At 46.4% G+C, this 71,875-nt stretch overlaps 1 protein-coding gene across 1 annotated transcript; it reads right to left on the bottom strand.

Moving 5' to 3' along the window:
- Nucleotides 1–14,755: 14,755 nt before the first annotated feature.
- SCARA3 (scavenger receptor class A member 3) lies at nt 14,756–68,295 on the bottom strand. Its single transcript, XM_004775112.3, has 6 exons — nt 68,036–68,295; nt 49,081–49,179; nt 47,751–47,870; nt 44,124–44,222; nt 41,941–42,984; nt 14,756–17,886 (listed from the first exon to the last, which is right to left on the bottom strand). The coding sequence occupies exons 1-6, from the start codon at nt 68,040–68,042 to the stop codon at nt 17,435–17,437; spliced, it is 1,821 nt and encodes a 606-aa protein (XP_004775169.1). The 5' UTR covers nt 68,043–68,295; the 3' UTR covers nt 14,756–17,434.
- Between the last annotated feature and the right edge of the window lie 3,580 nt (nt 68,296–71,875).

Genomic DNA, 71,875 nt, shown 5'->3' with positions numbered 1-71,875 from the left:
TGCCACAGGGTAGTCACACTTGGACCAGCAGCTCCTGTTTCACTTCCTCATTCCTCAGGAGCTTCCACCCTGGGCTTGGCTCAAAGCCCTTTCTCTCTCAGCTTTCTAGAATCTGAGAAAACAAAAGCTCCAACTGTTCCCCAAGTCTACCCCTTGGATAGAACTGTGGGGCCTATAGACCCCACATTGAGACTGTGGCTCCCCTGGATGCTTCCAGAACTGGCTTATCAAACTTCTTTCCCAGGATCCTTTCAGGCTGCCAAGACATACTCCTTTCTGGCACTGCCTCTGATTTTCAGATCTTTCCTGACTGACTGGTTTGGTCACTGGCCAGCAGACGGGTGGGTATAGAATCAGGTGGCAGGCAGGCCATGAAATTCATGGTAAGGGGCCGATGGCAAAATGAAGGATATTGACTCAGTTAGCGTATCAGTAGACAGTAAAAGGCAAAAAATACTTCAGACACCATACGCTTTGTTTCTTTTTCTTAATTTAATGAAATTTATAGGACCTGCTGCTCAATGTTGAGTACAAGTGGTGATAGCAGACACTCTTGTTCTCCATCCTAAAGAGAATGCATTTTCTCTCTTTCTCATATGTAAATGCATGTGCATGTACATGCGGGCACGCGCGCACGCACACACACATACACACACACACACGCAAGGGCATTTTATTTTATTTATTTATTTTTTTAAAGATTATTTATTTATTCATTTGACAGAGATCACAAGTAGGCAGAGAGGCAGGCAGAGAGAGAGAGGAGGAAGCAGGCTCCCTGCTGAGCAGAGAGCCTGATGCAGGACCCAATCCCAGGACCCTGAGATCATGACCTGAGCCGAAGGCAGCGGCTTAACCCACTGAGGCACCCAGGCGCCCGCAAGGGCATTTTATTAATGATTATACTGAAAGATCGAGGGAAGGAGGTGTGGCTATGTTCAGGGATTATAATTGTCATCAGGTCCTAGTCTCTGCTTTCTTAGAGTGGCTTCTTTCTTGGGCAGGATCTCCTCTCATTTTTAGGAAAATGGCCACAACCACTCCAAGCTTTCAGTCTTCTGACCTGTCTACCTTGCAAAGAGAAAGCACCTCTTTTCTAATATTTCCAGTGAAAATGTGGAGACTGACTCTTCTGCCTGGGTAACATGTCCATTCCTGCAAGGAGTGCGAACAGAACTGTGGTAGTCCCGCTGGTCAGACCTGAGTCACTGGTCTGCCTCTGAGGGAATGTGGGCACTGGGGTCAACCCTACTTGGACCACATGAAGTGATTAAAGGTGTTTATCCAAAGGAAAAGGCAGACGGGCGTTGTTAATTGAAGAAGGAGTGGGGGTTCGGTCACTCCGACAGCTATCTGCCATAGTGGCGTGTGAGCTGGGTGTGCAAGTTAGGCAGGACTTAGATCTGGAAAGACAAGCAAAAAGGGAATTCTAGGAGGAAGAAATGGTATAAGCAAAAGCCAGGAGGTGTTCTGGAGACAGTTTAACCAGCAGCCTGGTCTCCCTGGGAGGCCCCAGCGTGGCAAATGAGGAGGATCGCCTCTTGCCTTCTTTGTTTTCTTTTTCAAAATAACATTTATTGTTGTTACCATCATCATCATTATTGTCTTTTAAGTTGTTATTACAGGGGGTTTCCAACAAAGACAAAGAGAGTAGATAATGTACCCACCATGTACCCATGTAACACCCATTACCCAATTTTACAATTATCAATGTTTGACCACTTGTTTTATTTGTCTTATCTCACAGCATATTTTAAAGCAAATCCCAGACATCAAATCAGTTCAGCTCTAAATATTTCAAGGTAGGTATCTTGAACATATAGAATTTTTTTTGTTTTTGTGTTTTAAAAGATCTTGTGTATTTATTTGACACAGAGAGAGCGCACAAGCAGGGGAAGCAGGAAACAGAGGGAGAGGGAGGCTCCCCGCTGAGCAGGGAGACCAGTGTTGGGCTCCATCGCAGGGACCCTGGATCCTGCCCTGAGCCGAAAGCAGATGCTTAATAACCAACTGAGCCACCCAGGCAACCCCATATGGAGGTGTGTGTGGTTTTTTTTTTTTAAGTAATCACAGTACATTATGACACTTAATAATTTCTGAATATGGTCTAATAACAAATCTGTGTTCAAATTTCCATAATTTTCTCAAAATATATCTTTATAAAGCGATTTGTTTGAATTGTTTGAATTAAAATCCAAATTAAAAGCCCAAACATTGCACTTTGTTGATATATTTAAGTCTCTTTCTTTAATAAACTTTCCCTTGAATATTAAGTTTAAGTTTTTTTTAATCTCAGCATCTCCTCTATTCTACTTTTCCCATGCCATTTATTTGTTGAAAAAGGAATCATTCTGGGTTGACAACCCATGATCATGAAGATGGCATTAAGGTCTTTCTTTGGAGCTGCTGTGAACTGGAAGATAGATCTAGAGGCTTGATTACAATTAGGGGCAAATTTCTTTTCTTTTCTTTCTTTGTTTTGGCAAGTCAACTTAATAGGTGGTTCTGTGTACTGTCTATTACATCATATCAGGAGGCATGTGATGTCTGGTTCTCTTAAAGGGAACAGCTTCCATTTTTCAACTTTATAAAAGGTTTTTGCTGTGAACTTTTTAAATTGATTCTACATTTTCGGTTTAAAAGTTCCCAGTCTGGGGAGCCTGGGTGGCTCAGTCAGTTAAGCATCTCGGCCTCATGATCTCAGGGTCCAGCAATTGAGCTCTGCATCAGGCTCCCTGCTCAGCAGAGAGCGTGCTTCTCCCATCCCTCTGCCCCTCCCCCTGCTTGTGCTCTCTCTTTCTCAAGTGAATAAATAAAAAAATCTTTAAAAAAAAAGTTCCATACTTTGATAAGATTTCTTAAAAACCATGAGCAGATGCCTTGTTTATGAAATATTTTTTTCTGCTTCTATTGATCTATTTCCTTTTCTGATTCTGGTAACGAGCTTTTCTATCCTCATGGAATAGGATGAAATAACCCTATTTTATCTGTTCTCTGGAAGAGTTTGTGTTGGATTAGAATCGTCTTTGAATGTTTTGGTAGTAGTTGCCTGTAAATCTTTCCCCATGGACCTGGTGTTTTCTTTGTGGGTTTTTCTTTCTCACAGATTCAATGTCTCTAATGGCTTCAGAATATTCAGGTTTTCTATTTCCTGAGTCAGTTTTGATGAGTTACATTTTCCTGTGAATTTGTTTGGTCCATTTAAGTTTTCAAAGGGACTGGCACTAAATGTTCATAACATTTCCTTTTAATGTCATCTTTTTTATTCTTAATCTTTTATTGATGCTTTCTCTCATGTGTCTTGATCAGCATTGCCTACAGTTTATCATTTGTGTTAGTATTTTAAAAGAATCAACTTTTGGGGCCCCTGGGTGTCTCAATTGGTTGAATGTTCGACTCTTATACTTGGCTCAGGTCATGATCTCAGGGTGGCAAGATCGAGTCTTGCGTGGGGCTCGCACTGAGCCCAGAGCCCGCTGTTCTTTCTCCCACCTCTTCTGCTCCACTGTGTTCTCTCTCTTTATCTAAAATAAAAAAATAAAATCTTTAAGAAAAAAAAAAAAAAAGAACCAACTTTGGCTTCGTCAGTCCTCTCCATTCAAAACTTCTTTTTCCCATTTCATTAATTTCAGAACTTTATTATTTTCTTTTTTCCTTTTGATATGTGTTCTGGTGTACCTCAGACTTTTCAGGTGGAACATGTAGCTCATTTCTTTTAGCCTTTCCTCTTTTTCTAATGTAAGTATTTAAGACCACCAATTTTCTCTTCAAACACTGCCTCGGCTCTACACCTCAACTCCTGAGATTTAAACATTTCATTATAAAATAGCTTTAAAATATTTTCTATGTCTATTTCAACCTAATTTTTATTATAATTTTTTTTTTTTTGTAAGTAGCCTCAACACCCAACATGAAGCTTGAATTCATGACCTCAAGATCAAGAGCTGTGAACTCTACAGACTGAGCCAACCAGACATCCCTATAATTGACTCATGAGCTCTTGGAAGTGAATTTCTATTTTTTTTCCCAATAATTTTTAAAAACTCAGTGTTACTTTACATTCCTTCAGTGAAATGCACACCTCATGTGTATAGTTTGATGAGTGTCCCCAAATGTGTACTTCTCTGTACAAGTCCGCAGCTCTCACCATACAGACCGTTTCCGTGACAGCAGGAACTTGTCTTACAGCCTCTCCATCAAACCCTGTGCTTCCCCTGCACACCTTGAGGCTGCAGCTGTTCTGATCTCTGGTATCATAAAGTAGCTTTTCCTCTCCTGAAATGTAATAGAAATGGAACCATACCATATGTGCTCTTTGTGTGTAGCTTTTCTTCAGTATAGTGTTTTTGAGTATTTTTTTTATGTTGTTGCTTGTATTTCTTTTCTTTTTTTTTGGTTGTTGATTTCTTTCTTCTTCTTCAACCTCATCCTCCTCCCCTTCTTCTCTTTCTTCTTTTGAATAGTTCATCGTCCATTGCATGAACATACACAACAATTTACCCATTCCTCTGTTGATGGATATTTGGGCTAGTTCCAGTTTGGGGCAATTATGATGAAAGCTGCTATGAATGTTTTTGTACCAGTCTTTTTGTGGAATATGTTTTTATCTCACTTGGGTAAATACCTAGGGGTGGAAGTGTTGAGTCATAGGGTAAGTACATGTTTACCTTTACAAGAAACTGCCAAACTGGTTGTCCAAAGAAGTTCTACCACTCACACTCCACTATTGCTGGATATTTCAGTCTCTTCAACTTTAATGATTCTAGTGAGTAAAATATGGTATCCTAGTTGTTTTTTATAATCAGTTTTACTGATGTATAATTTATATGCAATAAAATAACATTTTAAGTGTATGATTTCTCAAGTTTTGACAGATGTACACACCTGTGTAATCACAACCCCTAATCAAGACATAGAACAATTCCCTGGCCCTTTCTAGTCCCCCCACTTCTGTCCCAGTAACCACTAATCTTATTTCTATCATTTTTCATTTGTTTTGCCTGTTCTGAAATTTCATATAAATGGAATCATACAATATGTACTCTTTTTTTGCATGGCTTCTTTCATTTAGCATAATTATTTTAAGATTCACTCATTTTTTGTGTGTCCAACATTAACATTTGCCTTTTCATTGCTGAGTGACATTCTATTGTATGGATGTACCAAACTTATTTATCCATTGTCCTGATGATGGACATTTGGATTTCCTTTACTTTTTGCCTATCGTGAATAAATGTATTTTCTTATATGTTTTATTTCTTTTTTTTTTTTTTAAGATTTTTTAAAAAATTTATTTGACAGAGAGAGAGAGACCACAAGTAGGCAGAGAGGCAGGCAGAGAGAGAGAGGGGTAGAAGCAGGCTCCCTGTGGAGCAGAGAGCTCGATCCCAGGACCCTGGGATCATGACCTGAGCCGAAGACAGAGGCTTTAACTCACTGAGCCACCCAGGCGCCCCTATGTTTTATTTCTTTTGGATAAATTCCTAGTAGTGGAATGTCTGAACCATATGAAAAGTGTATGTCTAACTTTTTAGGAAACTACTAAACTATCTTCCAAAGTGGTTGTATTATTTTGTATTCCTTCCAGCAGTGTATGAAAGTCTCATCCTCACCACATCCTCACCAAGAGTTGGCCTGGTCAGTCTTTTTAGTGTTAGCTATTCTTATAGGTTTATGGTGGTATCTCATTGTGGTTTTAATTTCCATTTCCCTGATCACTAATGATGTTGACCATTTTTTATGCACAAATGTCTTTTGTGATGTTCGCTAAAACACCACCCATTTTTCTGGGTTATTTATCTACTTATTACTGAATTGCAAGAGATATTTATATATTTTATTTGTCAATTATTTGTCAATTATTTTCTCCCAATGTGTAACATACTTGATCGTTTACTTAACTGGATCTCTTAATGTGCAGATTTTAATTTTATGAAATTTAATTTATCAATGTTTTCTTTGATGGTTAATGCTTTTCTTGTTCTAGCTGAGAAATTTTTGTTACCCAGATATGATGAAGGTGTTTTTCTGTATTTTATTCTAGAAATGCTATAATTTTAACATTTATATTTAGGTCTTCATCTTATCTTGAATTAATTTTTATGTGTAGTGTGAGTTAAGGGTCAAGATATATTTTCTCCCTATGAATATCCAATTATACCAGCATCATTTTTGAAGAATATTTCTTTTTTTCATTGATTTCTTTGGCTCCTTTGTAAAAAAAAAAAATCAATTGACTAATATTGAGCTAATTTCTCATTTTGTTCTGTTCCATTTGTTTGTTCATCTTTGTGCCAATACCATACTTTCTTGAATACCAAATCTTCAAGTAATCACTGAAATCAGACTATGTAAGTCCTTCAAATTGATTCTTTTCTCAAGAATTTTTTTTTTTTTGCTATTCTATGTCATTTATATTCCTATATACATTTTATTTTATTAAGGTTTTATTTATTTATTTATTTGAGGTTGGGGGTAGAGTGTATGCAAGTAAGGGAAGGGGCAGAGGGGAAGGGAGAGAGTCCCATGGATCACCAATACATGGTTAACTCCAAGTAAGAAAAGCATATATCCTTGACTCTTTTCGGCTCTTAAGGAAAAGTATTAAATCTTTTATCATTAAGTATGATGTTAACTGCAGGTTGTTTGTTTGTTTCTTTGTCTTAGGATATTTTTTTATCAGATTGAGGAAGGGCCATTCGATTCATACTATGGTGTGAGGTTTGTTTGTTTGTTTTAAATAAATGAATTTTGGATTTTTTCAAATGCTTTTCCTGCATCTATAGAGATAAAGATATTGGCTTATTTTCCATTAACATGGTGAATTATCTTAATTTTGAGAGTCAAAACAACTTTGTCTTCTTGAGATAAAACATTCATGATATATTACCCTTTTTATATATTGTTGGATTCAATTTGGTAAAATTTAAGAAATTTTCCTTCTATATTCTAAAGATATTGATCTGCAGTTTTCTTTTCTTAAAATGTTTTCTTTTCCTGTAATATGCGCTAGGTTTTGTTATTAAGGTGTTGCTGGATACATAGAAAGAGTTAGCAAATGTTTCCTCCTCTTCTATTTTCCAGAAGAGTTTGTGCAGAATTTGTATTATTGTTTTCTTTAAATGTTTGGCAGAATTCATCATTTGGCCCGGCTGAGTTAGTGTTTTCTTTGTGGGAATTTTTTTTTTAACTAAAATTATGTTTATTTAATAAAGTTGTTCACATTTATTATTATCAATTTCTCCTTGAGTGAGCTGTAGTAGTTTAGGTGTTTCAAGAGATTTGTTTATTTCATCTAAGATATCATTGGCTTAAGTTAGTTTAAAATTGTTCACAATATGTCATTATTATTGTAATGTCTTTAGGATCTGTAGTGATGGCCCCACTGTTGTTGCTGATATTAGTAACTTGTGTCTTCTCTTAGTTCTGATCCATATGACTAGAGGCTTATCCATTTCTTGATCTTCTCAAAGAACCAGTTTTTTTGTTTGTTTGTTTTATAAACTTTTCTTTGTGTTTTTTCTTTTATTTTTTATCTTTATTATCTCTTTTCTTCTGTTTACTTAATTTTCTTTTCTTTTTCTAATTTCTTAAGGTCAAAGTTTAGGTCCCTGAATTGGGAGCTTTCTTCTTTTCTTTTCCTTTTTTAAGTAGGCTCCATGCCCAGTGTGGAGCCCAACACAGGGCCTGACATGATGACTCTGAGATCAAGACCTGAGCTGATATCAAGAGTTGAACATTTAAGGGATTGAGTCACCTAGGCACCCAGAGAGCGTTATTCTTTTCTAATATAAGTATTTAATGATACAGATTTCCCTAAAACACTGCTTTAATTATGTCCCACAAATTCTGTTATATTATGTTTTCATTTTCATGGAAGTTCAAAATATTTTCTAATTTCTCTTGTGATATTTTTCTTTGACTCCTGGGCAATTAAAAGTGTATTGTTTAGTTTCCATTTATTTGGAGACTTAGATACCCTTCTGTGTTCATTTCTATTTTAATCCCATGTGGTCAGAAAATATACTCTGAGTGGTTTCAATTATTTTGACTTTGTTGATACTTGTTTTATGGGCTACAGTATGCTCTGTCTTGGTACATCTTTTATCTGCCTTTGAAAAGAATGGATTTTCACCTGTTGCTGGGTGCAATGGTCTCTTATTATTAGGTCAAATTAGTTGATAGTATTGTTCAAATTTTCTATATCCTTACTGCTTTTCCGTTTATTTTCCTATCACTTATTGAGAAAGGCTTTGTCGCTGTGTGTCTAAAATCAGTTCATAGTTGGCTCATAAACCCTGTGATTTTTGCCTTACACATTCAAGTCACCATTCAAGGAAACTCTGTGCACAACTTCCACCTGCCCAGTGCCCTATTTCATACCCAATTCCAGCTGTCTGACTTCTACTACTTCCAGCCAGTGAGACCACTACTCTCTGTTTGGGCCACACTTCTCTGTAAGGTGCCTTGGAAAGTGTTCTTGGGCAGGAAGCTAAAATGAATCTGGAGCTCACCTCTTTTTTTTTTTCTTTTCTTTCTTTCTCTCTCTCTCTCTCTTTTTTTTTTTTTTTTTTTACAAAGTACAATATGTGGCAGTTACTTACAGCTCAGGAACTATTCACTGAATGAGTGAACAACTTCAGTGGGATCTCCACACTACCTGTTACATTTTTAAAAATGTTTCCATGTCTGGTAGAAGGAGCTCTAGGAAGCTGAAATAAGGACAATGATGGATGATGGGGACAAAGCAAATTTCAGGTTGTAAACTTAGGAATCAGCCTTGTTTAGGGCATTTAGAAGTTCTTGAAGTTCAGAAGAAGGAACCGTCGGACTACAGATCCAAAATCATCACGTGGAGATTCTCTCTTTCTAAGTCAAGAGCTCAGCTTTATCACAAGGGAGAATGTCAGAAGCAACAGAGCTGACTTAGGGCAGTTGGGCTCAAATATTTTTATCACATCCCCTTTAGTGAAAAATTTTTTTGAATTTTTGAAAATGTCCCAATATATGTAAATATATTTATTTGTAAATTCTTTTTTATGTTTTATTCTTGGCTAATGTCTCAAGGCATAATTGCACTGAGAGCACTGTTTATTATTAAAGATAGTGAATATAATAAATTCATTTTCAGATTATATTCTTGGTCATTCCAAACTTCCTGGCTGACTTCATGTCAGATCGGATTACATGGAAACACAGTGTGACTTAGAATAGATGAAACACAAATAGTAGACATTTTAATATTTAATAGTTTTTTCCTCACCCCAGAAGATTTAGTTGGGTGCCCATTTTGGACAACTTAGGCTTAGGGAAAAGGCCATAGGGAGGCTGGTGGCCTGGCTGAGGATGGGCACCTGGCCTCCTTAGCAAGCCTCCCCCTTTCTCAGCAGAAAGCATGCACCCATCTCTAATTCCTGCACTGCTCTTCCTAATCCCTAGATGTGTTTAGTGACAAGGCAGCCGGTCCAGAGAGGCCTGGCAGCCCTGAGTTCTGGGGCCTTGTTACAGCTTCGTCAATAGCTAGCTGGGTCCTTGAACAACTGTTTCTGCGGATCTCAGCTTTCTCAACTGCAAAGCACAGGCCCAGCTAAATTTCTAATCCTACCATTCTGTAAGCAGTAGCTCCCTTTAGCTGGCTTCTGTAAATTCTGTGTTCAAATCCACATAACGTCTGCATGGCCTTGAGTGAATGATTTGACTTTTCTGAGCCTTGTTTTCTGATGTATAAAATGAAAAATACTTTTGATTTGTGAGACTTAGATGAGATGTTATACATAAATTAAAAAAAAAAAACCCATAGTTCACTTTCTATATCTCTTACACCTGTGGTTCTCAAATTTTATTTGGGGCATCGGAACTCCCTGGGGATTTCTTCCCATCATCCCTCATATGCCACCCCATCTGCGATTCTGAAGCGGGGGTGGGGGCCAGCAGTCTGCACTTTGGTGGCCTTCTGCGTGATGGCCCTTTCTAAGAGCGCTGCACGAAACTTTGTGCATCTCCTACCACATCAAAACAGAGCCTTGCACTTTGAAGCGTTCAAGAGAAAACAGAGGGACTGCATAGGTGATGGCAAGGGAAACAAACAAACAAACTGTGCTTCTGCAGGTCAAGCCATCCCCTGGGAGGCTGCACACGGAGTGGCCTGCCTGTGTGTCCCACTCGGCCCTCCCCAGCCCAGCCCAGCCCAGCCCAGCCCTGCTGGAAAGCATGGCAGGGTCAGACGGTGTTTGTCAGCTCCCTGCTCACCTCGCCTCGCCTCCGGCTCTGTTTTGACAGGTGTGTGTGAAGCTGGCACAGCACACGTTGCCAGGGGAGAGGAGCCAGAGGAAAGTCTGGAAGCTCGGCTCAGAGCCATGTCCTACCCCAGCTGGAGGGGTAGTGAGGTGACTCTCACTGAGGAACGGTGGGAAGGCCTGGGGGGTTTAGACCTATCCCAGTCCTGTAGCCTCCAGGAAGCCCCTTAGAAGGAAACCCAGGGGCCTTCCAGGCTTTGGAAATCCAGCCGGGATTAAAACAACTGATGGCGAAGGCCAGGTTTCTAACCCGGTGACTGATACCTCGTAGTCTATTACCTCTCAGTCTGGCTTCAGACTTTAACGCCTTAGCCCTGGCGAGTTCTAGGAAAGCAGCCAAGCAGGGCAGGAGGAACAATACTCAGTTAGAATTGCAGGGTAGAGGAATCGGGCACATTCTAGGAGCCTCCCTGATGGAGTCAAGACTGGGCCCCTCTTTGTTTCCTAGCAGAGAACCCAAAAGCCAGAGAGGGCCTCTGTCAGCCTGCGGTCACTCAGGAGGTGCTCAACAGCAAAGGGGCCCAAGAAGTAGAGCTGTAGCCCAACAGGAGAGGTGAGAACTGGGGGGCCAGGACCCAAGAGACCTGAGTTCCGGTCCCAGCTGGTGACAAACTCCTCACCTCTCGCAGCCTTGGCTTTCTGTCCCGGAACGAAGAGAGGCTGGGCTGGATGAGGCACCAGCTCACTCTTAGGTCTAACGATGCAGAGAATGTGAGAGTGGGTTTTGTAGGGGCTGGAGTTCTGGCCCATTGCCTGCAGAGGACAGTGGGGAGTGCCACCGCCATTCGGAGGCTCTGGCTCTGTGTAATGACCCTCATGATAATGGTTGCTAAAAGCATGGTCACCACTGCCACATACTACGGACTGGATTGTGTCTACACAAAATCCATACGCTGAAGCCCTAACCCCCAATGTGACCGTATTTGTAGACAGGCTGCTAGGGGGTAACTGACTTAAATGAGACCGTAAAGGTGGGGCCCTAATCTGTTAGGGCTGTTGCCTTATAAGAGGAAAAGGGGGCTCTCTCTCACTCTCTTTGTCTCCTTCCAGACACCTCTCTCCCCATCCCCGACCCCTAAACTGGGTGAGGACACAGCAAGCCAGGAAGAGCTGGCATCTTGCCCTTGGACTTCCTATCCTCCAGAGCCCTGAGAAAATTAATTTGTATTGGTTAAGCCACCTGGCCTGTGGTACTTTTTTATGGCAGTCTGAGTTGACTAATGTACTAGGCAATTCGCCAAGTGCATTGTTAAAAAGAAAACTATGGATCCCAAATGGTAGTGCTTGGGCCAGGTCAGGTCATGAAACCTGGGCTTAATACCTAACCTCACTGCAGTTTCCTTTCTTTCTTTCTTTCTTTCTTTCTTTCTTTCTTTCTTTCTTTCAGATTTTATGTAATTTTTTATTTGACAGAGACAGATCTCAAGTAGGCAGAGAGGCAGGCAGAGAGAGAGGGGGAAGCAGGCTCCCCCTGAGCAGAGAGCCTGATGCGGGGCTTGATCTGTGGCTCAATCCCAGGACCGTGAGATCATGACCTGAGCTGAAGGCAGAGGCTTAACCCACTAAGCCACTCAGGCGCCCCCCTACTGCAGTTTCAATCTCCCCTAGAAATGTAAGTCTCAACCTGTCAATCGGGAATTTTCTGATAAGCCCCAATGAGGTCATCTGCGGACACGGGCCTTCTCCCTTCCCCCACAGAAGATGAGGTAACCTGCATAGTAAAATCCTTTGGCCTTCCCACCATGGGAAGGTGATTTTGCCGGAAATAATTCTTTCTTTTCTTTTGCTTATAATCTTTTGCCCCACACTCCTTCCTATAAAAACTCCCCATTTGATACAACCCCTCTTGATGCCCCTCTCTTTGCCAGATGGGGTGCTGCCTGATTCTTGAATCATTTAATTAAGCCAATTAGATTTTCAAATTTAGTCAACGGAATTTTGTGTGTGTGTTTGTGTGTTTGTTTTTTTTTTTACAGTATCCTCTTACTTAACCCCCTCACTGACCTCAGGCAGTTGATACAATTATAACCCTCATTTTAGGGGAAGGGAACAGAAGCACAGAGAAACTGTGCTTCTCGCCCAAGGCTGAGTTTCAATAGAGGTACATCTAAAAACTCATTATCTTTGTGACTTCGGGAAGTTAATCTCTCCAGACCTCAGTTTCCCCATCTGTAAAGTGGGAATAATAATGTTCATACAGACATAATAGCTACATTATAAGCTGTGGTGAGGATCAGATGTGTTCTTATATGTAAAGTCCTTAGAATGGTCTTCTGTTGCATAGTAAATCCTCCACAGGTGTCTGCTCTGATTCTTGTCGTTATGAGTCTCTTATTCTGTTATTGCCAACCACAAAGTTCATGGCCAGCTTTGCTCAGAGTCCGTCTGGCTCTTGTGCCTCTAATTTTACCACATGACTCCCTCTCTGTGCAGTCTTAGCCCCTGGATCTGGGTAGAACCTCCCCCATTACTGACCATCCCACCTCCCCCCCACCCCAGCATTAGCAAATCGATTGCTCTCCTAGGGCTGGGAATTAGAATTTGAAGGATAGTCCTTTGGTGGAGAGCAATAGCCCAATTAAACTGTCCGTTATGCAAATGGGAGAGGCTGGCAGAAGAATGGAGACAAAGGGGAGCAGAGGGGAGGGGTCAGTGGCCAGGGAGACAAAGTAAGAGAGACAGGTCACCATCTGCAGTGAAGACGAAACTTGGGATGCTGGCAGCTTCCCATGGGTAGCAAGCCTGAGGCCAGGCTGGTTTTGCCCTAATTAGGCCTGATTCAGCCCCGATTTTGCCTGCTGTGCCCATATCATAAATCCCTTCTCCTTTAGGACCTTGCTAGGGTTGAGAGTACTTCCGTGACCAGGGAAAAGTGCAGGTGTGGACCTGGGGGAGGGGATGCTGGGTGACAGCACAGGTGGGCTCCAGGTGCCTGCCTTGTCCTTGCCTGTAAATCAAACTGACCCCCCTCTGTAAAGTTGCTCCCACCGGTGATGGTAAGAAAAGAAGCTACGAGGCAAATGGATCCGAGAGATTAACTTTATTGCAAGCACCCTCGAGCGAGATTCCGCGACTGACAGAAAGGGCGGGGGGGGGGGGGTGCGGATAGTGAGTCCGGGAAGTCGCACCGGGAGGGAGTTGGCGAGGTCCTTTTATCAGGTTGAGGTAGGGCATAGCCTTGCGCCCACTGGGTATGTGGTGATCGGAGGGTATGGGGCGGAGGTGGTCCGTGATGGCCAGTTTCCAATTTGGAAGCTCCTGGGTGGAGAGTTTCAGTCTCCTGACGGTGACGTGGAGGCCGCAGTGAGGGTGGCGGGATAGTCCGCCGTCTTGGAGAGGGTTGGCGGGAAGATCCGCCATTTTGGAGCCCCGGTTTCCCAGCCGGCCCATCACCCTCCAAACCACATGGCCAAGCATGCTGGTGGCACCTGTTCAGGACGTGTGTTTTTCTTACGTGTTTGCTTCTGTGTTCTCGAATTGCTCGGTTTTTGATCCTTGCAGTGTAGTCTCTCATTCCGGATCCCAATTCATCTCCTGGAATTGATTGCAGATCTAGCTGGGATTTTGATTCCAGAACATTGTCTTGCCCCCAGTCTTGGACTCCTCCAGCTCCCTGGGCCCCTGGCTTATGCTGGGGGGCATGGTCACCGCCAGCCATGCTGTCAACCCCACCCTGGACAGTGATTGGCTGGAATTTCCCGGAGGCATTCTTGGGGACCCAGGCTGTAAAATGATACCACTGGATCATCTCGGCTGTCTCCTTCAAGGCCCACTATCTCTGTGCCATGGTCTGGGTGATGCCTTCCCTGGTCTACTCAGCTTTACCTGTTACACTTGCCCCCAGGGCCCTGTCCTCTCCCACCCTTGGCCTGCCTTACATGCTGCTTGAGGTGGAGAGCTATCTGTTCACTATGAGCCCCCCTCCCCTCCTAGAGGTGAGACCCACAGCACAAGGCCTCGGTGCTAAACATTATTTCTAGGTGTGCTTGTGAGGATGTTTCCAGAGGAGATTTGCATTCAAGTAAGTTGATTGAGTAAAGAGCACTTTCAGTAAAGCTGGTTGGTATCATCCCATCCGTTGAGGGTGAGAGAGTAGAACAAAAAGGTGAAGAAAGGGAGAATTTTATCTCTGCTTGACTGTGTGAGCTGGGACGTGGTTCTTCCCCTGCCTTGAACTGGAATTTACACTACAGACTCTCCTGGTTCCCTGGTCTTTGGACTCAGACTAGAACTACACCACTGATGTTCCTGAGTCTATAGCCTGCAGAAAGAAGATCATGGCACTAGAAGCTCACCATCCTCCTTCCGGCCAATAGTAGCCCAACACTTAGGTCATGACGCCTAGGTCCCTCACCTCACTTCATTCCATCACGTGGGCATTTTACCATCTCGCATCCCTACAAGAAGAAGGGTGAGTACAGTATAATGGGATATTTTGAGAGAGAGAAAAAGAGACCACATAATTCTAGAATTTTATTATAGCAGATTGTTATAATTGTTCTATTTATTATTGTTGTGAACCTCTGAACTGTGCCTAATTTATAAATTAAACTTTATCATAGGTATGTATATTTGGGGAAAAAAAGCAAAATATATATAGGGTCTAGGACTATCTGTGGTTTTAGGCACCCACTGCAGGTCTGGGAACATATCCTTCACAGATAGCAGGGGACTACTGGATAGTCTATTGGTTTTGTTTCTCTGGAGAAAATACAAAAATACAAAAACGCAAAATACAAAAGCAAAACAGGCATAGGACTTACACGAGGCCGTGTTTCACTAGCAAATGAATACCTTGTGTTACTTACCACAGACAATTGTGCCTCCCCAAAATTTATCTATTGAAACCCTAACCTCCAGTGTGGAGGTATTAGGAGATGGAGCTTTTAGAAAGTGTCTGGGTCTTGAGGGTGGAGCCCTTATGAATGGAATTAATGACTCGGGAGAGCTCCCTCCCCCTTCCTTCCCTGTGAGGGCTCAGTGAGCATGTGACCAGCTATGAGCCAGGAAGCAGGGCCTCACCAGACTCTAAGCCTGCCAGTACCTTGATCATGAACTTTTAGCCTCCAGAACTGTGAGAAATAGATGTCTGTTGTTTGTAAGTCAGCAGTCTGTGGGTTTTTTTGGTAGCAGCCTAGATGGACTTAGACTTGTGCTTTCCAAGCCAGCCCCCGAGGGCCGAGCTCCCCTCACACACTCCAGCCTCCTGGGGCAGGCGTGGCTGATTCTCAGGGTACCCCATTGTCTTCTGTTTCCTGGGGTTCCTGGAAAGCCAGGCCTTTGGGGGTCTAGCCTGGTCTCTTTCTCCTTTTCTCTTTTATCTGCCAGTCTTAGAGGCAGGAGAGGGAAGCCTCGGGAAGGTATCCCTTAGATGTCCAGGACCCATTTTGGCCTGGTCCATTTCAGCCCACTGGGCTCCTACTCATTGTGGGTAATTCCCCCATATCCTCTTGGTCCCTGGCCCCAACGGGACAACTGTGAGCTCCTGGTAGAACTCAGTATTTCTAGATGGAGGGGCAGAGGGGGAGACCCAAACTCCACACTGAGTATCTGGGGGACCTCCTCGTCCACTGGTTCTCTTTCCAGGACAGGTGAGGCAGAGCTCCTGAAAGCATTAATGCCCCTTTGGGGGCAGAAAGGACCAGAAGACACCTCCCTTCTGGAAAGAGATCTTTACTGAGTCAGTAATACTATGTCTCATGATATCATAGGTAGACAGGATTACATGGCAGTGGGGGCAGGCGGGAGTGCAAGCCAGTTGCACACCTATGACGAGAAGGGAGGTGGCATTGTGAGGCTTTTGGAAGGAAGGAAGGAGCTGGAGTCTGAGTCGGGGCCGGGGAGGAGACAGCTCCATGCCCCCAGCCCAGGAGTGGCGGGAATCTGTCAAACCCAAAGGAGGGCAGCTTGACAACCAGTTTAGCCTCGGGACCAGGCCGGGGGGATGTCCCAGAGCTCCCTTCTGTGCCTGTGCACAGGAAGGGGGTGAGGGGTGATGTCAAAGTGAGTCCCCTGTGGACATTCAGGCCCTTCTGTCTTCGAGTCCAGTCCTGCTGCTCAAGCAGAGAGGCCTCGGCTGTTCTGAGTCATGTTTGGGGGAGATCAGAGGGCGGCTGTGGGCAGGAGAGCCAGGTGCAGGAGGGGAGAGCTGCCGGGGTTGACCCTCCGTCAGCCACCACAGAGAGGGCCCATCTCCCTCAGCCACCACAGAGGGGGCCCATCTCCGTCAGCCCCACAGAGGGGAATGGAGCAGGTCAGCCTGGCTCGGAGCAAGGGAGCCAGCCCCACACACAGCCTGGTGACCCCAGCCTCTTCACTCTTGATCCTGCCCCCCACCCCCACCTTTCTTCAGGGTCCCAGCTGCAGGGCACCACTCTGGCAGAATGTTCCAGGGCCTAGATAGTCTTCCCATGCAGATGAGACTCCTGCTTGCATTCTTCTGAGATGCTCCTGGGATAAGGAGGGCAAGGATGATGTGGAAGAACTTTCTGGAGACATGAAAAAATTGTGCAACTCCTGGGACTATGGTGCCCAGAGCCTAAGGACAGCAGCACAGGTGGGGACCCTCTGGTCTGTGTAAGGCAGGGGCAGCTCCTGGGACTCTGTTCCCATGCTTAGGAGGAGAGTGTTTGGGTGGCCAAATCCCTCTTGTCCCTAGAGTTTGTACTACATCTTCTGCAAAGGTTTTCCTGAGTCTTCCCAACCGCTGGGAGCCACAGGGAACTGCTAGCTAGGTTGGTTCTGAAGATGCTGGAAAACTGAGTGGGTCAGCAATTCAGAAATAGGTTCAAGACCTTCTTCCCAAGGTAGTCACCTCCCTGGCAGGCTCAGTCACAGGACAGGGGATGTGTCCTCCCACCCTCTCCTCCTGCCCAGCCTGGGAAACCTGGTTGGCTCCCCTGGCCAGCAGAGAAAGGTGTGTGTGTGTACGTGTGTGTGTGTGCGTGTGTGCATGAGGGGCTGCTTTCTATGGTACAGTCAGTACTGGGGAGCCCATAGGTGCAGGGGCAGGCCGGTGGGGGGAAGCCCCTTTGGGATCAAATTACCACCACTATCTGTAGGTGTGGCTTTCTGGGCGGCTTGCTCTGCCCTGGGACCCTTCCTGCCATTCTGCATAGCCGTGTCTGGGACTGGGGCTTTTAGTAGAGGCTCTGGCTTCCTGGTGGGCCTGGGGGCCCTGGGAGTCCTGGGGGCCCCTGTATCCCTGGTTCACCCTTAAGCCCCATGGGCCCCCGCTGGCCCGGCGACCCTGTCTTCCCAGCAATTCCTGGTTTTCCCTGAGGCCCGGGGGGTCCTGGAGACCCTGGGGATCCCTCTGACCCTGCGGGCCCCACATCCCCCTTGGGGCCTGGCTGTCCTCTTGGGCCTCCATTTCCAAAGCTTCCCTTTGAGCCTTTGAGGCCTGGGAAACCTCGAAGGCCAACCGGACCCCTTTCTCCCACAGGTCCTGTGTCTCCAGGCTGTCCCTGAGGACCCTGGGGTCCCGGTGGGCCCAAGCTGCCAGGGTCTCCTTTGGGTCCTCTGCTGCCAATGGGTCCTTTCATGCCCATGTCTCCTTTGAGTCCTCTTGGTCCTGGAGGGCCAGGGGCACCTAGGGCCAGAGAAAAGAAGGGAGAAGTCAGTACACGAGGGCAGGTCATGAGGCTTTCTCACGATGTAGGTGTGGTGCACGGGTCATAGCGACGAGCCTGAGAGTGGCCAGAAACCAAGGCCAGGTCAGCCAGCTGCAGGCTCTGGGAGCTCTGGCTTATTCCATGACTTCTCTATGTCTGCCACAGCACCTGCGAAGGGGGACAGGAAGACTCCCCTGCAGGCAAGCAGGGATTCAGAGACAAGGTGTGTAAGCCTGAGACCTGGTGCACAGGTCTGACTTCAGGGCTCAGGATGGGAACTGAGAGACCTGGACATGTCTGGGAAATGGCCAAGACTGTCCAGGACTGTCTGTCCAGGTCTGGAGGCCAGCCTGGCCTTCTATACCTTCTCAAGGTCTTGGATACAAGCCCCTGCCCCACGGACATCAAACCCTAGGCAGAGCCCATGATGGTCAGGGGACCAGAGATGCAGTCAGGTGACATGGGTCAGAAAACCAAATATCGAGGTGTGAGAGGCAGACCCCTCCCAGAATGAGTGCATGGGTGCAACAGCCCAGAAAAAGGACGGCTCCTCCAGGAGGCCCACCCTGACCACCCCAGCCTGTTCTCTGAGTTCCCGAGATACTACTTGCTGAATCTTCTAGGTGATGTGTAGAAAAAGAAGTCACAATACAGAGGAGTCAAGATGGCAGAGAGGTAGCAGGCTGAGCTGACATCAGGTCGCAGGAGATCAGCTAGATAGTTTATCAAACCATTCTGAACACCTACAAATCCAACAGGAGATCAAAGAGAAGAAGAGCAGCAATTCTAGAAACAGAAAATCGACCACTTTCTGAAAGGTAGGACCTGTGGAGATGTGAATCCAAAGTGACGGGAAGATAGACTGCGGGGGGAGGGGCCGGCTCCCGGCAAGCGGCAGAGCAATGGAGCACAAAATCAGGACTTTTAAAAGTCTGCTCCACTGAGGGACGTCACTCCAGAGGCTAAGTGGGGGTGGAACCCACACAGGGTCACAAAAAGATCAGGGGTGTCTGAGTGTTGCAGACCTTGTAGGTATGAGAGCAGGGAAGCTGGCTACAGAGATGGAGCCGAGGAGTGAGCTCTCAGGGATACCTTAAACTGTGATCCATGGCACAGTCAGGCCTCTGCTCTTTGAGCAGGGAACCCACAAGATCCAGGGAGACCCCCACTGGGAGCTCAGGGATCTGCTAGGTTTGGAGACTCCAGGCGGGGCTGTGTGCCAGAGACAGAGATGCTCGGTCACAGGCTGGGTGAAGTGGGAGCGCTGTCGGAGGCCAGGGAGGTGGGAGTGATTGAGTGCTTCTCTCTGAGGGCACACTGAGGAGTGGGACCCCGAGCTCTTGATTCTTCCAGGCCAGAGATAGGGAGGCCATCATTTTCATTCCCGTCCTCCAGAACTCTACTGAAAGCCTTCAGGGAACAAAAGCTCCCAAAGCGAACTCGAGCAGGTTACTTAGCCGAGCCCCTGGCAAGGGCAGTGCAATTCCGCATGGGGCAAAGACACTTGAGAATCACTACAACAGGCCCCTCCCCCAGAATATCAGCAAGAAATCCAGCCAAGACCAAGTTCACTTATCAGGGAGAACAGTGGAATTCCAGAGGAGGAGAAAGCAAAGCATGGAATTCATGGCTTTCTCCCCATGATTTTTTAGTCTTACAAAGTTAATTCATTTTTTTAATTTTATTTTTTTCTTATTCTAATTTTTCTAACTTTTACTCTTTCCTCTTTTAACGTTTTTTTAACTAGTTTATCTTAACAATACCTTTCATAAAAAAATGTTTTTGAACCTTCATTATTATAGTCATATTTTATCTTTCATTGTATCTAACTTTATTTTTTGTATACACATAGGGTTTTTTCTTCTAAAAAATTTTGGGATACAACTTCTTCTAATTGATCAAAATATACCCTAAATCTAGCACAGGGCTTTGTTCTAGTCTCCAGCCTGAGCAAATTCTCTCCACTTTCTTTTTCTTTCTCTTCCCAACCAACTTCTCCTAACAACTCCTTTCTTATAATTTTTCTTAAGTTTTCATCTTTATAGTCATATTCCATCCCTTCATCGTGTTTACCCTTATTTTGTGTGTGTGTGTGTGTGGGGGTGTATAAGTTTTTCTTTCTTTAAAGTTTTGGGAGGTAGTTTCTTCTAAGAGACCAAAGTACTTCCAAAATTAAGTGGATGACTCTGTTCTATGCACCAGTCTAATATATATATTTTCTTTTTTCTAAAAAAAATTTTTTTAACTTCTTTCTACCCCTTATCTTCCCCCACGATTTGGGGTCTCTTCTGATTTGGTTAACACATATTTTCCAGGGATCTTTGCCACCCTTTTAGTATTTTATTCTCTCCTTCATATATTGTTATCTGGATAAAATGACAAGGCGGACCCCCCCCCCAAAAAAAAAAAGAACAAGAGGAAGTACCAAAGGCTAGGGACCTAATCAATACAGACATTGGTAATATGTCAGATCTACAATTCAGAATGATGATTCTCAAGGTGCTAGCTGGACTTGAAAAAGGCATGGAAGATATTACAGAAACCCAGTCTGGAAAAATAAAAGCCCTTTCGGGAGAAATAAAAGAAGTAAAATCTAACCAAGCTGAAATAAAAAAAAGGTATTAATGAGATGCAATAAAAAATGGAGACTCTTACTGCTAGGATAAATGAGGCAGAAGAAAGAATTAGTGATATAGAAGACCAAATGACAGAGAATAAAGAAGTTGAGCAAAAGAGAGAGAGACAACTACTGGACCATGAGGGGAGAATTCAAGAGATGAGTGATACCATAAGATGAAATGACACTAGAATAATTGGGGTTCCAGAAGAAGAGGAAAGAGAGAGGGGAGCAGAAGGTATATTGGAGAGAATTATTGTAGAGAATTTCCCTAGTATGGCAAAGGGAACAAGCATCAAAATCCAGGAGGTGTAGAGACCGCCCCCCCCCCAAATCAACAAGAATAGGTCCACACCCCATCACCTAATAGTAAAATTTACAAGTCTTAGCAACAAAGAGAAAATCCTGAAAGCAGCCCGGGACAAAAAGTCTGTAACATATAATGGTAAAAATAATAGATTGGCAGCAGACTTATCCATAGAAACCTGGCAGGCTAGAAAGAACTGGCATGATATATTCAGAGCACTAAATGAGAAAAACATGCAGCCAAGAATACTATATCTAGCTAGGCTGTCATTGAAAATAGAAGGAGAGATAAAAAGCTTCCAGGGCAAACAAAAACTAAAAGAGTTTGTGAACACCAAACCAGCTCTACAGGAAATATTAAAGGGGTCCTCTAAGCAAAGATAAAGTAATAGACCAGAAAGGAACAGAGACAATATACAGTAATAGTCACCCTACAGGCAATACAATGGCATGGATTTCATATCTCTCAATAGTTACCCTGAATGTAAATGGCTAAATGTTCCAATCAAAAGACACTGGGTTTCAGAATGTATAAAAAAATCAAAGTACATCAATATGCTGTCTACAAGAAACACATTTTAGACCCAAAGACATCTCCAGATTTAAAGTGAGGAGTGGAAAACAATTTACCATGCTAAATCAAAAGAAAGCTGGGGTGGCAATCCTTATATCAGATCAATTAGATTTTAAGCCAAAGACAATAATAAGAGATGAGGAAGGACACTATATCATACTCAAAAGGTCTGTCCAACAAGAAGATTTAACAATTTAAAAATCTATGCCCCTAACATGGAAGCAGCCAACTATATAAACCAATTAATAACAAAATCAAAGAAACACATCAATAATAATACAATAACAGTAGGGAAATTTAACACCCCCCATCACTGAAAAGGACAGATCATCCAAGCAAAAGATCAACAAGGAAATAAAGGCCTTAAGTGACACACTAAACCAGATGGACATCACAGATATATTCAGAACATCCCATCCCAAAGCAATGGAATACACATTCTTCTCTGGTGCACATGGAACATTCTCCAGAATAGATCACATCCTGGGTCATAAATGAGGTCTCAACTGGTACCAAAAGACTGGGATCATTCCCTGCATATTTTCAGACCACAATGCTCTGAAGCTAGAACTCAATCATAAGAGGAAATTTGGAAAGAACCCAAATACATGGAGACTAACCAGCATCCTTCTCAAGAATGAATGGGTCAACCAGGAAATTAAAGAAGAATTGAAAAAATTCATGGAAACAAATGATAATGAAAACACAATGGTTCAAAATCTGTAGGACACAGCAAAGGCAGTCCTGAGAGGAAAACATATAGTGATACAAGCCTTTCTCAAGAAACAAGAAAGGTCTCAAATATACAACCTAACCCTACACCTAAAGGAGCTGGAGAAAGAACAACAAAGAAAGCCTAAACCCAGCAGGAGAAGAGAAATAATAAAGATTAGAGCAGAAATCAATGAAATAGAAACCAAAAAAACCCAATAGAACAAATCAATGAAACCAGGAGCTGGTTCTTTGAAAGAATTAGTAAGGCTGATAACCCCCTGGCAGACTTATCAAAACGAAAAGAGAAAGGACTCATATAAATAAAGTCATGAATTAAAGAGGAGTCTGGAATCGAACCAACACCAAAGAAATATAAACAGTTATAAGAACATATTATGAGCAATTATATGCAAGCAAATTTGACAATCTGGAAGAAATGGATGCATTCCTAGAGACATATAAACTACCACAACTGAACCAGGAAGAAATAGAAAACCTGAACAGACCCATAACCAGTAAGGAGATTGAAACAGTCATCAAAAATCTCCCAACAAAAATTGGACAGCCACATGCAGAAAAATGAAATTGGACCATTTCCTTACACCACACACAAAAATAGACTCAAAATGGATGAAGGACCTCAATGTGCGAAAGGAATCCATCAAAATCCTTGAGGAGAACACAGGCAGCAATCTCTTCGACCTCAGCCGCAGCAACATCTTCCTAGGAACAACACCAAAGGCAAGGGAAGCAAGGGCAAAAATGAACTATTGGGATTTCATCAAGATCAAAAGCTTTTGCACAGCAAAGGAAACAGTTAACAAAATCAAAAGACAACTGACAGAATGGGAGAAGATATTTGCAAACGACATATCAGATAAAGGACTAGTGTCCATAATCTATAAAGAACTTAGCAAACTCAACACCAAAAGAACAAATAATCCAATCAAGAAATGGGCAGAGGACATGAACAGACATTTCTGCAAAGAAGACATCCAGATGGCCAACAGACACATGAAAAAGTGCTCCATATCACTCGGCATCAGGGAAATACAAATCAAAACCACAATGCGATATCACCTCACACCAGTCAGAATGGCTAAAATCAACAAGTCAGGAAATGACAGATGCTGGCGAGGATGCGGAGAAAGGGGAACCCTCCTACACTGTTGGTGGGAATGCAAGCTGGTGCAACCACTCTGGAAAACAGCATGGAGGTTCCTCAAAATGTTGAAAATAGAACTGCCCTATGACCCAGCAATTGCACTACTGGGTATTTACCCTAAAGATACAAATGTAGTGATCCAAAGGGGCACGTGCACCCGAATGTTTATAGCAGCAATGTCCACAATAGCCAAACTATGGAAAGAACCTAGATGTCCATCAACAGATGAATGGATCAAGAAGATGTGGTATATATACACAATGGAATACTATGCAGCCTTCAAAAGAAATGAAATCTTGCCATTTGTGACAACATGGATGGAACTAGAGCGTATCATGCTTAGCGAAATAAGTCAAGCAGAGAAAGACAACTATCATATGATCTCCCTGATATGAGGAAGTGGTGATGCAACATGGGGGCTTAAGTGGGTAGGAGAAGAATCAATGAAACAAGATGGGATTGGGAGGGAGACAAACCATAAGAGACTCTTAATCTCACAAAACAAACTGAGGGTTGCTGGGGGGAGGGGGTTTGGGAGAAGGGGGTGGGATTATGGACATTGGGGAGGGTATGTGCTTTGGTGAGTGCTGTGAAGTGTGTAAACCTGGTGATTCACAGACCTGTACCCCTGGGGATAAAAATATATGTTTATAAAAAATAAAAAATTAAAAAAAAAATTTCCCAACCAACAAGAACCCAGGGCCAGATGGCTTCCCAGGGGTATTCTACCAAACATTTAAAGAGGAATTAATTCCTATTCTCCTGAAACTGTTCCAAAAAATAGAAATGGAAGGAAAACTTCCAAACCCAATTTATGAGGCCAGCATTACCTTGATCCCAAAACAAAACAAAGATCCCATCAAAAAAGAGAATTACAGACCAATATCCTTGATGAACACAGATGCAAAAATTCTCACCAAAATACTAGTCAAGAGGATCCAACAGTACATTAAAAGGATTATTCACCATGATCAAGCGAGATTTATTCCAGGGCTGCAAGTTTGGTTCAACATCCGCAAATCAATCAATGTGATACAATACATTAATAAAAGAAAGAACAAGAACCGTATGATACTCTCAATAGATGCTGAAAAAGCATGTGACAAAGTACAGCATCCTTTCTTGATCAAAACTCTTCAAAATGTAGAGATAGAGAATAAGTACCTTAATATCATCAAAGCCATCTATGAAAAACGCACAGCGAATATCATTCTCTCTCTTTTTTTTTTTTTTAAAGATTTTATTTATTTATTTGACAGAGAGAGATCACAAGTAGACAGAGAGGCAGGTAGAGAGAGAGAGGGAAGCAGGCTCCCCACTGAGCAGAGAGCCCGATGCGGGACTCGATCCCAGGACCCCAAGATCATGACCCGAGCCGAAGGCAGCGGCTCAACCCACTGAGCCATCCAGGCGCCCCCGAATATCATTCTCAATGGAGAAAAACTAAGAGCTTTTCCACTGAGGTCAGAAACACGGCAGGGATATCCACTAGCACCACTGCTATTTAACATAGTACTAGAAGTCCTAGCCTCAGCAGTCAGAAATTAAAGGCATCCAAATCAGCAAAGAAGAAGTCAAACTATCACTCTTTGCAGATGATATGATACTTTATGTGGAAACCCCAAAAGACTCCACTCCAAATCTGCTAGAACTTGTACAGGAATTCAGTAAAGGGCCAGGATATAAAATCAATGCACAGAAATCAGTTGCATTTCTCTACACCAACAACAAGTCAGGAGAAAGAGAAATTAAGGAGCCAGTCCTTAATTGCAAATCCCATTTGCAACTGCACCAAAACCATAAGATACCTAGGAATAAACCTAACCAAAGAGGCAAAGAATCTATACTCAGAAAACTATAAAGTACTTATGAAAGAAATCAAGGAAGACACAAAAAAAATGGGAAAATATTCCATGCTCATGGACTAGAAGAACAAATATTGTGAAAATGTCTATTTTACCTAAAGCAGTCTACATGTTTAATGCAATCCCTATCAAAATACCATCCATTTTTTTCAAAGAAATGGAACAAATAATCCTAAAATTTATATGGAACCAGAAAAGACCTCAAATAGACAAAGGAATGTTTAAAAAGAAAGCCAAAGTTGGTGGCATCACAATTCCATACTTCAAGCTCTATTACAAAGCTGTCATCATCAAGACAGTATGGTACTGGCACAAAAACAGACACATAGGCCAATGGAACATAATAGAAAGCCCAGAAATAGAACCTCAACTCTATGGTCAACTAATCTTTGACAAAGCAGGATAGAATGTCCCATGGAAAAAAGACAGTCTCTTCAACAAATGGTGTTGGGAAAATTGGACAGCCACATGCAGAAAAATAAAACTGGACCATCTCCTTACACCACATATGAAAATAGACTCAAAATGGATGAAGGACCTCAATGTGAGGAAGAAATCCATCAAAATCCTTGAGGGGAACACAGGCAGCAACCTCTTTGACCTCAGCCACAGCGACTTCTTCCTAGGGACATCGCCAAAGGCAAGGGAAGTAAGGGCAAAAATGAACTATTGGGATTTCATCAAGATCAAAAGCTTTTGCACAGCAAAGGAAACAGTTAACAAAACCAAAAGACAACTGACAGAATGGGAGAAGATATTTGCAAACAACATATCAGATAAAGGGCTACTATCCAAAATTTATAAAGAACTTATCAAACTCAACACCAAAAGAACAAATAATCCAATCAAGAAATGGGCAGAGGGGGTGTCTGGGTGGGTTAAACCGCTGCCTTCGGCTCAGGTCATGATCTCAAGGTCCTGGGATCGAGTCCCACATCAGGCTCTCTGCTCAGCAGGGAGCCTGTTTCCCTCTCTCTCTCTGCCTGCCTCTCTGTCTACTTGTGGTCTCTCTCTGTCAAATACATAAATAAAATCTTTAAAAAAAAAAAAAAGAAGAAATGGGCAGAGGACATGAACAGACATCTCTGCAAAAAAGACACCCAGATGGCCAACAGACACAAGAAAAAATGCTCCACATCACTCGGCATCAGGGAAATACAAATCAAAACCACAATGAGATACCACCTCGCACCAGTCAGAATAGCTAAAATTAACAAATCAGGAAATGACAGTTGCTGGCGAGGATGCGGAGAAAGGGGAACCCTCCTACACTGTTGGTGGGAGTGCAAGCTGGTGCAACCACTCTGGAAAACAGCATGGAGGTTCCTCAAAAAGTTGAAAATAGAGCTACCCTACGACCCAACATTCGCACTACTGGGTATTTACCCTAAAGATACAAATGTAGTGATCCAAAGGGGCACATGCATCCCAATGTTTATAGCAGCAATGTCCAGAATAGCCAAACTATGGAAAGAACCGAGATGTCCACCAACAGATGAATGGATCAAGAAGAAGTGGTGTATATATATATATATATACAATGGAATACTAAGCAGCCATCAAAAGAAATGAAATCTTGCCATTTGCAATGTCGTGGATGGAACTAGAGGGTATTATGCTTAGTGAAATAAGTCAGTCAGAAAAAAACAATTATCATATGATGTCCCTGATGTGAGGAAGTTGAGAGGCAATGTCAGGGGCCTGGGGGGTAGGAAAAGAATAAATGAAACAACATGAGATCGGGAGGGAGACAAACCATGAGACTCTTAATCTCACAAACTGAGGGTTGCTGTGGGGAGAGGATAGGGAGACGATGGTTGGCCTACGGATATTGGGGAAGGTATGTGCTATGGTGAGTGCTGTGAAGTATGCAAACCTGGCGATTCACAGACCTGTATCCTTGGGGCTAAAGATACATTATATATTAATTTAAAAAATTAAAATAAAAAAAATGTGCAGTACAGTGAAAGCAAACCCTTGGTGCCTATCTGGTGAACTCAACTAGACTGTGGAACCCCAGCAAGAGAGTGAGGGCCACAGCTCACATCTCCCGCCCTGGGCATGGAGCTTGGCACATGGCAGGGAAAGCTCCCCCCCACAGCTGAGGGCTCTCTGCTCCCACATGACTCTGGCCCAGCGCCTGGGGGAAAAGTCGAGATGAAGATGTGGTCTGTCCTTAAAGAGCCCAGGTTAGCTCCCAAGCCAGGGGTCAGAGGACCGTAATATCCTTCTGAAAATGTGGGTCTGAAAGTCACCACCTCCCAGAGTTGTACCAACCCTGAAAATACAAAGCACGGTCTGGCCACCACTCTGCCCAAGGCATCTCTCAATGCCTGGAGCATGGAGGAAAGAGGATCCTCCGGCCTCATGAAGACCATACAACAAAGGCCCAGCAAAGACCCGGCTTTCTTCAGTGGTCTCTGCAAAGGACGCTGGGTAGGGGCGGTGGGAGCAGCCCCCAGGGCTGGCCTGAGGGCTGAATTCTCATGCCCGGACTCAGCTCTTCCTGAGAATGCAGCGGCTACATCAGTCCTCTTGCGAAAGACTTCCAGCATTTTCGAGCCAGGTGGGAGCCAGTCCAATTCCATTTTACAGAGGAGGCAATGAAAAAGCCCAGGGAGGTGAAGCAGCATTCTCAGGGGCCCCTGAGCGGAAACCAGAACCCAGGTGGGCCTCTCAGGGAGGAGGGATCCTGCAGCTGGGAGCCCTGCCCAAGGCTATGACCCAGGTCTGTGGCGCCAGGGCCTCCTCCCCAGCTGATGAAGACACCGTGGCTGTGAATCCTGGCTGATGCTACCTGCTGCCCAAGCTCCCCGCCGCCAACTCCCTTTGTGTCTGCTTCCCCGACAGTTTCTGGGGAACAGAGTGTCAGTGACACCACCCTCTTTCAGATCTAAACTGGGATCTAAACTGGAAACTGGAGCCCAGACAGAGTCAGCCCCATGAAGGCCAATAAAAACCTTCCAGCCATTCTCTGCCCCCGCCTGCCCATGCCCACTTTCCCCCTCACAGGCGATGTGCCCTGTGTGGGCTTGGCTCACGTGGCCTGCCAGCTGCACAGGCCGGGATTCTGTCACCCCGCTGGCAGGGACTGGGGTGAGGCTGGCTGGCTCTGGAGGGGGCACCTGGCCTGGAAGCAGCCCGGAGGCAGGTTTGTAGAGGCCCTCCTCCCCGGCTCAGCCCCTCTCCCTGTCCTGCAGCCCGTAACGGGGCAGCCTGAACCACCTGGGACAGGGAGGGGCCCATGTTGGGGACCCCCTCCCCCCCCCCCCCCCCCCCCCCCCCCCGCTGCCTGGCAGGACTTGCTAGGAGCTGGCAAAATCATGGCGCTGGTCTTCACCCTGGTTCTGGACTCGGCATGTGAGCCTGCTGAGGTTGGAAAAGCAGAGCACTTAGGAGGTGGAGAGGCCCCTGGAGGCTGGGTGGGCGGCTGGGAGTCAGAGGGCCCTGGAGTTACGATGGGCAAGTTCTGCCCACTCCGGAGCTCAGCTCTCATCTAGAAAATTGAGAGTCACCCATGACAGTTCCGAAGGGCCCCTGGAGCTCCGCCAAGACCCCTCTTCCTGCCTCTGTCCCTGTTCCCCGGCCTGCTTCTTTGGGATCAGTGTCTGCTTGCTCTGGGAACACAGCTTCCTGGTTCCTCACCTGCTTGACTTCCAGCCATGGCTGTGCCTTCCACTCTTGTTCCCAGATGGAGGGCTCCACACTCCCTGTTTCCAGCCATAAGCCAGGAAAAGCAAGAGCAGCCTCCTCTCGACAAGGTTACCCTGCTTTGAGCAGTCTCCAGGTCCAGCAGGAGCCCCCTCACTCTCTCTGAGGACCCCATCCTCGCCTCCCCCACTGTCTTCATCGGGTCCCCCTCCTCTCTTGCTCAAGGTTGGGAGCAGCTGGCTGCAAAGGCTTCTCAGGGTCTCTATGCCAGTCGTAAGGGAGAGAAGGCAGAGGGTAAAGGCCCTCTCTTCTGCCCACGAACCCCCGCAGCCTCCTCTTCCAGGGGGAGCTCCTGGAGCCTTCCCTGGATGGAGCAGGTTGGGCACCCACGAGCCTGGAGAGAAGGTATGTTGTGTGCCTACCTCGCTGCCCCAGGAGGCGGCAGCCCCCAGCCTGAGTGGAAGGAGGTCTTCAGGGGAAAGAACCACCTCCCTCTCCACACCCCTGGTGGTGGCTGTACCCACTGACCCTGTCTCTGAGAACACAGAAGGATGCCCTAGACAGTCCCCTTGAGGACATCAGGCAGGGTGGCCTCATCTGGGACAACTTCCCAGGCCTCCCTCGCTGCCCTCATCAGGGCCAGTGGATGGAGCCAGCCCTGTGTCGGTGTGCCTATGACACCCAGCCCCGGCTCACTCTAACATGTCCATGACCTGCCTTCTCTTGGAAAAGGGAAGGACCATGCGAGGAGCGAACGTGTGTCTGCCAAGCCTCTCCCGTGTCAGCGCTGCACACTGAGCTTGCTGTCCCATTCTAGAGATGAGGAACAGGGGTGCAGAGGCTGGCTGCTTGCCTAAAGTCATCAGCAGGAAGGGGGTAAAGATAGGATTCAAAGCCAGACCTGAAACCCTGAAACCCATGCTCCCTCCTCCGACCCTGCTGCCTCTGGTCCTCATCACACTGTGGCTGGGGGCTCCTGGCCCTTTCCTCAGCCCCCAGTTCCCCCTGGCCTCCCCCTGTTGGGGCCTCCTGCCTGGTGCTGCCCAGAGGAGAGGGAGGGTCCCCACAAAGCGGGGAAGGGGAACCTGAAGGTGAGCCGAGCCCTTGCGAGTCCCTCCTGGGCCAGCCATGAATCATTCAGTCAGCGGGGAGAGCCGGCGGCCCTGGGTCTAGCCGGGAGGAAGTAAACAACCATAGCTTGGTGGTGAGCTTAGGAGCCAGGAATGTGGACAGAGGCTGACCGAGGCACTCTGCAGGACAGGGTGCCCCTGACACAGCCCATAATCAGATCCTAGTATGAGTAGGGCTAAGGGCAGAGGAGTGGGGGGCTGGATCCTGCTCTGGGCAGTGGAGGGACATTTAAAGCAAAGGAGGAAACCGAGGAGCAGTGGCCGAGGTGCAGAGTTGGGGGGAGAGGCATGGGGCACCCTGGAGTTCTGGGGAGGCCCATAATTACCCAGGAAGCCAGAGACTATAATTAGGCCATCCTGGCCCATTAGGATAGAGCCACAACTGACTGCATGTCTGGGACAAGTAGGTGGTCTGCTCCTGGTCTGCACCGGGAACCCAGAGGAGAAGGAGGGGTGTGTGTGAGAGAGAGAGAGAGTGTGTGTGTGTGTGTGTGTGTGTGCGCACACGCGTGTGCACAGAAGCAGCAAGTCTGTCAGCACTCAACACGGCCCACCCATGGGTGGGGTAGCGCGTGGGCAGGAAGGGCCCACAGTACCTCTCACGGTCCAAAGCCGCAGGCCAGCCTACAAGGACAGAAAGAAGTAGAAACGGGAAGGGCGCCTCTTGGAAGGCTGGTGCCATGGAAGGAGCACTGGCCTCGCCTTTGGGGGACCTGGGTTTGGGCCCCAGGTCTGATATTAACAAATCAGATGACTGGGTAAGTGTCTGTCCCTCCTTGCACCTCAGGCTTCCCTCCATTCGGTGAATATGTTAGCTTGGGTCAGGGGCTGTCGATGTTGGCTGTTGTCACCTGAGGAACACGGGAAAAATGACCAATGACAATGGACTTCTACTTTGGTGACACAGTAGATGGCAGCAGACCGAACTTCTCCCATGGAGAACAATCTGAATCATCAGATCATCAGATCAAGTAGCAAGACATCCTTCTGATGTCTTCGGAGAGAGACCAAAGGCCAAATCACAAGGAGAAGGGAGACCCCTGAAAGCCTGGCCCTCTTGGCCACGTTGCTTCTCAAGGCATTTGTTGATTAGTGATTCATGTGGGCAGAGCCCCTGAGAAGGCAGACAGAAGGCTGCAGCTGTCAGGCTGAGAAGCTAAGCTGGGTTTTCAACAGCCTCTTCAGGGCTGGAGTTCAGGACTGCCAAGATTCAGGAGGAAAGGAGGCTGTGTGTGCAATTGCCGTAAAGAATTGAGAAGGGGCAGAGAATTCAAATAGAACGTTCAGCTTCATTCAGTGGTGCTGGGGAGACAATAAACAGAGTTTAAGACCAATAAGGTGGTAGGGACCTAGTGAACAGTCCTCCAGGACTATGCATAGTAAGCACGAGTGTGTCAGAAATAGGTCAAGTGTCAGAGCAGCTGGGTGGCACGGTTGGTTAGGTGTCTGACTTGATTTCAGCTCAGGCCCTGATCTCAGGGTGGTGACACTGAGCCCCGTGTTGGGCTCTGTGCTGGGTGTGGAGCCTGCTTAAGATTCGCTCCCTCCGCCCCTCTGCACTTGAATGCATGCATTCTCTCTCTCTCTCAAAAAAGAAAAAAATAGGCCAAGTGTCACCTTCCTTGCCCCCCCCTTAGCTTCTAGCCTTGTTTATGCTTTTATTATGCATTCACTGGGCAAATGTTTCCTGAGTGCCTTCCAAGGGCAGGCATTCTGTTGGGTTTTGGGTCATTGAGACAAGGAGCCCATCAACAAGCAAATTAGATTCAGAATCATCCTGAAATTGGGACACATTTTTACAGTTTACAAAAACTTGTTCATACCCATTGCTGGCAATGATACTCATGGCTACCCCACAGCATATAAGTAAGGCAGGTATTAATGTTCCTATTTGTAGATGAGGGAAACTGTATTGAAAGTAGCCAAGAGCCTTGTCCAAGGTCACTCATCTACTAAGCAATGATGGTTTCCTGTCTCCAGTTCCCTAGCGACAGTCCCAGCACAGACACTATCACAGACACAGAAATCATCCTACAGAATAGGAAGAGGGAACAATCTTATGGGAGGAACAAAGACTACGGAAGTATCACAGGCTTTCTGTTGAGCAAATGGAGCTAAAAGGGTCTCAAAGACGAGCTGGTCTTATCCTTTCCCTTACAGATGAAGAACAAAAACAAACAACAGAGGCTTGGGACGATGAAGTGATTCTGTCTACAGACTCAGAGCAAACTTAAAAGTCAGACTCCTCTCCCACATCATTTAAGAGTCTAGCCCTTCAGTCCGCACTCAGCACCTCCCCGCTGGCCGTGGTCCCTGCTGTCTTACCCCCTGTATTCTAGAGAGCAGCCGAGCTCCAGCCAGGGGGAGACCTCACTGCCAGTTCCAACATGAGAGGCTGGCAGCACCTGTCTGTGCAGGAAAGAATGAGAACCAAGTTCTTTTAGGAAGGGATGTACATTTTGTACCTGAAATTCTCTTGCTGATGAGAAAGTATTTACATGTGCTGCTGCTTTAACAAACCAAGAGGAATGTAGACAGACGTGCAGGAACAAGAGTTGGAAGTGGCTGAAACAAATGTGCCACCTTTCTCGCCCACTAAGATGAGGTGCTTGGATGAGAACGCTGCCATTATCAGGACACGAGCAGATATAAACTCCCATGACTCTAACTGGATAATACTTAGAATGAGGCTCCCCTCCAACACTCTGAGTATCATCACCCCTTTCTTCACTCTCCAGCCCACACCTCTACACCTAGGCAGGACCTGAGAGGAAAGTCCTTTTTGGTATCCTCAAGCTCATGCTCTCAGTGCCTCTTCTTCAGGCTGGACACTGGACATGTGCATCTCAGAGCCACGACAAGGGGTCAGTTTTTAAAATCATAGGGTGCCCTTGAGTTCGTGCCTTCACCTTCCCCAGTCTCAGGTCACCTTTCTGTAAAATAAAGACACTGACTCCTTGATGTTGCCTGTCTACTATACAAAGGTGGTTTTGAGGCTGAAATGAAACAAAGTGTGTGAATGTGCTTTGACATTGGGAAAGCTTTGTATTCCACTTGTTCTTGGGCTCAATCCAACGAAAATACAAAATGACCAGAGAATGAACCACAAGAACTACCTAGTAAGGCCTTTGCTGGAAAAACGCATCCTAGAGGTTGTATACTAGAGATACATATTTTAGGTAAAATACTGAGGGAAGATTTCAGTTACCCAAGAAACACTCAGTACCTGGCTTTGTTGCAAAAATATGACAGCAGGCAAACAAGACCTACCCCCACCCAACACCACCAATCTAGAGTAAATAAAAAAAACAAAACCCTAGTGTCAGTAGAAGTGCTCACTAATATAAAATAAGGGCAATATATGTTTGAGATTAAATGTTAAAGCAAAATAGAGGCTGGTTCCAAGTCTGTGCTCTGCAGAGAGAACAGAGCTGTCTAGGATCATGGGACCCTCCCTTCTTCCTGAGGCTTCTAGCCTTCTTCATCCTTGGAGCTCCCTGCGTGTTTGGCCCCCAAACTGCAAACCATAAATTCTGGAACTGCCATATCTCAGTAGCTAACTAATTCTTTTATCTACAGCCAAGACTAGTTATATTTGCAGGTTGAACATTCTTCCCATCAAGACACATGCTTCCTCGGGAAGGGTTCAGGGAACCTGGGTATAGCCATCCAGATTCCTAGTGTAAAAGAATCCCGATTAGGAGTTCTTTTGGACTCTTTTGCAAGACAAAAACTGTTGGGTCTACTGCTGTGAAGAAGTAGAATGAAAAAGTAATAGTATTTGTTAGGGATTGAATTGGGTCCCCTCAAAATTCATATTCTGAAGTCCTAACCCCCAGTACCTTGGAATAAGACTTTCCTTGGAGACAGAGTCTTCACTGAATCAATTTTAAATGTGGCCACTAGGTAACCCCAAATCCAATATGACTGGTATCTTTATGAAAAGGGAAAACTGGAAACCGAGAAAGACATGCACAGAGAGAAGATGAAGAGACCCAGGGTAAAGCTGGCCACCTACAAGCCAAGGCCTAGAACAGAGGCTCAGAGCCCTCTGAAGGGACCAACCTTGAATATCAGACTCTGGCCTCCAGAGCTGTGAGACAATACATTTCTGTTCTTTAAGCCTCCTAGTCAGTAAATACTTTGCATCAGCAGCCTGAGCAGATGAATACAGTGCTCATTTCACAATGAACTTCTCATAAGCAGAAGCCATAGAGCATTTCAAGTGAACTGAAGGAGTGGGCCAGGGAACCCCCCTTTGATATGTAACCCAGGGGTAAGGTGGGGATGGAGGTACCCTGAGGGGAAGATGAGGTCAGCCCCTTGCTGGGGAAACTGATGGGGAGTAGACAGGAAAAGCCCACAGCAAAGACACGGAACAGCCTGGGGAGAAGGAAAGGAGAAGGCCATTCAAGACAGCTTGCGACTTTGGATCTCAACTGCCTTGAATTTGAATTGAATCCTGCTTCCATTCCTTGATAGGTGTGTGAGCCTGGCTAGACCTCATGTGGCATCTAGTTCTTCACTGCGGGCTTTTTGGGTTCACTGTTTCAGAGATCCTGGGCATTAAAGAAAATAATGTATATGCCCTACGCTTTCCCCAGGACCTTTGCATGTATTGCTCCCTCCACCTGGAACTCTTCTGCTTATCTTCTGCTGACTCTATTATACCTAACTTATTCTTCCCTCTTTCTCAGGTCTGATTATTAATGTCATATGTCAAATTGACTAGGCCATGAAGTGCCCAGATATTTGGTCAAACGTTATTCTGGGTATGCCTGTGAGGGTGTCTTTGGATGAGATTAAAATTTGAATCAGACTGAATAAATCCCCAATGTGGGTGGGTCTCATTCAATCAGTTGAAGGCCTTAATGGAACAGAAAGGCTAAAAGGGAACTCCACCTGTCTGACTACTTCAAACTGGGACATCTGCTCTTTCCTGCCTTTGGATTTGAACTGAAACACTGGCTTTTCTTGGCTCTTGACCCTGCCAGCCTTCAGACTGCAATGACACCATCAGCTCTCCTGGGACTCAGATTTTTGGACTCAGAATATAATGCAACCATTGGCTCTTCAGGTCTCCTGTTTGCTGACTCACACTGCAGATTTTGGACTTTCCTTGCTTCTATAATGTGTGAGCCAACTCCTTCAATTCCTTATAGTAAATCAATATCTCTTTTCAGAGATCTTAATGGACACAGGATATATATATCCTGTTGGTTGGTTCTGTTTCTCCAGAGAACCCAGGTCAATATAGGTTTTGGTACCAAGAGTGATTTTAAAGGAACACAATATTAAACATGAGTTTTCTAAGTTGATCTGGGGTTTCTGGAATTGACTCTCTAAGATTTAAAGATGCTAATGACTTTATTTCTAAGTAGTAAAGGCAGTCTAATGGTCCAAGGCATATGTGATAATAGAGAAATGAAAAGTACTGGGGACTCCTCATGAACCACTTATGAGAGGCAAGGGTCTGGGTGCCCATGTGTATGATACTTTCAAACACTTTTTATCAAAATAATGAGTATAATGAGGATTGGTTGCTCCTAGTGTTACTGGACAAAGTGGGGAAAGAAAAGGTTGGGCTTGGGATTCAAATTCCCAGCTCAAGTGTTACATAAATGACCTGCAATCTATGTCTGCCCTTATCTCCTGTAGCTAAAGGGATGAAATTGTTGAAAATCTAACATACCTTATCCTGTGACTGGCTGAATTACAATGCAGGTCGAATTCCCAGCTTCCCGGGGAGTCTACTGTTAAAATAAAGGCTTTGAGAAGGAATGAGATCCTGAAAGTTGGATTGGGGGTATATGGGAAGACCCTAATGGATCTGGGGACACTGGACCCCTAAATTATGATGAGTCATCTTTGGCAGTGGAAGCAGTTTCTCCACCCCCAGTATAAGTGACTTCCTGAGGCACCTGGGCTACTCAGTTAAGCATCTGACTCTTGATTTTTGACTCAGATCATGATCTCAGGATTGTGGGACTCAGCCCCTCATTGGACTCCATACTCAGCAGGGGAGTCTGCTCGAGATTCTCCCTCTCCCTCTGCCTCTCCCCACTGTACTCTCTCTCTATATATAAATAATAAACAAATAAATCTTTTAAAAAATGACCTCTCAACCTGTGTCTGAACCTGCCTTGCCTGAGGAGAGGACAGTGGCCTCCCCCATTGCCAAGCAAGACAATGCCGATTCTCCTGAGAACCCACCTCCCCATCCCTCTTTGCTTCTAGACCTATAACTAGACTCAGTTCTCAGCAGGACCCTAACAATGAGGTAAAGTAATGGCCCACAAGGAGGTGTGCTATACTCCAAAAGAATTACCTGAGTTTTCTAATTCGTACAGATAGACATCTGGGGACTACTTGTGGTAGTGAATACTAAAGGTGTGGGATAATGGTGGAAGAAACATAATGTTGGATCAGGCAAAATTCATTCACAGGGGCTGACTAAGCAGAGATTTTCTAAATAATGTTGCATCTTGGGGAGTTAGAAAGAGTCTAACAGTTTGTTTGTTTCATTGGCTGAAGCATGGGCAAAAAGACCCACAGGGAGTGAGTGAAAAATACTGGGTCTGCCTTGATTTCATGTAAAGAAAGGGATCCAAAGACAGGGAGGGTGGGATTTTGGAGTGGGTTTATCCTCTGAGACCCACTCACCCACCCTGGGAAGATCCAGAAGACATGACTTTCACCATGACTATGAGAAATAAACCTGTGAGGAGAGTCTTAGAATCCTTGAAGAGCTCTATGATCATTCTTTGTAGGCCAGACCTTGCAGGGAGAACTACAGTCTCCAAACTGGGAAACAAACCACAATGACAGTAATTGGATCCTGGGGTGGCAAATACCTAATTGAGGCACTCAACTGCCTAAGGCAAGGAGAGCCTGGGTACCATAATAGATAGCAGAGTCAGTGCAGTGATGGGGATAGGCTGACATGCACAGACCCATGGTATTGGCTAGTTGGTCATAGTGTGCCTAGAGGTGAAATAGATAGGAAGCCTATGAAATTCTTACTTGTTCTGGATAAGCAGAGAAATTCTAGGTCAAGTGAACAAAAGTCTATCTGAATTATAAAAACAGTCATGGCTTCTCCTCAGACTTGAGGCAGTTTACAAACCCAAAATGACTTAGATGAAAGGGAAGCTGGCTACCCTTGAGGAAGGACCCCAGTACACATCAAATATTTATATTAATTTTCCCAGCCTTTCCCAAAAGGACCTACAGTTTTTTACCAAGATAACTGTGCACTTGGGAAAAGGAAATAATCAGCCTTTTGGGGGAACTACCACACACTGGCTCTGAATGGACACTGATTCCGGGAGACCCCAATCCCCCTGTGGCCCTCCAGTCTGAGCTGGGGGCTTATGGAGGTCAGGTGATCAATGGGGTTTTAACTGAGGTCCATCTCACAGGAAGTCCAGTGGACCCCTGAATCCATCCTATGGTTGTTTCCGTGGTTCTGCATTGCATAACTGGAACAGACATGCTGAGAATCTGGCAGAACCTCACATTGGTTCCTTGATCCATGGAGTAAGGGATATTATGGTGGAAAGGCCAAGAGGCACTGCCTCTACCTAGGAAAATACTAAAACCAATGCAATCCTGCATTCCTGGAGGGACTACTGCAGAGGTGAGTGCCCCCACCAAGAACCTGAAATTTGCTGACTTGGCCAGTGCAGAGGACAGGTGGACCATGGCAACAGTGAATTTTCATAAGCCGAACAAGGTTGATTCCAACTGGTGGCTGCTGTACCAGATGCAGTTTCATGGCCTGAGAAAATTAACACATCCCTGGGATGCAGCTATTGATTTGGGAATTGTTTTGTTGTTGTTGTTGTTGTTGTTGTTTTTCCATACCTGTTCATAAGGCCCTCCAGAAGCAGTCTGCTTCCGGCTGACAAGACCAGCAATACACCTTCACTGTCCTGCCTCAGGGGATCTCACTGCTCCAGTTCTATGTCATACTTCAGTTCACAGGGAACTTGATCTCCTTTCCATGACACTGATGATATCATACCAGTTGAACCTAGTGAGCGAGTAAGTAGTAGCTTGCTCTTTGCAAGACATTTATGTGTCACGGGGGACATAAATATGACAAAAATTCAAGTGTCTTTGGGGCACCTGAATGGCTCAGTCGGTTTAGTGTCTGCCTTGCGCTCACATCATGATTTCAGGGTCCTGGGATCGAACCCTGCATCGGGCTCCCTGCTCAGTGAGGAGTCTGCTTCTCCCTCTTTCTGCTCATGCTTCCTCTGTCTCTCTCAAATAAATTTTAAAAAAATTTCAAGGGCTTTCTACCTTAGTAAAATTCTTAGTGGTCCAGAGATGTGGGCATGTTGAGATATCCCTTCTAAGGTGAAGATTAAACTTTCATTTGGCCCCTCCTACAATGAAAAAAGAGGCATGCCTAGCGGGGGCAATGTACACATCTTCCTCACTTGGGTGTGTTACTCCAGCCCATGTACTGAGTGACCTGAAAAGGTGCTGGCTTTGCATGGCACCCAGGACAAGAGAAGGCTCTGCAACAGGTCTGGGCTATGGGGTAAGCTGCTTTGCCCCTTGGGCCATATGATCCTGCAGACCCAATGGTGTTTAACATGGCAGTGATGGTAGGGATGCTGTATGGGGCCTTTGGGAGACCCCTATAAATGAACTACACTATTGATCCTTCGGATTTTGGAGCAAAGCCATGCCATCCTCTGTGGGTCACACTATTCTCCTGTTGAGAAAAAGCTCTTGGGCTGTGTTAGGGCTTGGGTAGAGACCAGATGCTAGCCATGGGCCACCAAGTTACCATGACACCCGAGTTGCCCATCTGAACTGGGTACTTCCTGACCCACTGAGTTACAAAGCTGGGCATACAGAGACACATTCCGTCATCCAATGGAAGTGGTATATATGTAATCAGGCCTGAGCAGGCCCTGAATGCACAAGTTAAGTTACAGGATAAAGTGGCCCAATAGCCATGGTCCCTACTTCTACTATACTACCATCTCTCTCCCAGCCTGCACCTATGGAATTATGGGGAGTTCCCTATGACCAGCTGGTGGAGGAAGAGAAGATTCTGGCCTAGTTTACAACTGTGGCCAATGCTTTGGCTGGATGGTCAGGGACTTAGAAGAAACACGACTGGAAAACTGATGACAAGAAAATTTGGGGAAGAGTTATGTGAATAATCCTCTCTGAAGGATGAAGACATTTGTGTCCTCTGTGAATATTCTCCAAAGGGTGAGCTCAGCAGGGGTGGATTCTAACAATCAAGTGGATATAGCATGACCTATAATGTGAGATAGTCACAGTATCTAGTCAGCCTTCTTCTCCAGTCACCCCTGTCATCCCCCAATGGGCTCATGAACAAAGTGGTGCTGGCGGCAGGGATGGATTTTGTGCACAGGGTCAGCAACATGGCCCTCCAGTCACCAAGGCCAGCCTGGCTATGGCTCCCACCAAGTCCCTAATTTGCCAACAGCAGAGACCACCAGCAAATCCCCAGTATGGCCCCATTCTACAGGGTGGTCAGCCAGCTACGAGCTGACAGGTTAATTACACTGGACGGCTTCCATCATGGGAGGGGCAATGTTTTTTCCCTGCTGGAATAGGAACTTACTCTGGATATGCATTTGCCCTCCCTGCATGAAGTGCTTGTGCCAAAAAATGCCATACAGAATGCATTATCCGTCATCATGGTATTCCCTGATATTCCAATGTAGCATTGCTTCTGATCAAGGAAACCACTTTATAGCAAATGAAGTACAACAACGGACCCATGATCATGGAATTCACTGGTGTGACCATGGTCCTCACCACCCTGAAACAGCTGGCTTGACAGAAGATTGAATTGTCCTTTGAAGACTCAGTTCCCGAGCTAGCTAGGTGGCAATATCTTGCAGGGCTGTATACGGTCTGAATTAGTGTCCAATATATATGGTGCTATTTCTCTGATAGCAAAGATTCACTGGAACTGGGATCAAGGGGTGGAGATGAGAAAGACACCACCCACTATCACCCCTGGTGACCTACCAGCAAAATGTTTGCTTCTTATTCCCACAACCTTATGCTCTGCTGGCTTAGAGATCTTAGCTCGAAAGGAAGGAATGTTTCTGCCAGGGATACAACAATGACTCCATTGAACTGGAAGTTAAGACTGCTGCCTGGTCACTTTGGGCTTCTAAGGCTTCTGAATTAGTAGGCAAGGAAGAAGATATTGTGCTGATTGGGGTGGCTGATCCTGACTACCAAGGAGAAAGTGGACCACTACTCTACAATGGAGGTAAGGGAGAGCATGTCTGGAATTCAGAAGATCCCACAGAAGGTCCTGAAATAAATACAGTGGAAAACTACAATAGTCCAGTCCAATCTAGGTAGGACCTTAGATCGGGAATGAAGGTTTGGATCACCTTACCAGGTAAAGAACAACCAGCTGAGGGGCTTGCTGAGGACAAAGAAAATACACATGGGTCATAGAAGAAGGACGTTATAAATAACAGTCATGACCATGTACTCCTTGTCAAGAGTATTTCCTCCTTGGCCTGTTATAAATATATAAATATAAATGCATAGAGCAAGTATTTTTGCTTTCTTCCCTTTCTTATCCTCTTATCATGTAACATAAAACATAAAATAAATTGACTTTATACCACAGGATTTAAATATTGTTAACTTTATGTCATAGTATTTAAATTATGAGATATCAAAGGGAAAAGTAAATATCTCTCAAGGACTTTACCTTCTTTTCTGGGGAAAGGGTTAGTGTGGTTTTGGTTGTACACAGGATACTCGCATCATGAGTATTAGGCAGAATTGTAACCTTCTTAGTATCCCTATTTGGAGATTAAGTATGATTTAAGGATATGTGCATGGGTGCCAAGTTGATCTGTGGAGGTTAATTTTATGTGTCAACAGGACTGGACCACAGCGTGGCCAGACATTTGGCCAAACATTATTCTGGTTGTGTCTGCAGGGGTGTTTATGGATGAGACTAACATTTTAAACTGGTACTGAGTAAAATAGATTGCTCTCCTAATGTGCTGGGCCTATCTAAGCAGTTGAAGACCTAAATAAAACCAAAGACTGACCCTTCCGTAAGTAACAGAGAATTCTCCTGCCTGGTAGTCTTCACACTGACCCAACACTTCCTCCTGTTCTACAGCAGCTTCTGGCCTTCCGACTCAAACCAGGACATTAGCTGAGCAGATTTTGGACTTGCCGGCCTCCTTCATTACACGAGCCAATTTGTAAAATAGTTTCTCTCTCTCTCTCTCATAGGTTCTGTTTTTCTGGAGAACTCTGGCTAATTCAGGGGTGAGATGAGAGTATAAGATAACATCAGAGTGATGGGCATCCCGAGGGACAGGTGGCTGTACGCCCCTGCGATCGGGTGGAAAGGGAGAAAATGAGAAAACAGAGTTTCCAAGACGAGGGCTGCCTATTTCTCTGTGTAGACCAGATCAAACAAATCCACATATGAAAATCCAGTTTTGTATGGCAGGCAAAGTTAGGAGCCCCAGCATCTTTACGAAGAGGTTTGTAAGTACAGTAGTCTTCCCTTATCTGCGATGGCTATGTTCCAAGAACCCCCTACACAGCCTGCTTTTTCCTATATATACTTTCCTATGATAAAGTTTAATACATAAAATAGGCATTACATGAATATTGTCTCCTCTCAAAATATCTCCAATACTGCATTTGCCCTTCTTGTGATGCCCTGAGGTGATAAAATGCCTAAGTGATGAGAAGAATAGCGGTGAAGGACTCAGCCACTGCGATGTAGCATTAGGCTACCACTGACCTTCAGAGGATACCTCATTAGGAGAATGAAACCACAGATAACGGCGGGGTGGGGGGACTTAACTGTGTTTTTTAAAGCTTCCAGTTGCACTAGGCATTTGCTACCGGATTGTATGAGCCTACCGGGATTTTTGCTGGAAACTTCTGTGTCAGGCGAGATTACCATGGCCCTCTGGGAGCTCTGTAGCAGATGTGGTCCAGGTCTGGCTCTTACCTCTTATGATGGTCACGTTGCGAAGGATTTCTCCATGCTGCGTGTCCACAGCCTTCATCTCCTCCACGATCATGGAGAGGTTGCGGACGTTGAAGTCCAGCCGCGCACTGAGCAGGCTGAAACGCTCCCGGAGCAGGTCTGTGGTGCCCAGCATGAGAGAGACAGACTTGTTCAGGTAGTAGAGCTCCTCAGCGTGCGTGTGGAAGCCCAGCGTGCAGGAGAGCCGCACGTCATCCAGGTACTTGAGCATGCTGTGCACGTGGTTGTCGGTGGCATTGATGTTGGTGAAGATGGTGCTGATCTCGATCTCATGTGAAGCCATGCGTCCTTCCAGCGTCTCGAACCTCTCCACAGTGCGGTTCTGGGCATAGCGGGTGTGGTACTGCAGATCGTGCATGTTCTCCTCGTGGTCGTCCAGGAAGGACGAGATGTTATCCAGCTGCAGCTGCAGGCCCATGACCTGCAGCACCAAGTCGTGTGCGCTCTCAGCATTCTGGCTGATGCGCTGCGAGGAGACCCCCAGGGTGGCCTGGATGTTCTTGACCGCTTCTCCGGTCTTGGCTGAGATGGTGCGCAGGCCGCTGAAGAGCCGGGTGTAGTTCTGCCAGTCGGTGACCATCTTCTGGAGGGTCAGGGTCTCCTCATCAGTCTTGCGCTGGATCCCGTGGATCCACTCCGAGGTCTGCCCCACAGTGAAGTTGATCTGGTGGACTGTAGCCTTGACGTCATAGCAGTCCTGGGTGAGGTCCTTCAGAGAGAGGTCCAGGCCGGCCGTGGTGGCCTGCCAGCCTCTCACCTGGGCAAGAAAGAGCCCCAGAGACTGGTTGACCTGGTGGATGGAAAAGGAACAGCTGCCCATCTCCTGGGAGATCTGACTGCTGGTGGTGGAGAGCAGCTCGTGGGTCTGAGAGGTCTGGTCCAGCTGTACCTCCTGGGCCAGGAGCATCTTCTGAATTCCCTCCAGCTCCTCCTGCAGTTTTCTGATTTCTTGCTCCAGCTGCCCAGCCTCGTGGCAGAAAGAACAGTTGTTTGGGGCTTTCAGATCTTCAGGGGAAAGGGACAACATTTTGAGTTGCTGAAGGATCATGGGACGAAAGTTGCTTCTTTACATATTTCAGAGCATAATGGATTGTCAAGTGGCTTCCTGATCCCTCTTCCTATCCTAAGCCTGCTATGAAAACCTTTTGAAAAAGCCTTACCATCTCTATGAAATATTATTTTACCAAATGTCTTTACTATGACATAAAATATAGAACTGGGGACATTTTTTCCATCTCGCCACTGAATTCTTGAGAATATAGCTTCATAACTTTTCTAAGGTTGCCAAGAACCACCCATTTACATTTTATCTTAAAATTTCTCCAAATATTTTTGTACTTATTATCGATGAACTTATGGGGGAAAGATGGTACGGGGATTATTTCTCCCTGTGACAGATGAGAAATGAGGCACAGAGAAGAGGTTTGCCAAATTTATCACTCAGCTAGTACTTTATCTTTCTGTCATGGTTGACCTCCTCTACCTTTTCTATTGTGGCTCCTTCTGTCTCAGTCTTGGAACGAGAAGATCCCTGGTTAAAGCAGGAGATAGCATCATGACTTGGTAGCATATGGTAGGGTAGGGTAGACTTGTCAAGAAGCTTTGGAAGATCTTAAAAATAATTTCAGGGTGGCTGGGTGGCTCAGTTTGTTAAGCATCTGACTCTTGATTTTGGCTCAGGTCATGATCTCAGGGTCCTGGGATGCAGCCCTGCATTGGGTTCCCTGCTCAGCAGGGAGTCTGCTTGTCTCTCTTTCCCTCTCTCTGTCCCTCGCCTGCATGCACTAGTGCTTTCTTTCTTTCTCAAATAAATACATAAATCTCTTTAAAATAATCATAATCTCAGATACATGAGAATGACTGAGGAACGGACTTTCTTTGGGTTCCTTCTCTACCTGTAGGCTCGGGCTAGATCTGTACCACATAGAACACTTGGCTCCAGACCTAGGTGGATCTCAGGGCAGCAGTCCTCTTTGAATGGACAGGGAGGCAGGGAGTCATAGCTGTCTTTTCCCTTGTGTCTCAAAGGTTGGTGAAGGATGTCCTATTTCAGGCCACCATGGCCCGAGGGAGCACTCAGCCCTCCCCCATTATTACTGGTCTTCCATCATACTCATGTGCACATCTGGACATGGGACACTTACCCAGTCCTTGGAGGTTTTCCTGCATAGACAAAAGTTTCTTGTCATAAATGGCCTGGGCCAGGGAGATGTCTTCTGAGAGAGAGTCCACTTTCCTGAAAACTGTATGGGAAATACAGATGAGAAGATGGGGCAGGGTCTTAGCTCAGAGAAACAGCAGTCATTTGTCGAGAAGGTGTTTTTATCAACCTCTCTGCCACCAAAACCATTCACCCTTTTATGGGGCTTTTCAGTGGTGGGAAGGGAAGATGCTTCTTATGGCCAGAGTTTGTCACACATTCCTTAAAAACACAGATCTACATCTAAATAGCTCCCTTAAGTGTTCCTATGTATGGATATATATACTCGTGTGTATATATGTATGTGTGTGTGTGTGTGTGTGTGTGCGCACGCGTGTATCCACCTCCACATTTAAAACTAGGTCTGACCACAGGATAGAATAGAATAAGGAAAATTAAGAAGAAAATACAAAAAGAGTATAAAAGTTATTCTTAATCCTACGACTGAGAGACAATAGCCATTAATATCTTCGTGTATCTGTTGGACTCTTATCTCTATAACCATTCTGTAGCTACATAGATATATGTATACTTTTTTAGAAAACAACAACAGGAACCCGGAATGTTTAGACTATTTCATCTATTTTCTTCCAATTTTCTTCGCTGATATAATGTCATGGACATTTTCCTATTGAGGTTTAAATCACTTTAGGATCATTACTTTTAATGCCTGTATCATACTCTGTATAAATGACTCAGCAATTGTATAAAAGTCCCTTGTGCTTGGCGGACACTTCTGAGTCTACAAATAAAACTTGGTGGGTATATATGAGTAACAGTTATTCCTAGAAATAATCCTTATATTTGATGGTTTTATGTATATGGTTATTCTCATAGGATAAATTGCTTGAAGCAGAATTAATGGGTGAAGGAGTTGGACACATGTTGCCAAAGTGACCCCTAGGAAAGGTTTTACTGGTTTATACCAGCTTCTTAGGGGTCAGTGCTGGCCTGGGTTTAGAGAACATCTGGGCATCAACAGGATCCCTGGCTTTCTCTAGCAAGTGCCTGGCTAGACAGGGAGGTAAGAGGAGAAGACGGAGTAGACGGATGTTTCCCACAGAGCCTATGAAAGTAAGTTTGGGGGTGGAAACAGATCTACCAAGAAAGCTGGGGAATGTAACTTCTGTTCCACATTTGCCTCAGATCTTTTGGGTGTCTTCAGGCAAGGCAGTTAATTTTTCTGCAGCTCAACTGAATCATCTGTAAAAGGAAAGTATGAAGCTAGATGACTTCTAATGTTCTTCTCAGCTCCAAAATTCCACGATTCCATTTTGTTTGAATCTCTGGGCTTTCATTAACATTGTATATCTCAGAGCTGCTGAGACTTAATTAGCAGCAATGATATAGTGAGAGACCCTAGGAACAGTTCAATGCCTTCTATTCCACCAGCACCTAGAGTTTATAGTATTTATTATTCCATTTGAGTCTCCCCCAAATTAAAATTTCTTATATAGATGGCGGAGAACAGAGGTGTAGAGACTCTGAATGACTTTGATTCCTATCCTAATGCTTTGTAAAGTCTACCCTCAAGCCAGTAGCCAAGGGTTCATTCATATAATTCACCCTGTTCACTTCTTCACTGAGCGTTTCATGATCCATAATTACATATTTTTTGTTTACCATTTTCCTTATTTTTTAGATCTTATTTTTTTCTCATCTTTTCAAAATTGTCTTATAACGTATACTATAAAGAGAACATATGTGTAATTTATAAATAAATAGGCGTATTTCACAAGTGTAAGATGATTGTTTTTTTTTTCTTTTCAAATATTTAAGTATAAACATTTTCAAACAGAGGAATCAAGGCTTGGACAGTGACTGTCTTACTTGTACAACTGGCAGTCGTGTGTCTACTGACTACATTCTATAATTAACATTTTACTTGTATTCACTTCATTGTACATCTGCCATTTTACCTTTTTATCTGTTCATCAACCCATCTACTTTTTTGATACATTTTAAATCAAACTTTTTACCAATGGGTACACAGTCAAAAAAGGTTCATAGATTATTGGTCTAGGCTAAGGGCTGGCAAAGCAGGATCTATATGTCGCATCTGACCCAAGGTCACTTTGTTGGAACAAAGCCATCTCCATTTAGTACATACATATTGTGTCTGGCTGCTTTTGCTTTACAACGGCAGAGTGGTTTTGACAAAGACCATGTGTGGCCCGTAAATCCTAAAAAATTTACTACCGAAACCTTTACAGGCAGTCTGCCAAACCTTGCTCTAGATTATGAGCTCCATAAACAGGGCCCATGTTTTATGAAGCAGTATAAGCCCCATGCCTAATGCAGTTCTCGGCTTATAGTATGCATGCAACAGGTACCCGATTAAAGGAGTAAGTTGAACTTCCAAGTACCTTTGAGGAAGACAGATTCTACTCAACCTCCGGACTTTATCCTCAGTCCTGACCATAATACCTTGACTACAACTGTCTGCATATATACTCCCAAATCTCTAGTCTCTATTTGACGAGTATTACTGAGCACCTGCCAACCAGGTCAGGATGTGCCAGTTCTGCTCTAGGGACTTGGGACAACCAGGCTGGAGGCAAAAACAAAAAGGAAGCTCAACTTTCTCCCTGGATTCCACAAATGCTCTCCTTACCCCCCAGTTATTATGATCTTCTGCTCATTCACTCTGGGTGAAAGATAGCCCAAAGACTTGGGGCAAATCCTTTCACCTTCCCAGATACATGGAATGAGGCCGGCCTTCCATTTCAGGGCTCGTTGAGATGATTTGTAGATGTCATGTAGGTGACAATGCCTGGCACCTGGTGGGCACCCCATCACCGCCCATACCCGCTGAAGGGCGTCGGTGCCTGTGTTCCTCTCTGGGCTCAAGCCTGTGGCTGCTGGAGCTTTATTCATGGTCCTGCGGGTGCAGAGAGCTGAGGCCCCGTGAGGCCTGGCCAGAAAAAGACTGGGGAATTTCCCTGATGTCCAATTTGCTACTTCAGAATGGTGGACAGCCAATTTGGTTCCCTCCATGTAACATAATCTGTTAGCATCCAGAAGACAGAGGCTGACTGAACCTGGCCGTGAGCTATCATCTGGGTTGGCTCCCATGGTTGTACAATGGGCGTGTATGACAGCCACCACACTCCAGGTCCCTGGCCTTCACTGGCAGGACTCTGTTCTAACAATCAAGGTCCCAGTGAGACTCAGGGATTTGCATTTTAACAAATACTGGGGGTGATCTTGATGCAGGCAGGCATCCAACCTCACTTAGAGAAACGCTCACAAAGACCATGGAAGAGGCTTCAAAAATGCCCGGTGCAAGGATCTCAGCCCTGGATATACTTACCACACACCCGATATTTTTTCAAAATTCGCAGGTAATTCTAACATGCAGCTGAAACTGGGAACCACTGGACTGGTCCTGTCCTCTCCTCTTACCAGAAGGAAAACAGAAGTCTCGAGAGGGGAATGCCTTGCTCAAATCCACACAGCTACTTACTGACCGGAAATCAGAGGCTGGTCCTTGAAGTCTGAATCAAGTATGAAGATTCCCCTGTCAGAAGGATGCTGGACCATCCCGGGGCTGCGGGGCGCCTGCACTCACCTAGAGAGGCCAGCACGGCCACGGCCACCAGGAGCAGGGCCAGGAAGAGGTAAAGAATTCGCACCGATGTGTGCAAAGACAGGTTCTTCTGGCAGCGGCTGCAGCGGGGCCCCGGCCGGCCTGTTGGGGGACAAAGGAAACCAGTGACTGAGGCTGCAGGTCGAGGGTCAGGTTCATGTCTCTGCTCTGAACGGTCTCATCCCATCTCAAACCAGTCTCAGAAAGGGAGATGTTCTCCATCCTCATGCCTGCCCATCTCACCATGTTCTCTCTAGGTTTTAGCAACAGAAGAGACCAGAGTCGGGGTCTTCAAAGAACGCCCCCCTGCCACCATTCTCTCTGAGGGCAATGTCAATGAGCCCACGGTGTAAGGAAATACCTCTTCCTGACACATTGGCCTTATCGTGGTCCACAACATGGGGCAGCCAGCCTTGTTTTATCCTTGGGTGACCAATGTGTCTCAGTGTACCTAGGGTTTTCTGGGCTTTAGCTTTGAAAAATCTCCTCCTGTGGGAATTCCTCAGTATGGGACCAACCAGTTGCACACCCTAAGAAACCCTTCAGTCCCCAAACTTGTCAGGTGACAAGGAGTACTCCTGGAAATGGAACGAATGGTTGCAGTCCACCAGCTGGGGCCCCTAATATGGAAGAAGAAGGAAGCCAGGTGTTTTTGACTACTCTTGCATGTGGCCAAGGTCCAGTGGGAATGACACTGTGAAATTGTTGTGATATTTCTAAGGCAGATTCGACTTCGGCTGCACATTATGAGTACTGGGAACGTTGAAAACTCCAGATGCCCCTTTCATACTCCAGACCAAAAGGAATGAGGATTTCTGAGGGCTGGTCACAGGCTTCCTGGGGTGGTTACAATACGCAGTGCCAGCTGAGAACAGCTGTGTTAATCCACACCAAAACCCACTGAGATGCCCTCCTCTACGTAACGGTTCAGGTGGCATTGGTTTCTGAGATTATCCAAGTGCCAAGCTGGGTCCTGTAGGCCAAGGGGATGAGCCACTTGGGTGATAAGGGATATGATGAAGGGGACAGTTCTGGTCCAGTTAGAGGACAGGCCCTGGGGAGATGGCAGAGGTCCCTGACTGGTCTCAGGAGAGGCCTGAAGACAGATGTCACTTGTGTCAACTTTGACATCATCTGTACCCATGCAAATCTGTGCATGGTACCCTCACCCGAGACCCATGCAAATCTGCCCTTCCACCCTCCATGGAGTAGTGGGGAAAGGACAATCATGATTCTGAAGCCATGGGGAGAGATAAGTCACCAGCCTGGGGCTGGGGACAAGGAGGTCAGGGGCAGCCCGCAGGGTCCTTACCTTCTTGTGTGCATGGGAAGGTCGGCATGTCCTCATCGTCACCAGCCAGCTCCTCTTCTGTAACACACAACGCATCTCCATCGCCAGTGGCCGACCTCACTGTGATGGAGCCAGGGCTGTCAGACCCAGTGTGGGAACCTGGAGCCACACCCACCCCTCTCCAGCTGCCGCAATCCCCACACCTGGGGCCCATTCCAGCCTTTGAATCCAAATCAGCCCTCTGGAGCTCCAGGTGACCAGACAGTAAGCAGAGGAGAAGGGAAAAGAGATAAGAACAAGAGACTGAGGATCTGAGATGTCCCAATGCCTGTGGGTAAGGAGATTTTATGATCTCACAAAAGCTGGAAAAGATACAGAGGCCAGCTCAATTGCATAGTCTCTGCACCTTGCTCAAACCCCCAGGGTGGAGTGAGAAAGAATAAGAGCTGGTTGTTTGATCCAGCCCAGCATCCTTCTGTTTGCTGGCTCGTGGTAACGCAAGCAGAATTCCTTTGCTGCAGGGTCAGGGGTGAATCTGCAAGACCCTGCATCCAGCCCAGCTGGGAGCTGCAGAGAGGAGGGAGCAGGAGTGAAGACGGTAGGAGCCAATCCCAGACCTCCGCCTCACACACTGCCTCATCTGGGACCTGATGGTGCAGAAGGGACCATGGGAGGAGGTCTCATGTGTTCCCTGAATAAGACCTAGTGATGGAATCCCCCATTCAGAAGAGTGCTCTTGGATACCTCATAACTCCTCCTCCTTACAAGACCTGGTCTTTTGTAAATGATGAGGAGAAGGATGCCCAAAATAGGCAAAGGGAGCCAAATTTCCAAGTGGGTGCTTAAGAATTGTGCTACTTTTGTCCTGGGAAGTGTGTGTGGGGTGGAGGTATGTGCAAGCTGATCATGACAACCGAATTCCTGGGAGATGTCTGTCGAGGGCATTTTTTTACAAGTATGCCTCAGGATGCCTGGGTGGCTCAGTGGGTTAAGAGTCTGCCTTTGGCTCAAGTCATGATCTTGGGGTCCTGGGATTGAGCCGCACATTGGAGGGGGGAGTCCCTGCTCAGCGGGGAGCCTGCTTCTCCCTCTACCTCAGCCTCTTCCCCTGCTTGTGCTCTTTCTCTCTCAAATAAATAAAATAAAATAAAATAAAATAAAATAAAAAAAACAAAATAAAATTATGCCTCAAAATCCAGAGGCAATAAAAGAAAAAAAAGAGATTCATTTGACTGCTGAAAATGCTTTTGCATGATCAAAAAAAGTCATTGGCAAACTGGGAGAAAATATTGACAGTACATATTATATAGATAAAGTGCTAATATGGAATGAATTCAGTAGTCACAGGTTACAAAATCAATGTATAGAAATCTACTGCATTTTTCTTTTAAATGTAGGCTCCACACAGACTGGAACTTGAACTCATGACCCTGAGATTGAAACCTGAGCTGAGATGACAAGCCACCCAGGCACCCCTGCTGCATTTCTATACACTAATAATGAAGCAGCAGGAAGAGAAATTAAGGAATCAATCCCATTTACAATTGTGCCCAAACCAGGAGGATACCTGGGAATGAACCTAACCAAAGAGGTGAAAGGCCGATACTCTGAAAACCCTAAAACCCTGTTGGAAGAAACTGAGGAAGACACAAAGAAATGGAAAGACCTTCCATGTTCATGGATTGGAAGAATAAATATTGTTAAAATGTCTATACCAGCCAAAGCAATCTACACTTTTAATGCAATCCTTATCAAAATACCAAGAGCATTTTTCACAGAACTAAAATTAACAATCCTAAAATTTGTATGAAACCATGAAAGACCCCGAATAGTCAAAGCAATCTTGAAAAGAAAAACAAAACTGGGATTATCACAAAGCTATAGTAATCAAGACAGTATGGTACTGGCAAAAAAACAGACACACAGACCAAAGGAACAGAACAGAAAACCCAGAAATAAACCTACAATTATATGGGGTCAATTAATTTTTGACAAAGGAGGAAAGAATACGCAATCAGAAAAAGAGTCACATCAACAAATGGGAAAACTGGACAGCTCTTCTAAAAGAATGAAACTGGACCACTTTCTTACACCATACACAAAAATACATTCAAAACGGATTAAAGACTTAACTGTGAGATCTGAAATCATAAAAATCCTAGAAGAGAGCCCAGGCAATAATTTCTCTGACATTGGCCATGACACATCTTTCTAGATTTGTCTCCTGAGGCAAGGAAAACAACAGCAAAAATAAATTATTGGGACTACATCGAAATAAAAACTTCCGCATGGCGAAGGAAACAATCAGCAAAAGTAGAAAACAACCTACAGAATGGGAGAAGATATTTGCAAATGACATATAAGATAAAGGATTAGTATCCAAAATGCATAAAGAATGTATCAAGTATGTACTTATAATGTGTAAGTATGTAATGTATAATGTATAAAGAATGTACTCAATACCCAAAATATGAATAATGCAATTAAAAATGGGCAGAACACATAAACAGACATTTCTCCAAAGGAGACATCCAGACGGACAATAGACACAAGAAAAGATGCTCAACATCACTCATCAGCAGGGAAATGCAAGTCAAAACCACAATGAAATATCACCTCATACCTGTTGGAATGGCTATTATCAAGAAGACAAGAGGTAACAAGTGTTGGGGAAGATGTGGAGAAAAGGGAACACTTGTGCACTGTTGATGGGAATGCAAACTGTTGCAGTCACTGTGGAAGAGTATGGAATTTCCTCAAAAATCGCCCAACTGTGGAAAGAGCCAAGATGCTTTTCAACCGTGAATGGCTAAAGAAGATATGGTCCATATATGCTATGGAGTATTATGCCTCCATCAGAAAGGATGAGTACCCAACTTTTGTATCAACATGGATGGGACTGGAGGAGATTATGCTGAGTGAAATAAGTCAAGCAGAGAGAGTGTAGTATCATATGGTTTCACTTACTTGTGGAGCATAAGGAATAACACAGAGGACACTGGGAGATGGGAGAGGAGAAGGGAGTTGGGGGAAATTGGAGGAGGAGACAAACCATGAGAGTCTGTGGACTCTGAGAAACAAACTGAGGGTTTTGGAGGGAAGGGAGTGCGGGGTTGGGTGAGCCTGGTGGTGGGTATTAAGGAGGGCACATATTGCATGGAGCACTGAGTGTGGTGCATAAACAATGAATCTCCAAACACTAAAAAAAAAATAAAATAAAATTAAGTTGTTAAAAAAAAGAAAAAAAATACAATTATGCTATGACCTTATGCTCCAGTAATCACATTACTGGGTATTTACCCCCAATATAGAAAAACACTAACTCAAGGGGATACATGCATCCTGATATTTATTACAGCATTATTTATAATAGCCAAATTATGGAAACAGCTCAAACATCCATTGAGAGATGAATGAATAAAGAAGATGTGATATACATATCATGGAATATTATTCAGCCATAAAAAGAATGAAATCCTGCCATTTGTAGCAACATGGATAGACCAGAGAGTATAATGCTAAGAGAAATAAGTCTACCAGAGAAAGACAAATGCCATATGTTTTCATTTGTATGTGGCATTTAAGAAATAAAACAAATGAGGTGTTCCTGGGTGGCTCAGTTGATTAAGCATCTGACTTGAGCTCAGGTCATGATTTCAGGGTCCTGGGAATGAGCCCCACGTTGGGCTCCCCACTCAGAGGGGAGCCTGCTCCTCCCTCTCCTTCTCCCTCTGTCCCCCAACTCGTGTGCTCTCTCTCAAATAAATTAAACAAAATCTTTTTTTTTTTAAGAAAGAGGTCCCCTAAACAAATGAAAAGATGTTCAACTTTATTCACAAGATAAATGAGATTTTTGATTTTTAAAGAATTTCTATTTATTTTTTTTAGAGGTGGGGGAGGGACAGAGGGAGAGGGAGTGAGAGAATCTTAAGGCTGCTCCATGATGAGCACAGAACCTGACGTGGGGCTCAGTCTCACAACCCTGAGATCATGATCTGAGCCGACATCAAGAGTCAGACACTTAAGTGACTGAGCCACCCAGATGCTCCACAGTAAATGCAATTTAAAACTATGATGTGAAATCATTCTCACCTGTCAGATTGGCAATAATGCGGAGGTTGACAATATACTCCACTAGCCAGGCTATGGGGAGTTGGGGTGGGGATGCATATGGTCCACACCTGGCGGAGGGGAATTTAACATATACATTTGCCCTTCAACCCCACAATCACACTTCCATGAATTTATCCATAACATACACCTCCAACAATCTGAAAACATATATAACACAGCTATTCATGGCGGGATTATTTGAAATTGCAAAAACTGTCTTGTACTGCAAGAACTACCTAAATGTTCAACTATGGGCAATTGGTTAATATACTATAGTTATACATACACAGTGGGACTCTCTGCAGCTATACAAATGAATAAGAAAATCTCTATTCACTGACATGGAGTCATTTCGAGGGCATATTAAATAAAAAACAGCAAAGTGCAGAGAAGCATATGTAATATGCTACCTTTTTTTAAGAAAGAAGCAAAAATAAGACAACATGCATATATCTGCTTATCACGAATTTGCTTTTATACTTTATCTAACCTATAGTGTTACCGTCAGCCAACGCTCCCCTCTGCAGATTTCCTTTACTCTCTGGCACAGGAGCCAATCTAAAGTCAATGTGTTGCATTTCGTTGTCTTGTCTCTTTCACCTTTATTGACTTTCATGACTGATATTTTTGGAAAGGACAGCCCCTTCCCACATACTTTTTAAGGTAACCATCCTCACTTTATGTTCTTCTCATGCTTGCTCCTGATTGGATTGGGGTTATGTGTTCTTGGCCAATAAACTGCACACACAATGGTGTGTCCTGCTCCAGCTGTCACATCTGGAGGCACGCAGAGGTGATGTTCATTTTGATCACCTGGCTGAGGTGTTGCCTGGTTTCTCCGTGAAGTAATTACTAGGGTTTTCCCCTTCCCTCAGACTAAAAAGTCATCTGTAAGGAGACACGTGTGTACTGCTCTTCATAAAAATTTACCCTAAAGGTAGTATCTGTTTATGATTCTTTACGGTGATGGCTGCAAAGTGCTGATTTTCCAACCCCAGGACTACTACAAGAAACATCCCTTCCTTTTTTCCTCCCCAGCTGCTTAGAACTCCGCCACCATCATAAACAACACAGTAACCATCCAGACTAGGAAGTTCATGACCAACTGACTACTTCAGCGGAAACAAATGGCCACTGATATTCTTTATCAGGAAAGGCAACCGTATCTAAGACAGAAATTCAGGGAAAATGTAGCCAAAATGTACCAGACCACACCATACATCTTCTTGGTATTTGATTCAGAACCCATTTTGGTGGTTGTACGACAGAGGGGGATTTCCTTGACTTTTGCCAGGTGCCAGGGGAACTACCAGTCTGGGACCACAGCAGTTTGAGTAATTAAATTGGGTTGCCTAAGTATGCACAAGGAATGTAAACTGGACTCCGGGCCCATGTGAGGGCAAGCCTGCATTTAGCTGGCACAGCACTTTCCACTCTCTGGACTCTCTAGAGACATCCAGTTTCCTAGTCGCTCTCTGGCAGGTACATCCCCCTTCCTCCAACCTCTTGCTCCTCTCCTTCCCTTTTTTCCAAGAAGCAGATTAGATGTGGGGGAGTTTGAAAAGCTTTAGCCAGAGGTATGGGCATTGACCCATCAGAAAAGACTGGGGGGAAACACACAAACCAACAAAATAATGGCTATTCCAGGGTTTCACAGGGTGACACAATGTGGCAGGCTTTCTTGTGGGGGTCTTCAGGTCCACTGTCCCCCTCTTTGTGCCATTCGCAGCCTTGTTCCTCCTACTCCCAAGACTCTAGGTTCCAGACACCCAGATTCTGTCTTTGTTGACCCGCGGGTTTCAGCTCCTAATTGGGATTTTTTTTCTTGGTCTTCAGAACTTCCTCAGTTTTCTTTCAACTTCAGCTATGCATTTGGCCATTCGCTTGGTATTTACTACATAAGCTTCATAACCCAAGCATATTTTAAGCTGGGGACCCTAAGGGTAAAAGCATGAAGTTCTGTTTTTCTTTCTTCCTTTTTTTAATGTGTTCAAAATTGGGGGCCTGTCTTGTGGCAATCTTCACAACAACCCTATACACTTTAGAGTCTAAGGGGTGCCTCGGTGGCTCAATCATTAAGCGTCTGCCTTTGGCTCACTCATGTCATGATTCCAGGGCCCTGGGATCAAGCCCCATGTAGGGCCTTGGGCTCCCTCCTCAGCGGGAAGCCTGCTTCTCCCTCTCCCACTCCCCCTACTTGTGTTCCCTCTTCCACTATCTCTCCTTCTCTATCTAACAAATAAGTAAAATCTTTAAAGTATCACTTCTATGGACAAAAAGACTGAAGTTCAGAAAAGTGAAGAATGTTGCTTAACAGCACACAGAATGTGCGGTGAAGCTGAGATCTGAATTCGGAAATCTTTTCTGCCATGCCTACTGCCTTCTCAGAGAAAAGAGCAAAGGTCCCACAGGTGCCAAGAAACCTGGCTTCTGTAACGAGTGAGTGGCTAGAAGTGCTAACCCTAGGGGGCTGGTGCTAACTGAGCATGTGATGGGGGCTCATGGGCTCTGGCCATGACCTTGAGGCAGCTGAGTGGCCTGGAGACCTCATTTTCCAAACGCTGTGCAGTTGTGACCACTGATCAAAAAGGGAGCCAAGAGGCAAAGTGGGCAAGGACCCTAGGTAAGTAAAGGAGCCGAGAATGAGCTCAGGAGGTAAGGGATGAAGATGAACCCAAGTTAAAGATGCCATCATCATTGCCAGGAATGCCTTCTGCTTGTCCTCTAGGTCACAGCTTAGATGTCACTTCCTCAGTGGCCTTCCTTGAGCTTCCCAACTGGACCCATCCCTTGTTAGAGATAACTTGGGCATGGTCTGTGTCCTCCTGCTGTAGAAGGCAATCTATCTCTTATTATTTATTCAGCAGCTCTTTTCCCCAGTGTTTAAATCTGAGGGCAGGGAATGTGCCTGTCTTGTTCTCTGCTTTACCCAAAGACCCGAGGGCAGTGGATGGCACTGAGAAATTGCTCAACAAACACAATTGTAAATGAATCTATGATTTTACACTATGCTTCCCAGTCCTAAGCTGGTCTATGCTTGATGTGGGATCCACGGGAAGCTTGGTCAAGAGACCAAGGTTAGTGTCCCACTTTCAAAGATGGAGTCAATCCAGGGGACAGGGCGGAAAGCTGAGCTCATATCCAATATTGCCTTTGGTCCTTACGGCTAGCCTGAGAGAGAAACAGGGTGGGAAGTCATTCTCCCCATTTTACAGGTGAGGAAACTGAGTTGAGGGCAGGGGGTTATGTTTTCATGCCTGGCTAGTCACAGAGCCAGCCACTGGCAAAACCTCCTGAATTCTGGCTGTTTTCCTCTCCCCAATAATGGACAGCAGGGAGCCACTCTCTGATGGAGCTAGTGGGCTCTTGTGAGTGTGTGTGTGTGCGGACTGGGGTCTTGGGAGTGGGAGAAGGAGGTCTATATGGCAGGTACCACTATGAGGCAGATCCCCTCATCAATAACCCGAGAAATCAATCTTTCCAGCCCCTCTCTGTGTCTCAGGCTGCCATCCTGTTGTCAATCTGCCAATTGTTTATGAGGGTAACTATGCCTGCGGGGTATCAGGGTTCCCATCCCTTTCCCATAAACATAAGCCGTAAGCTCAGATCCCTTGGTGCCTTCCGCGCTCCCCTCTGACCAACACCTCACCCTAAGCAGCCGTGCCTACCCAGCCCCAGATGATCTCAGCCGGAACCAAGCCGTGTGCTGTCGGATGGACCGCAGCCGTGGTCCCCGGGGGAAGTATTCCTTCCATCTGTTGGAGCAGAAATGCCTTCTAGGCCTTCCTGCCCCTGTTTCTCATTTCTCCCCACCCCTTGATGGTGCTTCTCTGCAGTCCCTCAGGACTCGGCCTCCTCCCTGTTCTGGCTCCAAGGCCAATTTCATCACTTCGCTCTTTGTAGCCTTTGCAAGGGAGCTGGGAGGACTTAAATCAAGCGAGGCTGACACTGACCTTCAGCAAACACCGCCCCCCAACAAAAGCACACAGCTTTGTCATCACTCTGCTCTCCCACTGAGCACCCCCCCCCCCGGCAAATTGGCAATCATTAGTGAGTGGGAATTAAGAAAGACCCCGTTCCGGTACTTTGCAGCCCACAGGCAGGGAAATGACAGTTGCCAGCCCGGAACTTGGCTCTCTGCAGATGAGGGGTTCACAAGCATTTGGCACTGTTCCTTCTGTTGACATCTCAGCTCTGTAGCTCACGCCCTCCCTGATCCCCAAAGGGGTCTCCTCCTTTCTCTAATCCTTTGGACTTCCTATTCACTGGCCCTGAGCCATGGGCCTTGGGGACCCCTAATTTACCTATGTCTGGAGTGCTCTAGCAACTCTCCACTTTACCCCTGTTCATGTTAATGGGAACATAATCCAAAGCATTTGGGAGGCTTTTATAAGCCAAACCCTTTGCGAGTACAGGCTCATTATATTCACATTACACCAAGATTATTCCGGTTGGGGACAGAAGAAGAAACAGACGGAAAGCACTGAGAAAATCTTGGCTTCAGGATCCAGAGGCTGTGATTGATCAGAGGATGATTGATTAGACAGGAGTCTGTACTCCGTCCTCGAGCAGGGCCAAGTGGAGTGGATAGAGACAGGAAACGACTTTCCTCCCCCTCTCGGTCTCCCATGCCTTGTGCTGAGATCTGACTTAGTATTGGATATACCAGCTTTCCAAACAGTTTTCAGAGATAGGGAGTGTGGGAAGGAGCTGACAAGCTGCAGAGCCCATTTGTGGTTCCTGAAAGTCCGGGGATCTGAAGGCAGATCCAAGCGCACGTACACACGGCTCACAGGGCCGCATACAGACTTCTCCATCCAGGCCTGACATCTGTTTACATATCCTTGAGGTCTGAAATCTTCCTCCAGCCTTGGTCAGCCCCGGGCTGATCATGGAGTGGGTGTTCAAGAAAGATGGGGTTTGCTGACTCTATGAGAAGGTTTGCATCCCTAGTTAATTCTCAACTTCCGCTGTCTCGATTAAGAGGTCATTTTTATTAAAAAATAAATATTAATGACTTCAAATATGGTTTAAATTTGGTCTATTCTTAGTTCTCTATGATTAGGGAGTGCTGGGGAGTGCAAACGCTTTGAGGATGCAAAGGCTTAAAAGCAGGCGGAACCTAGTGTTTGAATTGAAAAAGAACGAAGCAGAAGCCGGAATGCACAGGAGAATGTCGGGTCTGCTTTCCCTGTCTCTCTCAGAACTAGAACAAGGGATAGGATATTCCTCTCCTAAAGCTAAAAGGCCTCTCTTAGGGGGCATGGGTATTTTTTCCCAGTGGTGTCCCAATTAAAAATCTTAGAATACCAGCAGCATCTTACAGCCCTCTAAAATAAGGCTGCGACTCTTCCCTGTGCCATACATGTTATCCGTGACACTGAGTATGTCTGGTAATAGCGAAAACTGAGGGGACCTGTATGTCAGACGTGGTGGGCTGCCAGGTGTCTGCAGTGGCTGAAGGAGAGGCCGTATTGCAAGCCATGGACACCTGAAGGGAGACTGCGTGTCCAGAAAGGGAAATAGACTCCATCGTGTTCTTTCTTTCCTTCCCGTTCCCATATTGCTGACTCCAGGATAAATTGTGACAAGAAGGGTAGGCTTGGCAAAGGACACTGGAGAAGCGATGACAATGCCTGGATGGTAAGTCTTTGGGAAGGCCCCTCTCTCACAGCAAACTTGGGACAGCAAGCTGTTCCAGTTAGCAAACATCTAAGCCAGTTTCTGCCTCCCCCGGTCCAGAGGTGCCAAGGATTTACATCTGTCACAAGGGAATATGCCAGTCACGGTGATAAAGAAGCCAGGCCTGTGAAAGATATACCAAAGGCACCACCAGGCTTCATCTAGTGCTCTCTACTCAAAGTCCAGGCAGTGTGCTTAAAACAAACAAACAAACAAACAAACAATCCAACAGCCTTCGAAAGCCAAAGTTGAAAGCTCAGACTCACTGAAGACTGGAAAGAGCATTTGTTCCTTTCATTCCTAAGGTCATAATAGCCGACTCAGATATCAGAAGGATAGCCACAATAGAAACCACTTTTTTTTTTTTTTTTTAAAGCTTCTGCTCCCACAGAGCCACGTAGAAAGTGTGATCAAAGGTGCGTGTCTTGGCACATTGTTAGGCGTGACTGCTGACTCTGTCGGGGTTGAACTTAGTTCCCTTCCCCCGGGGGAGGTGGAAAACCGCCCGGACCTGTGAACCAACAGCTAACTGGCCTGTGGTTGCCGATGCCGGCTTTCTCTTGGTTGACCAAAAATATGGAGTTAATTCACTCCTCAGCCTTTCTGGGACTGCAATCTTCCGTCAGAGTCAGCAAGGGGGAGAGATTCGAGGAACTGAATAAAAGGGCTTTCTTTGGGAACTTCAAGGAACATATTTTGATGATTATCTTCTATGGAGTTCACAGAGTGGGTTTTCAAAACAGCCAATTGGGTCGGCAAAAATAAAGATTTCAGAGTCTTCTCAGGAGCCAATGCTATATTTAAAGTTACAAAATAGCTATAGTTTAAGATTTCAGAATGCTATAATTAAGGTTGCAAAATTGTTTTCATTAGAACCCTCCCGCCATTGCCCCCACCCCACAGGCTTCCTCTGTGGACACATCTACAGTCTGGGGGGAATCAGTCTGCCCCTCTCTGCTCTAATGGATCTGGTCCTTCCCTTTCAGATTCTCCTGCTCTTCCAGTGGTCATGATCTGCTTCCTTGTAACAATCACCTCCTTTCTGCTCCTTCGTTCCTAAACTCCCATTCAATGCTCTGGGACAGGTTTTCTCTCTCCTCCTGCCACCTCCGTCTGAATCCTCTGAGCCAGCGCGCAGCCTGCCTTCCACTGTGCTCCTGGTCACCACAAAGGCTGAGGGGAAACTGGCCCTTTCTCCTAAGCCCTCTCTGTTCCCAGTGACTTTCCTCCCCTTTCTTACCCTCTGTGTTTCCGGAAGGAGCACTCAGCCTCTGGGGGGCGCAATTCTTCGTTAGGCAGCATTTACCCACGCTGTGCAGACTTTGGCATCCTAAATGTCAGCAGCCATCCCTGGTCAATGTGATAATTTCAAATGCCGACCCCATTTCTAGACACCACTTCAAGGGGTGTTGTAACCTCCAGTCGAGAAGACGACCCTCCTCGTTATCCACTCCATGCAAGAGACCCAACCCTCCCCCACCATCACATACATATTGGTCCTCCTTTGTGCAGACAGTAGCTCCTCCCCTTGAACCCACAAATCCCATGGGAATGGTGGAGAGGCATAGGGATCACCAGTTCCTTGGTCTCTGTTGACATTTCTGGATCTTTGAACCCCTCACTCTCCCCGTGTTTCACTGTTTGAAGTCCCTGTTCTCTTTCTCATGGGGATCCTCTTCCCTTTCTCAGCTTCATGTGCAAACTAGACTCACAAGCTGTTGTGGAAACCCAACGAGGTGACAAATGACAAGTACCTGGCACACAGTGAATACTGATAAATGGTAGCTGTCATTTTTATTGGGGTTCTTTTTCAATCCTACTGGAATTGTTACTATCATTTATTGTCCTTTCTCAGTGCCACTTATTCTCAGGACCGATTTCCAACTTTCATGAAACCCATTTTTCAGGGTGTCTGGGTGGCTCGGTCAGTTAAGCATCCAACTCTTGATTTCGGCTTAGGTCACGATCTGAGGGTTGTGAGATCGAGCCCATTGTTGAGCTCTGCGCTTGGTGTGGGACCTCCTTGGGATTCTCTTTCTCTCTCTCTCTCACCCTCTGTCCCTCCCCATCACACACAAAAGAAAGGAAGGAAGGAAGGAAGGAAAAGAAACCTATTTTTCAAACTATGTCCTATGCAACACTTTGGAATTCCAAATTACTCTTTGTGAAAAAAAAGTTCTTTGATCAAGTAAGTCTAGAAAATGCTGCATACACTATTTACCATCTTAGAAACTCACATTAATATAGTGAAGATATAGACAAGTCCCACAAAAAAAAAAAGCCTGCTTCAATCTGTGTTTATTTTTATGTTTCTTAAACATTTGATTGTAGAACTTCCTGACATGCTTAAAAAAAATAAAAATAAACCCCATGGAACCGGTATTCAGGTATCGAGTTGGCTATTATGACCTTAGGAATGAAATGCACCAGCTTCGGGGAACACTGTTCTGGATAAGCCCATTGCCTGGGCTGGATTACTTTTTTATCCTGTCTCCTCCCATCAACTTTAATGGAGAAAACATTTGTTGAAAGTCCCTTGGTTCTCTGGACCTTGGGGCTCCTAGACCCAGGATCTATGGGTCTCCTCTCTGCCTCAAACACAGCTCAGCCTCTGCAGCAGAAAGCTCCCTGCCGGTCCATCTGCAGGGTCTCCAGGACCATTCCCACTGCTCTTCCCACTCCCCGCTGCACTAAGCCTTTTTACTCCTTACTCCATCCTGCCATCAGTGGAGCCCCCCCGGATAAGCTTCAGCTTGCTGGAGCCGTTACCTTTCTCTTCCGGCCCTTGCGCCTTCAGCCCCTCAGCCTGTTTTCTCTGCACTGCTCAGGGGAAACCCAGCAGGGTTGGAGAGGAGCCCTTTGGGGAGCTGAGAGTGGTGTGGAGTTGCCTTCAGCCAAGTCCTGGCCCCTGGATCGTCGCCACCACTCCTCCTCTTCTCAGCCCGCTATTCCCCAAAGATGAACTCACTTCCTCCTTTCCTGAAAAGATCAAAATTCTCCACCTTCAGGTGTTACACCTCAGACCCCATGGGAATGAAGGGCCTGCTGTGCCTGTGGAACAGTGTGGCACTCTGTTTCCAAACTTCAGATGAGCGTGCCTTTGGACTCCCCAAACCCTCTTCTAGGAGCTTCTTCCTCAGGGGATACTTACACCATGAGACAAAGATGGATGTGTAAGAATGATCACTGCATGCTATGCTAAATCCAAGGAAAAACGTAAATGACTCAAATGCCCATCAAGAAGGGGTTGGTTAAATAAATGATCGAAAGGCATATATGGACTATTATGCAACCATTTAAAAAATAGTGCAGATCTCTATTTTTGGCCCAGGGACGATATCTATGTTCTATTGTTGAATTTTTTAAAGAACATATAAAGAGGGATGCTTGGGGGGCTCAGTCAGTTGGACATCTGATGACTTCAGCTCAGGTCATGATCCAGGGTCCTGGGATTTAGTCCCACATCTGGCTCCTTGCGCAGTGGGGAGCATGCTTCTCCCTCTGCCTGCTGCTCCCCTGGTTTGTGCTTGCTCTCCCTCTCTCTCTCTGACAAATGGGCAAAACTTTAAAAAAAAAATACATATACTGAATAACATGGAAAGTATAGTCTTATCCATATGAAAAAAAAAAATCTGTGTGCAAACACACCCAGAAAGATTTCTGGAAGAATGCTCTTCCAAATCTTGTCAATTTTTTTTTTTTTTTTTTAAGGAGTAGGAATTCACATAAATACTTTTTCTTTCCCGCGTTACTAAATTTTTCAAAAATTTTCCTAAAGCATATGTACTATAAAATGATTAAATGTAACAAGTCTATGTCTACTCTTCAACTCTTCCTGAAATCCTCTCCAAGGTGCGCCAACTTCTAATGCTCTTTCTCCACAGGATTCCTACCGAATCCACTGTATAGACCTGTCATCTGATTGGTATCTTCTTCTCCCTTCATTATCTGGTTTTCCTCTTAAGTGTGTCTGTCTTGTCTGCCTCAGGGCAGAAACCACTGGAGTATGGGGCAACATCCCAGAATATAGAATAGCTTAGCTTAGGGTTCAGGTGGACGTGAAGGTATCTCATCTGAGCCTTGAAGGAGGTCTCTGCAGGTCTCCAGCGAGAGGTGTTATCCTCTTTGTAATAGGTGTCCAGAGCCCAGTGTTGTAAACCTGGCTGCACCAGCCTCTCCCCATGTGTCAAATCCACATGGCTGGGTGAGATTGTTCAGGAATGGGTGCCCCCTAAAAACCAGAGGCTCCACAGCTGCTACCAGGGTCATCCAGAAGAGGAGCAGCAAAGGCGGGAGAGAGGGAAAGAACCAGTTCCAGCAAAGGGTAAGCTCCTTGAGAGAAAGGATGTGGAGCCCTTCTTTGCATCTTCCTTGGCCCTTAGGTACAGATAGACATACAAACTCTGACATACGGCAGATGGTCAGTAAATGTGAAATAGAAGCACAAGTCTTTACTGGAGACCAACATTAGGTTCTGGGAATCCCATGATGTTCCTCTTTAAGGATTTCAGCGTAATGGGGGACTCAGATTTACACACTGGCGGATGTAGTGGATACCTCCTAAGTGACAGCCACCGGGAGAGAGTGAGGCGAGAAGAAGGCAGCCAGGGTCACCATATTCATTCACCTCTCATTCTAACACTACTCTGTGGGTTCCACAGTCTTATTCAGAGAGAAAAATAGATAAAGATCAATAGATAGCTGGATAGATAGAAATGTATATATACCCAGTATATAGAGTGGAATATTATGTGGCCACGAAAAAGGGTGCAACCTTGCCACTTGCAACAACATGGATGAAACCAGAGAATATTATGCTAAGTGACTGAGAAAGACAAATACCAGCAGACTGAGAAAGACAAATACCATATGATTTCACTTATACATGGAATCTAGGGGGAAAAAAACAACCAAATGAATAAACAAAGAACAGAATCAGATCTATAAATACAGAGAAGAGACAGATGGTTGCCAGAAGGGAGGTGGGGGGGGGCTGGCAAAATGGGTGAAGGGGAGTAGGAGATACGGGCTTTCAGTTACAGAGTGAGTAAGTCCTGAGCAGAAAAGACACAGCACAAGGAACAGAGCTGATGATATTGTAACAGTGCTGCAGGGTGACATGGCTGTTACACTTTTTGGTGAGCACAGCTCTGTCCTAAGCCTGAAACTAAGTTAACAGTGTGTGTCAACATGACTCAAATAAAATAAATAAATAAGCGCACCCTATCAGAAGGAGAAACCACAGAGGAGGATGTTAGAGCTGGAACGAGCATTAAAGATGATCCAATGTATTTGCCGAGGAGGTGGCCGGAGAGCATCAATGACTCCATTATAGCTACGAGCTTATAAAGCTGGTGGGTGAGAGGGCTCCCTCTAACCTTGGGCTTCAGCGCTCACAACACATGTACACACCCATGCACCTGCTAACCGAAACACAAGCAAACACGGGCAGCGTCTATGTGAGTGATGAGGAGCCCGGTCCGTCCCACTGCTGGACTCGCAGGCCTCACACCTAGCACAGCTGCCTGTCCTCCAGGAAACTTGCTAAGCTATTCCAGCGAACACCTGCTGAGAAGCAGAATTCTTTTTTCTCTCAAATTAGCTTTGGGATGTGAGTCTTCGAGTATCAAAATGACCCCAGCTGGAGGGGAAGGTCAGCAGTGCGTCCACACACATGTGCACGCGCATGTGTGTGTGTGTGTGTGTGTGCCCGAGGGTTTGGAACTAATCCCCATCATCCGAGCCCTCAGGTCCCCCCCAAAAAGTGAGCTGTTTAATGCCTCTTTACACCCTACCACATCAGCTCCTTTTCTTTTAGAATCAGGTTCCTTCTAGCAGCCATGGTCTGAGGATGGGGGTCAGGCTTTCAAAGGGGGCACAGTCTACCCACTTGTGATTGGATACAATCTCCTCTGCTAAGCGGCACCTGGTAGATTTTCCTGAGATCACAGGGCTGTACTCTGCAGCCCTTTCTCTGCCTGTCCACACTTTTGTCCATGGAGTGTGGGCACTGGTCTCTGATTCTGTAGGGAGGGGCTGTTCCTCCTACGCTGGGAGAACAGCAGGGTGTGACTCTGCCCTGTATATGGCAGCTGAGGACAAGTCTCCCAGGGGCACAGATCTGCTCGTGCGGTGGGCCTGCTTCCAACCATCTCTCCACCGAGTCACTTCCGCTCCCCAAATGGTCCTCAGGCTTAGAGTTCCTGGGGGCTGGGTCACGTTACGTCAGGACATGAGGGGCCTCAGGGACCACCCAGGAGGAGTACGGGGCCCAGAGAGGGAAACACTTTGACCAGAGCCTCACATGGGGCCAGGAATAGAGCCCAGGTCTTTGACTCTCCAATCCCAGGGGACCAGGCTGTTCCTACAGCGTGTGGGGGTGGGGAGTTGACAGAGCTGGGAGGGCTTTCACCACAGATGTGCACAGCATCCCACAGGTGGCTGTTAACGTCTCAGACAAGCCAGTGGGAAGCTCCAAGATGGGCTGGTGGCAGCTCTATGCCCTCGGGTGCGAGAAGGGACACCTGGGGCCAGGTACCGGCCTGCATGGAAAAATGCGGCTGCCTGGGAGGCCTGGCCAGAGGCAGGCAGGCAGGCAAGCAAGCAGGCAGGAGGGGCCCTCCGGTGGAAACAGCTTGGCTGGCAGAGGAGGCCTGGCTCCTGGCCACTGGTGGCTGTGCTCCTCAGCACACGCGTTTCCTTAAGTGCCGTCCCCACCAACACCCCTCTCCCCCACAAAGCATAACATCACCGTGTTTGGCTTTGAGGGGGGAGGTGAATGTTGGCCAACAGATGTACTTCTCAGATTGGTGGGCCTTTGGAGGAGGCTTGGAAGCCGGTTCCCCTTGGGGAAGGGCCAGCCTGGAAGGGCCGCCCTGCTTTGCTGGGCACTTTACTTTTTCCGTGTGGGTGAAATCTAGTCCTGCTTCTTCAAACTCCATGATCCAAAGGCCAAATATTTGCTGTCTGCCCTGCTTTTTCCATGTCAGGTAGAGGTGGTCGCTCCTCCTGGCTCCTAGGGAGGATGAGGGAAGACCCCGTAGAGAGGTGTACTGGAAATCAAGCCTTGTCTTCCCCCGAAGCTCTGCAGCCTATGCCCCTGGGGTGTTACAAGAGATCACAGAAGGTTTCCCGGAGGCTGGAGGAAAAATACACGAGAGCTGCCCCAAAGGCCTCAATGAACAGGAATTTGGCCCCACCTGGTTGGTGAGGCTGTTGTTGAGAATGGGGAAAAGGAGGTGAGGGGAGCAGACCCTAGGAATGCCAGGAGGGAGCCCACAGACTTCCAGCCAGCCCTTTCTCCACCAAATAGTCATCCACACCAGCTTGTTCCTCTTCCACTCAGAAGACTGGAATTGCCTTGCTGGGTTTCAGAAAGCAGGTCATGTGCTCCTAACTCCCTCCTCAATGGGAGCAGGATGTCTCCACCATTTCAGAGGACTTCTGTCTCGTCTTTCCCTCACTAGATTTTCTCTTACAGTGTTTGTCAAGAATGTTGGTGAAGCCAAACCATTCTGAGTACGTGTAGCATCTTACCATCATCATTAAGGTCCAGAGCAGTGTGGGCCCCGATCCTGTGGTGAGATGTGGTCTAAGACCCTTCCAGAGACTTCTGGGTAATGACCTGCCCCAGGCCAGCTAACGGGGGTGGGTGCAGTTCTGTAAGATGTGGTAGCTGAGAGCAAGAGCTCTGTGGGCGAGGCTGCTCTCTGCAGCCAAGGGAACTCCCTGGGGTTGCTTATAAATTGCTTGTCTCATCCCAGACAGCCCAAAACATAGTGAGGCCATCCGGAAGCACAGAGGGGCCAGAGGCCAGAGGGAAGGAAGCGACAGAGAGGTAAGGGTATGTTAGCCAGTGCTCTGGCCTGGAAGTCGGGCCCTGAGCTCTGGTCCCCGTGACTAGCTGTGACTCTTAAGCAAGTTCCTTCTTCTAGCCGTAGGACCAGAAACATAACTGGTAGAGCCCAGTGCAAAACAAAAGCATGAGAGGACCCTCTTTAAAAGTTTTTACGAATTTCAAGACATTAAACCTAGTACGAGGCCTTCCGAGTGCGGGGACCTGTTGGGGGGCACAGGTTTGCATACCCATGAAGCCGCTTCCACCTGTTTGGTCTCAGTTTCTTCAACTATACAACATGTTGGCTGTATTCTGTCCGAGGTTTGCCTGTGAACCCTTTCTTCATCCCCTTCTATGTAAAGGACACCAACAGAGCTGCTTCTTCAACAACACCCGAGAGTAGAGTTTAAAGCCCTTTAGATGATCTCCAAGGTCTTTTTCAGTCCCCACATTCAACAAGTCAAAGGAGTAGGGAGGTTCTTACTGCCAGGAGCTCAGCACCTGCCTGAGAGAGGCGCTAGGGAGGAATTATTAACAAGCACAGAAGAGAGCATTCAAAACCTAAATCATCCTGTCCCGTAGGATGATTCCAATTCCTGCTGCTCCCCTAGCTTGGAAATGAGTGTTAAGACAAAGTGTGTTCTTTCCGGGGCCTCCAGAAAGCTAGGCCCAGGTATGAGCACCTGGGACCGAGTCCTGTTCTTGTGTCCATCCCAGGACCTGGTTGCAAGGGCTATGGTGGAGATGACCCAGTGCCCTCTGGAAAGCTCAGGCCTGGACCAGGGGCCCTCCCCAGCTGCTGTGTCCCTGGGAGGTCACCGGGTGGGTCAGCCAGGGTTCAGGGGTCTGGTAGGGCAAGGTCTGGGCTGAAGGACTTGGACACAACAGGTCTCTCCTGAGGAAAGGACTGAAGCTCCTGGAGGAGAGTCCTACGCCTGGCCCCGGGCGCAGAAGTCTAGGTAGGGGCTGCAGGAGCCTCTGAGATGGGTCGCCTGGATGGGGCTTTAACACGGCCAGAAAGTTGGGCTGGTGACATCTTTTTGCACTGACCGGTTAAAGGGATCAGAAACTTCTCTGGAATTTACAACTATTTGGGGGGATAAAGCAACGCAGAGTGAGAAGAGAACTGTGAAGGGGGCTGCGTGTGAACTCTCCCCCTCCTCTAAACATCAGGGCTCCCTCCGTCCTGTTCATCAACGCCTTCCGCGGGAGGATCAGAAGGGCGCGAGAGCCCAGAGCTCGCTCCGGGAGCTTCGTCCCCTCCGCAGCCTCGCCGCCGGGGTGGGGTGGGGGTGCGGGGGGCCAGCGGGGGTTCTCCTCGGCCCTCGCGCGCGCCGGGCTTACCTTTCATGGTCCCTCCTGCGGGGCCTCGGGAGCGCCCCGGGGCGGCGGCTCGAGCTGCGGAGTGGCCAGGGGTGGGGTGAAGCCGGCGGCTCCTCGGCTGGCGCCCGCTCGCCTCCCTACACGCCGCCCGCTCGAGCGCCCGGCTGCGGAGGCGGCGCGCCGAGGGGAGGGTCCGCGGGGTCGCCGCCGAGGGGCCCCGGGCCGCCCATCCTGCTGCCGCCGCCGCCCGCGCGCGCGCTTCCCGCTGGAGGCCGGCGAGGTCTGCGGCCGCCCCGCGCCCCGCGCTCCCCGCCTCCCACCTCCCCCTCGCTCGCGGGCGCGCTCCCGCCCTCCCCGTCACGCCCTGGGCCCCGGCCCAGATCCACTTCCTCGGGAGGTTCAAAACTGCCGCTGCCGGGCCTCTTTGTGCCGCCGCGGGTCCCCAACGCCGGGCCCGCCAGCTCGCCCGCCCGCCCTGAGGCCGTGGAGCCCCGGGGAGCGCGCGGGGGACCCCTCCACTCCCCTGGCAGCCGCCGCCCGCCCTGGGGGCCGCCTCGTGGCTGGGAGCAAGTCTCAGCCCCGGACGGTCTCCTCACCCGCCTGAGAGGCAGATGGACTGGGGCAACGCAGGGTCCCCGGCTTCCAGCCCCGGGTTGCCGGGGACTGTCCCCGCCTCAGCCCTGAAATTCCGCATCCCCGCCATCCCCTCAGTCCCGGGGAGGCCAGCAAGGTTGGTCACCCACGCGCTGGGTGAGTGACTTTGAGCGGCCACTCCAAGTCTCCAAACCTCGGTTTTCTGCAAGGAGAGAATTGGGCCCCAGGCGCTCCCAGATTCTGTGATTTTGTACAGTGACATCGGAGGAAGAGTGACCTCGAGTCAGGCGTTGTGACTCTTGTCTGAGGCTCTCCTCTGGGGGTCCTCACATATCATTCTTCATTAATGGAACATACCCTGGCCACCTTCCATGCACCAGCTTCTGGCCCCAGCTCTGGGAGGGTGAGGGATACTCTGTGAGGTTGCCTCTGGTGCGGAAAGCCAGCAATGAAACAAGTCAGGGTGCTGAGGTGTGATGAACACTACAACAGCGTCGTGCAGGGAGAGAGGGGACCCCAGCGTGGGGGCAACCCCGCCTAGCCTTTCCCCACATCCCCACACTTCCATGCCGACCCCCGTTTGGCCCTTAGAGTAAAGGAGGTAGGGCTCAAGCAGAGACACTTTCTTCTAAGCCAGGAGCTGACAAGGTGCCCTAGTTACCATTCAGGAATCCCAGCCCTTCAGAAAGGGTGATGTTCATCTATCTCTAATAGGCCCCACCCCCGGAGGAGGGACAAGTTTCAGTTTATAAAGCACATTCTATCCATTTTCTCAAGATAGCTCACTACAGCCTCTAGAGCTGAAGCCAGGAACAATGGTGCCCATTGTACAGAAGTGGAGACTGAGGTTCAGAGAGGCTGTTGCCTGCCTTGTAGTAGTTCACGCTGTACTCCTTGAGTCTGGATTCCAAGTCCACCTCAGCCTCCTGGGATTGTGGCATGGACCAGGAGAGCTGCTTTGTAAATACCAGGGGGGTAGTCCCATCAAAGGAATCCTTTGTAGGGTTTGTAGGTTACCTGTGTGTTAATGTATTTCACCTTCCCAGTGGCTTTAGGAGACAAACACAACTACTATCTTCACTTCTCAGTGGAGGAAATGAGACAAGGAGAGATTAATCACGTGCTTACTTTAAGGAACGTAGCTAGGAAGTGGAGATCTTGGGACTTGAACCCAGGCAGGCTAAATCTGGCACTTGTGTGTATAGCTACCACACTGCATCTCGCAGAAGGCACTCAGATATTTATCCACAAGAAGAAAAAGCAAATGACCTTAGGTCTTCTCCATGCTTTCTTTAGTTGGCTTGATCCAAAATGTTTAGTGACAAAAAGGTCCTAACCCTGATGTGAGGGAGTACCCCCACCCCTGTCCCTGACCCTTGGACTCAGAAGATGTGTATAGCCTATGTTATTGTTATGATTTGCAAATGCATCAGCAAAGAAATGAAATAGACCTGTGTCTGGCTGCAAATGGGCCCTGGGTGAGCAGGGCTGGACTCCAGCCCTGAAGATGTTCAGGGGATGAGCCCCAGTTCCAAAAGGACACAGGGGAGATGGGGCCCAGCCCTGCGGAGTGGCAGGAAAGTGCTGGAGAGGAGTTGGCAGGCAGGAGGGGTCACAGCTCTGAAATAGTTCAAAGGGAAAGCAGAAAGATGAGACTACAAGATGATCACAGATCACAGATCAAGAAGGGAGGAGACAGAGATTTCCTGGAGAGTACACAACCCCTTGGGTGAAGGCCTTCAGCTTCAATTTCAGGTACCTGCCAAAAACAGCAGAGGTATGGACCCAGGGTCAACTGAAAGAAACTCTTAGCTCCCCCACCCCAGCCTTGCCTCAACAGTCCAGAAGATGAGGGGCTATCAGGAAGGAGCTCAGGCTGGGACATGTGCTCAGAGGCACAGATGGCACAGGCAGGTGTGGTGGGGTGGGATAGAGAGAAATGCTTAATACTGTTTAAAACTGGGGCTAGGGGTGGGTACATTTGACTGGGACACATGAGTCATACCTCTGTTAGAAGCCAAAGGAAATTGCTATAGGGCAGAGGTCATTTAGAGGGGAAAACAACAACAACAACAACAACAAAACAAACCAGATCACTAATGCTGGAACCATTTGTATTAAAGAAGCTAGAGTCCCACATCATTTCTTGAGCAGTGCTGTGGTTTGCTTAGAACAGAATTCCCCAGGGAGCTCCCCCAGAACTTGCTTTTGTCTTTTCTACTTCAGGCACTAAACATCTCTTTCTCCTAAAGCACAATTCCTCCCTCTGTGCCTTTGAGCGCTTCCTCTCCCATCCTGTTCTTCACCAGCATTAGGACATTGCTTCCACTTTTCCTTCTTTGGTTGTAGCTCCAAGCCCCAAAGTTTGTTAAAATTGCTTCCTTCCTCTTAGTTGCCAGAATAATAGCCTTTTTTTTTAAAAAAGATTTTATTTATTTATTTGACACAGAGAGAGAGAGAGATCACAAGGAGGCAGAGGCAGGCAGAGAGAGTGGGAGAAGCAGACTCCCTGATGAGCAGAAAGCCCGATGCGGGGCTTGATCCCAGGACCCTGGTATCATGACCTGAGCCGAAGACAGAGGCTTTAACCCACCGAGCCACCCAGGCGCCCCAATAATAGCCTTTTTGAAACTTGTATCCTCTTCAATCATTTTGTAGACTTAACACTGTATTAGTCGGGGTTCTCCAAAGAAACAGAACAAATAACCAGGAGACTGGAGACCCAGGAAGAGTTAATGTTGCAGTCTAAGTCCAAAGGCAGTCTACTGACAGAATTCTCTTTCTTTGGGGGAGGTCAGTTTCTATTTTCTATTAAGGTCTTCAACTGACTAGATAAGGCCCGCCACAGGATGGAGGAGAATCTGATTGAGTCAAAGTCTACTGACTTGAATGTTAATCTCAACTGAAAAAACACCTTCATCTAAAATAATGTTTGAACAACAACAACAACAACAAAATAATGCTTGAACAAATGCCTGAGTACCACGGCCTAGCGAAGTTGACATGTAAAATTAACCATCACAAACACCATTAGCAGTTTCTTCTTGAAGCTCTTTTCTTCCCTGGTTTCTCTGATCCTACCTACTCCTGGTTCTTCTAAGCTTCTTTGACTTCTCTTTCTCTGGTAGCTTCTCTTATTTGGTATATTTTCTAAATAAATATAGGCATTCCCTATCCTGACACTAGTCAATGTAAGTAACACTTACTGCTGTGACAACCCCTATATCCCACTATCTTAATACAACAAAAGTTTATTTCTCACTCACA

This window comes from Mustela putorius, unplaced genomic scaffold (genome assembly GCF_011764305.1).
Source record: "Mustela putorius furo isolate JIRA1106 unplaced genomic scaffold, ASM1176430v1.1 tig00000242_pilon_pilon_pilon, whole genome shotgun sequence".
In the NCBI taxonomy this organism is placed as follows: Eukaryota; Metazoa; Chordata; class Mammalia; order Carnivora; family Mustelidae; genus Mustela; species Mustela putorius.
The sequence above is the reverse complement of the archived record's forward strand: the minus strand, read 5'-3'. Positions and strand labels throughout refer to the sequence as shown.

Bases quoted from the DNA above. Each gene is read 5' to 3' on its own strand.
- SCARA3 (XM_004775112.3), bottom strand. The intron at 47,871-49,080 runs GTAAGGACCCTG...GTCCCCCAACAG, and splicing joins CTTCCCATGCACACAAGAAG to GCCGGCCGGGGCCCCGCTGC. The intron at 17,887-41,940 runs GTAAGAGCCAGA...CTCTGGCCCTAG, and splicing joins CAACGTGACCATCATAAGAG to GTGCCCCTGGCCCTCCAGGA.